The 72,089-nt window shown below is 38.0% G+C and overlaps 4 protein-coding genes across 4 annotated transcripts in view; 3 read left to right on the top strand and 1 right to left on the bottom strand.

Annotated features, from left to right (window-relative positions):
- Positions 1–1,255, bottom strand: part of cd93 (CD93 molecule) — a 2,047-nt gene extending 792 nt beyond the window's left edge. Inside the window, exon 1 of the mRNA XM_084742737.1 lies at positions 1–1,255. This exon is cut by the window's left edge and continues 792 nt beyond it. Coding sequence (XP_084598863.1) covers positions 1–1,111 — 1,111 coding nt within the window. The 5' untranslated portion in view covers positions 1,112–1,255.
- An 8,726-nt stretch (positions 1,256–9,981) lies between these two features.
- LOC146310484 (calpain-1 catalytic subunit-like) lies at positions 9,982–22,096 on the top strand. Its single transcript, XM_084742230.1, has 20 exons — positions 9,982–10,232; positions 11,127–11,196; positions 11,281–11,399; positions 13,743–13,876; positions 13,966–14,140; positions 14,788–14,862; positions 15,086–15,171; positions 15,558–15,632; positions 16,654–16,811; positions 17,204–17,365; positions 18,615–18,831; positions 18,976–19,006; positions 19,118–19,186; positions 20,205–20,262; positions 20,380–20,441; positions 20,547–20,615; positions 20,746–20,824; positions 21,272–21,388; positions 21,532–21,584; positions 21,988–22,096. Exons 1-20 carry the CDS (start codon positions 9,996–9,998, stop codon positions 22,012–22,014), a joined length of 2,073 nt encoding a protein of 690 aa, XP_084598356.1. The 5' UTR covers positions 9,982–9,995; the 3' UTR covers positions 22,015–22,096.
- A 13,809-nt stretch (positions 22,097–35,905) lies between these two features.
- Positions 35,906–49,673, top strand: LOC146310483 (calpain-2 catalytic subunit-like). Its single transcript, XM_084742228.1, has 21 exons — positions 35,906–36,039; positions 37,859–38,113; positions 39,530–39,599; positions 39,684–39,802; positions 41,023–41,156; positions 41,248–41,422; positions 41,738–41,812; positions 42,031–42,116; positions 42,624–42,698; positions 43,548–43,708; positions 45,106–45,263; positions 46,012–46,023; positions 46,124–46,332; positions 46,491–46,530; positions 46,652–46,720; positions 47,859–47,916; positions 48,040–48,101; positions 48,263–48,331; positions 48,456–48,534; positions 49,209–49,325; positions 49,487–49,673. The coding sequence occupies exons 2-21, from the start codon at positions 37,877–37,879 to the stop codon at positions 49,657–49,659; spliced, it is 2,178 nt and encodes a 725-aa protein (XP_084598354.1). The 5' UTR covers positions 35,906–36,039; positions 37,859–37,876; the 3' UTR covers positions 49,660–49,673.
- Positions 49,674–56,847: 7,174 nt separating this feature from the next.
- Positions 56,848–70,911, top strand: LOC146310482 (calpain-1 catalytic subunit-like). The gene is made up of 21 exons (XM_084742781.1): positions 56,848–57,101; positions 58,154–58,223; positions 58,464–58,582; positions 58,699–58,832; positions 58,942–59,116; positions 60,909–60,983; positions 61,229–61,314; positions 63,563–63,637; positions 64,089–64,249; positions 64,643–64,809; positions 65,041–65,052; positions 65,166–65,374; positions 66,078–66,123; positions 66,271–66,339; positions 66,853–66,910; positions 67,051–67,112; positions 67,352–67,420; positions 67,540–67,618; positions 69,325–69,444; positions 70,086–70,138; positions 70,309–70,911. The coding sequence occupies exons 1-21, from the start codon at positions 56,865–56,867 to the stop codon at positions 70,333–70,335; spliced, it is 2,103 nt and encodes a 700-aa protein (XP_084598907.1). The 5' UTR covers positions 56,848–56,864; the 3' UTR covers positions 70,336–70,911.
- Positions 70,912–72,089: the final 1,178 nt, after the last annotated feature.

Below are 72,089 nucleotides of genomic sequence, written 5' to 3'. Positions count from 1 at the left end.
CACTGTTTGAGCAGCTGTGCTCACATCTCAGTTGCGTGCACTCGTCCATATCAATGCATTTACCATCTACCATTTTGTATCCGTCTTTACATGCACATGTGTAACTGCCTCGAGTATTTACGCACAAATGCTCACAGACCTGTGACTGGCACTCATCAATGTCAGAGCAATTGCGCTGGTTTGCATGCAGTTTGAAGCCATCTGGACATCTGCAGGAATATCCAGACACCCCCATCACGCACAGATGCTCACAGGTGTCAACTTCACACAAGTCTTTTATCCTGCAAGTGAGTCCGTCTTCATCCAGGTTATAGCCATCTTTACAAGAGCAACGAACCGCGTCTTCATCCTGATGGCACAAATGTTGACATCCACCATTCATGATCTCGCAAGTTTGCTTTCCGGTTTTGCAAAATGGACCAGGGTTAGTCCAACGATAGGTGTCATCCATTCCCATACACACAGAGTAGGAAGACCGTTGCTCATCACATAAAATCTGAGCATATGTTCCAACTGGAAATGATTGCATCTCTGTTGTTAATGGCTCTTCTGAGAAGGGTGGCGTGTAGGTTATCTCTCCAGGTCCCAACAGAGCCAAAGGTTTGCACATGCCCTTGAAGTAAAACTTACATACATAGAAAGTTTGGCTTTTACAACGGCCAGCTGTCCATTTTAGTTGGTTCTCTCCAGTGTAATTGACACTCACACATCTGTTTTCTGTGCATGTGGTGACAGGTTCTCTTTCCCAGTTGGAGTACTGGGAATCTTGCTCCCCAGATACCCACTTAAACCCCCTCAGGGACTTGTCAAGTAACACACAGGTCCCTCTGTGCAGTTTTAATCCGATCCAGAATTTAAGTGCCCTGTCCTGATGTCGTCTTTGGATCTGAGAGAGAAGCGAACGCAGCACATCCTCTTCTTCTCTGTCTCTGACTGTCATCAGATAACCTCCGTTGTGGTGACAGCTCTGCCGGGCCTCCTCAAAGCTCTTCTCGTGCATATGCAGGGTGAAGCAGGCGTTAGAGGTAAACAGCGTCCCATGTACAGTTCCAGAGACTCCCTCAAAGCTGTCGACGAGCAGCAAAAGAAAAATCAACAACATAATTGCCATCAGAAGTCAACAAAATAGTTGATATCCACAAGGTCCCTGGGAGTTTTGGTGTAAAATGTGCCCAATATGTGGTTGTCCATTCATCGCCAATAACAAGTGGTGTGGGTCTGAAGCTAACGTTCATGCTCTTGTATCCTGTTTGGAACACAAACTAAAGACGGAAACCATGTTTAGCAGCAGTTTTGGTTCCTTTTTTTCTCCCCCGCTGGCCACTTCCGTTTTGAAACAGAAAACAATGGCAGACTCCCTCGTGTTTTGACTGCTTCTCCAGATGTCTCCGGCCCCAGCAGACTTTAGGTATTTAAGCTGACTCCCTTAATTGTGGTACCTCACAATACATGAGCAAGCAGGGGTCAGAGTCTCATGGGCACTTTGACATTACAAATGGAGACTGTGGACGGACACACAATAGCTGTGGCGGGGAATGAACCTGTGACCTTTGCCATCCTGTTGCCACAGGGACTACAGTCAAGCAAACATTATTTATAGTCACAATATTGTCATAACATTAATAAACCTACTCGTCTACTGTCACAAGGTGTTTATCACTCTATTTTTCATATTGGGTGCAAAACAAATGTGTAATAGTTTAATTGTCAACTTTATTTATTGTGTCTCTAACAGTGTGATAATCAGCCAAGATCAAACCTTTTATGATTCAGAGGTAACAGAACCTTCCTTACAAGAATTATGGGAGAATGCGTGTCACTACACAAAGTTAAAAACAAAGAATCAATCAATCAACAGCAATCAACCCCGTGGAGTGTGTCCTCCGTAATAACCAGAAAATATAACATCAAAAATGACAAATTAACTGCTAATAAATCTCCTTGTGGTTCTGGCTGACTTTACTTCGCTTTATTTTTTCCAGGGAAAATGTAAACAATTGTTTACACATGATTCATGAGAATCTGACCAAGTAGCAGGCATTAAGAGCAACTATGTAGAAATAACCAATTTTCTCATGAATGGCTCATGTAGACGCATCAGTGAGGAATTGAGACTGTTTCATAACCAGTTAAAAACTCCTTGTAGTAGCTTTAAGTAACTACACAAAAATAATTAATGTGTACAGTTTATCCATTAAATACTTACACCATTACTGGCTTGCTCTGCAGGCCGTTGGGCAACTAACCCATATGGAAAAGAAACAAAAAAATCTTAAAGGAATTTCCCGTTGGCTTCAACAGTAAATGCCTGCTTTATATGTATTGCGTGTCTTATAATATTTGTCTTTTTCTATAATTTTACTCATGACATTAGGCACTTTTGCATTTTTATCATGCAACATAATTATAACAATAACATACAAATCAAATAAACACTGTTGCTTATTTGTGTTGTAATAACATTAATAAAAACGATAATAATGATAACTCATAAACACATATGCTTTTTATGTGTAAACAAATACCTTTTTTTTTTTTATTTTCAGTTTTTTTAATTTGTATGCCTTTTGTATGCTATTTATATAAGACAGCTGAATGTCTAACGTTTTTACACACTTGCAAGATTTTGTTTCTGCTGATTGTTGCCCAACTCATAAGTACAATGTTACACATATCTCTCTAAGGATATTGTATGTGGATTTATTGTCACATATAGTAGGCTATATGTAGTTCCCACATTATAATGACTAAGTTTCATATTGCACACATTGAACTGTCAAATATATTACTTACAAGTTTCAAATAAAATAGAAACATTTAAAATGTGTCTATGTCTTTTCCACATGCGAAAACACTTACTTCCATGAGGTGTGGTGGAACAGACTTGTTATTGTTGTTAAGTAGATTTGAGCACACTTGTGTATCGCCTGTGTGTGTTTAAGTAGCCTGACTGTACCGTTTTGGAGTGCCAAGGACATACAGTGAATCCAGACAACATTTCCTGTATTTGTCTAAACACAGGAAGTGCCCAAGCACAATGACAGGAAATAGAAGTAAGAAACCCCTCCACCCACTGAGCTCAGTTAAATACTGTAGAGACCACTTCAGAGAGGTCCCCACAGACAGATTCTTTCATTTCTATCTAACGTGATTCTCCTATCAGGTTAAAACTTTGTGTGGGAATTCCTGAAAAACTGATATAGTGGCTAAGTGAAATCATTCAAATGCTGTCTAAATCTAACTGGCTAACATAATGGAAGGGGCGTGTTCAGAGGGGGAGGCCTGGAGTGGTACTCACAAATACATAGAAGTCAGATTGGCCTTTGGATCATACGTCAGCACCTCCACCATATTGGACAATGCAAGACTGGTCTGTAAACATATACAGGTAAAAAAAACTAGTACTAGTAGTACTCCATGCAGATCACCCTTGCATAAAAAAACAATTCTTTGATATTACTTGAGAAATGTAAACATTATAGTGGTTTTTATCCTAAAAAAATGCAGTTCCCCCATATATATATGTATTTGTTCATGGGCCAGTCTTGCCCGGTACAATATCGCGGCAAACTCAACATATTGCAGGTATAGGCTGCTGTGATTTCTATGAGTCTTTATCATTTAAATAAAAAAATAAAACACAGGAATGTAATATACTGTACTGTACTGCCACCTCAATAAAAAAAAAAATCTGGACATGACCCTGCATGATGGCACTGAGCCTTCTTGTGCTCAGTTTACACTTGACAGTTTGAACATCACAGGGCCCATTTTGCTGAGGATCATTAGTTTTACTTTTAATACTTCCAGTACATTTCACTAATAATATCAGAGGTGGGGGACTTGAGTCACATGACTTGACTCAAGTCAGAGTTAAGCCACAGATTTGAGGATTTGAGACTAGCTTGACAGACATAAGTAAAAGACTTGACGTTGAATTGGTATTCATGACTTGAGACTTGACTTAGACTTGAGACAGATGCCTTGAAAGGACTTGACTTTTTTAAATCAAATGCTTGTATTTTGTCTTGGGGGGGTTACAATACTTTGGTTTATGATGAAATATATGGAAAACTAATTACATAACCATCAACCTCAGCTGTAGTTTGTGTTTATTGCTAATGAGCAGGTACATAGGATTAGGGGGAACATGGCACCGAGTTCAAATTCACCTCAAATGACACACCCTAGAACCTTGAGGCTTTGACTCCCATGAGCCAAACCTCCAGTTTGGTTGCATGTTCCAATTAGACGAGTGCACTCAAAGATTTGCAAAGTTCAACCCATAGGGCTCTAAGCAAAATTCCAAACTAACTGACCGGAGAGCCATGTAAACCATTTGCCACACAGTCACACCAGACACCCCAGTGCTCCCACTACAGTCCTCCCAGTAATGCAATAACATTTATGCATAAGCATCAGACATAATAACACTGACAGTGACTATTTAACTGCAACATGACTACTTTTACTTCAAGTACATTTATCTGATAATATTTCCATTCATTTACTTCAGTAAGGTTTTGTGAATGCAGGATTTTTTCTTGTAGTAAAGTAATTTTACAGTGTGGTACAGTAAATGATCTGAGTACTTTTTACCCATCTAAGAGGATTAATATCATGTCCATATATTGTCTGGAGAGACAGACTGGTCTCCTCAGAGGCTGATGCAGGAAAGTGTGTGATCGCATATGAATGCATGTTCACATACGACACAGTTATCTTTTCTGACATACAGAGTCTAAACGCTGTTGCACGTTGGCACTCATCAAATGTGATAAGCAGTTGTATTTAATTTCCCTTCTGTCAGACACAAAGTCACAGAGCAGCCCTGGATGTGGCTGTAAGCATGACAGACAGACACACTGTCCAGCACACCTAACATCAGACAGACAGGAGATACATCAGGCACTGCAAACTATCACAACTGTAACTGAATGATATTAAACGTGGAGAGGAGGAAACACAAGTTTACCTGATTACTGTCCACCCCATTCACTCGTCATGTTATTTTATGTTTAGTTCTGCTTCATCCTTTGATCAAAGTTGTAAACACTGACACCTGCTTTGACACGAGGGAGAGGTGGGGCCCTTGCGTACCTCGCGGGGCCCAATGTAACTTGCATAGTGTGCATATAGGGCCGACCGACTCTGGGTCCACCAGCTTACACTGACAGTAGCTAAAAGAAGATTTCAAACTGAAGCTGTTGTTGACCGAGAGGCCAGATAAGAAAAGTGAGGAGTCAGCTGACAAAAATAGAATTACTGCCTCACAGTTGTATGTCTCCACCAACCATTCAAGTTTACATCCATGTCTATCCAGATTCATATAATGTATGGAAGGTCTCGTTGTATTTACATGTGTGATTCCAGTGAATAATTTCCTGTTAGAAACAAAATGTTTTGACTAATGATTTCCCAGAAGCAGCTCTCCACTCCACCCTGTTTCAAACACAAGACAAGTCTATTTCTGATGGATGCCAATTAGCACGTCAATTAGCACAAAGCAGATTGAGCAGGCAGGAAGAGAAAAAACAGAGGGAATCTAGTCAATTTTTAAAATAAAAGACTGTGCAGACTCATCATCATAAAGACAGTGATAATGCACCCACAAAAGTGATTACACGATTCCCTCCAGGCAGGGCAGGGATGATAAAAACAAATAGACATGTTTGCAGTTTGGCAGTTGGTCAATTTTCATGTCAATGTTGCTGCACTTGCAGCTATTAGTGGTTCATTGGTGAGGAGGAAGGTGGGATTTGGAGAGTTTTTCCTTAACCAAGTAATTTTAGTTGTCTAAACTTAACCAAAGTCAAAAAGCAAAAAGCTTTGTATGAATGCATCTCTAAGAAAACACAAAAAAGAATTAGTGCATTTCTTTTATATTTTCAAGCGTGCAGGTGAAGTCAGTCAGGCTGGAAATGTGTCAACGTGTAATTATCCTATACAGCACCAACAGGTAGACTCAATATAATCACTGCTTCTCAAGAAGTGGAAAGACATGATAAAAGCCAAATCTCATGTCAAGGTAAGCCATTTATTGCACATCATGTTGACATTTAGGCAAGAGTTTGGCTTCAGGAGAAAGTTCCAAAGAAAATTTAAGTGTGGTTTTGATTATAGTCCAGAGGTTCACCCAGTATTCAACATGCGTGGGACTCGGGACTGCCATACAAGAATCAGCTTGCAGATCTTAAATTGCAGATTGTCAGATCGCAGATAACAATGTCTAAAGCTTTCTTTGTCAATTAATACACCAGTGTACAAACACATGATTTAAGCTGCATAGACTTCCTCTACCAGCTGCTTCAAGTTGCAGCAAGACAAGTGAAGCTAATTAATGAGTTTTGGGTTGTAGGTGTATTTTGTTAGCTATGGACAGAACCAGGCTAGCTCTTTCCTCTTGCATTCAGAATTTTCAGATTTTTTTTTATTCCAGATGAGAGTAAAATAAGTTTTAAATCCATTTTTATGGCAACAGATGAACCATGTGAGGAAGGCTGCAAAAAGAGGATGACTTCCAGAGACACATGTGACAAATTAAAACACTGCTATGAGGTTCCTTAGGGTCCCTCCTCTTTTTTAAAGTGAGGTTGTATTGTGTTGGCATAAAGGGCTGAAAATAGGTTTGTTACCAAGACTCAGCACTGTATTATAAAGGGCGGGTTCATAGATCGTCATAGTTGGCCACTGACCAAGCAGCTGTATGTGACAGGGTGCCAATGAGAACATGTTTTGCTCTGGGATAATGGAGCTTGGCACTGCTTCCCCATTTCTTGAGAACTGCTCTACTGTCTATGCAAATAACTTCAGAAAGTAAACATGGTCCGCCACACCTTGAGTTACTGAAGGAGTGAATGTGTCCTCACTTGCCCCACAGCCCCACACTGTAAAACAACAAATTCTATTGTTGTCCATTGTTTGCCGAATTTGCCCAAGTACGCTTGTTCATTGTGTTTGTCTGCACGGTGAACAATAAGCATCGAGCAGGAAGACTTCTGTCTGTGATGGACACAGAGGAGATTATATTTGGCAACAGTGAAATTAAGGAGCAAAACATGTAGGAGAAGCGCGGGAGGTTGGAATAAGGAGTAGACTGAAACGGTGTGATTCATTTTGAAATGGCTGAGCAAACACGCAAAACAAACATCAAGCTACAACATGACAACAAGATGCAAAATAAAGGTTCAACAAGATACTACGTTTGTTTGTTGTAATTTTCCCACAAGCATCAAACCTTGATATTAATCTCAAAATACAGCCTGAGTCAATGTGAGCTTGGATTTTAAAGTGATATTCTTTGAGGAACGACGACTCTAAAATGAAGACTTGATTTTCTGCATGGTGCTGACTTTTTCTTGTCAGTTCCATGATTACCTCAGCAGACTTTTTTTTAAAGATACATCCACCATAATCAGTCCCTGGAACAGAATATTTTTATTCATAAAACTTCTATCACTTTCTCATTTTTCAATATCCCGCAGTTAAACGGGAGGTGGTAGAGGACTTCAGCAAGTTCACAAAATTTACTTTAGCTATGCACAGTATTCGCAGATAACTTCTGTCATCAGTTCTGTCCTCTGTAGTAGTAAAATCACTGCTAAGTCAAAGAGGACAGCTGCTGGGTGCATCTTAATAGACAATAGAATCAAAGGTTTTTGATGATAGTTTTTTTTAGTATTATTATAAAATGAGTCACTGTTGCACATAAGAGGAAGAGAATGCTTGCAAGTAGGGAGCTCATGTAGGTGATGACAAGAGGAATTTCATGTGTGAAAAGGCTCCCACTGACTCATGATAATTTTAGTTTTTATAATAGCAACACAGACACTCAATCACAAGGTATCAAAGGTTTGTGTGAAAACAAACAGAGCTGACTTTAATAATAGAGTCAAGTCCTTTTGTAAACACCAGAGTTTACTCTCAGCTTAATAGGTTGCACGACGGAAGTGCATTTATACTGCAGGCAGTGTTGTTATGACAGTTTTATGTCTTGACTAATCATTAATAAGCACTCTAGAGCCATTAATATAAATGTGCATATCATAGACACATGAAACGACCTGGGGCCCAGTTTCCTTAGCGCTGCGTGTAACGTATGCTGCACTTTAAAGTGTCCCTTAAGCCTACGGGCTGTTTCTCAGTCTCCTTAACTAAGGTATACTTTCTGAAAGGTGTACTTTTAGAAGGGCAGCCTGACCCACTTGTAAGCTCTCCCTCAGTCTCTTTATTAGGCCAGCATTGTGCTTTTTAGATGGACAGCTGCAGTATAGCTCACATGTAGATTACTTGTGCAAATTACATCATTAGTTTAAAATTAACTTCATGAAAATGAATTATGCAGCAATGTTTCAACTCAACATGAGAATGCTGTAATTTATTCTGTCTATTCTTATTATGATGGTAGCCTAAAAAATATAGAACCTCTCCACAACACTAATCCAATTTGTGAAAAAATGTAGAATTTTATGAATATTTTTTATGCAATGGAGCTAACTGAGGATATAGTTTTTCTGACTGGTTAGGCTATAGCAGCGTGTACCCCAAACTAACCCTGTAACCTGAACACTGCCAGCAAAGGAGCAGTGTGGAAATATGCAGACTGTGGCTTATGTCCTGATTCATTTATTTTTGTAGGCTGTAAGCTATGTATCGATCAGATCGAGCAGATGATCTTTAACAGACATAGCTTCCTCTGTTGTAATGTTAGTCTGAGGTAAAATGATTATGGCAACACTTAGTAAAACGTCATTTATGAGCCTTTACAAGTGATCTATTGATTTGTGCACTGCTGTGAAGTTTAAATAGTTTATATCTTACAATATAAGAGACAATCTGGGAAAACTTCATGAGAAAAGAACTGCCTTTGCTCAGGTACACCTTAGAAACCTTACAGCTAACGTACATCGAAACTGGGAAACATGGCCCAGGCTTGTTTTAGGGTGCAACTTTTGCAGGTTTACAGTGAAACACTCTCTGTCTGTCATACAGGTGCAAACAACAATACAGGATCAGGCTACGGTGACCACGGGTTGGGTTAGTTCAAAGATAAATTACATATTTTTCTAAGAGACACCTTAACAACACTGGTGGCCTCAGGCATTCACAGGCATTATAAAAAGGATGAATCCTCCCTGCTCTTACCTGCAGATCCTCCCATCCACCTGCTCTTTCTCAAGCTGTTGAGGTAAGTGCCTTAAAAAATTTAAAGCAGTTCATTCAGATTTGACAATTTCACAGCTTGTTGCATATTAACATTTAGTCTATACTCGTATCCTGACAGTTGATTCTGCAGAAAACCAGACAACTCATGTTAACATGTTGTAGTTTACATTTGAACAGGATGCAGTGTACTTTATATACTGTATAGTTTCAGCTAATCAAGATTATTTTTGACCTCTCAAATATATTATTTAGGAGGTCAAAAATACCATTAATGTATTAAATTACAGGAAGAATGTTTTTTACATGTGGACTGCAGTAGTTTTTGCATGGTTCATAGTTGTAAAAGTTTTAGTGAAGCAAAAAACTCAAAAACATCTAATGCAGATGCTTCAATAATGGTATGATGCCAAAAGTGAAATCTTGGACCTAAATGAAGGATAGCAGTAAAAAGCCCTAATTTTTACTTCTACTCAAAACTTAAGAGTTAAGGTAATTATTATCTAATTTCTTCTGACTTAAAATTGATTAGACACATTACAAGATTTTAGAAAGCTCCAGGGGTCTCTCAAGTTGGTTAAAAAAATATCCTTCATGGCTACAGTGCAAGTAACAGAGGTGAGCCTGTAGCTTTTTAGAAATATTATTGTCCATTAGGTATGTAACAATATATTGAATATTGCGAATTCTCTAGTCGCTAGTCTAGTCGCTGATTAGTTTGGAAGAGCTGTGTTCATTCCTGAAACAGAGGTCAAAGCTGCTTGTGGTGGACCAACACCTGACCTGCATACCTCAATTGTGCAAATGTTTCATAGAATCCGAACACTGCAACGATGCCTCTTCGCGGTGTGTGTCTGAACATCATGGAGGCTCGGAACAAGCAAGATGGTTATGGGAGCCCCACCAACCCCGAGAAGTTCCTCAACCAGGACTACCAGCAGCTGAAAGAGTACTGCAACACCCGAAGAGTGAGGTATGTCGACGACATGTTCCCCCCTGACGCGATCTCCATTGGCAAGGGGTTATGGGACGACTCTGTGCTGGCCCGTGTGGCGTGGCTGCGACCAATGGTGAGTGTTTTGGAAGGGTTAATGAAGGGTTAACAAAACAATATAAGATCATAATTGTTTAATCCTTGTTTGTCTCAATAAACATGCAGACACAAACATTACAACTTCTCCAGCTGTCATGTGACTGATCTGCTAAAGACGATCTGACAGCTGTGATCCTGTTCCATGTTCACTTTGCAGGTCTATTGAGATTTCAAAATTATAATTATAATCCATAATTCCTGATTCCTTAATAGTGAGAATAATGTTACACACACGCTATTTAACATTACTGAAAGGTGTTTGTTGATATAAGTATGATAATCATTAATAACTATAAAGATCAGTGTGTTTTCTGTTAACATATTCAACCTGTTAGATACTTGATGATTATGACTGGAAAAATAAATTAGATGTACAAAGAGATGAAGAGAGTATAATCTTCTACACAAAGCTTGAAAACTATCTCTTCTATTTAACTTTTGTGACAGTTTGATTTTCAGTGTGAGATGACAGGTTCAGATAACTTTCATGCCGACTTGAAGACTCACATGTACTACATTTGTGTTTGTATAGTAATTGCAGTAATAATCCTGTCCACACTCGCCCCGAGGTAACACAGCCACCATTCTTCACAGGTTAGTTAGCTCAGTTCCTTGCTGTGATGCAACACAAAGAGGACACTTGGTACTAAACACACTGTTCCTCTGAGTGGAGTAAGCCCACTTGGTAACCCCAAACTGCTGCAGCCTCATATCTTGTCCACTGGAATTATGACAGGAGGGAATCTCTACAGTATGAATAGTAGGAATGATTGCAATGATATTTCAATGTACATGTGTACATATATTGTATTTAGACCCAAAGATATATTAAAGAAAAAAAAAACTGACTGACTTCAACTTTCTGTTTCAGAATATTGCTCCCAAGCCAGCCTTCGTACTTGATGGGGTGTCCAGGTTTGATTTTGGTCAAGGAAGAGTCGGTAGGAACAATTTCTTCCCTCATAATATTTGACTCTTGTCTTGTTCTTGTCTTTCTGATAACTCAGCGATCATGTTTTATTCAGGAAACTGCTGGTTTCTCGCATCTATCGGAGCACTGACATTTCAGAAGGACATCCTCAAGCAAGTTGTCCCTCTCGAGCAAACATTTGACGAGAACTACTGCGGGCTGTTCCACTTCAGGGTAAATACTAACAGCTGGGTATTATTACTTCAGTTACTGAGCACTGATTGACATGAGACGTTTTGTGATTGCCATCAAAGAATTTGGACTCAGTGCACTCCAGAAGTAATTGGACTGACACACTTTCTGTTTGCTCGAGCAAATGACATGAAACAAGCGACAAAACAATCTCACCTCACAGTCTGTTTGGTAACTGCTCTGGAGCTTTTGATCATATCAAACTTGATGAGCAGATATTGATCAGTTGTCATGAGTTTGTAATTGTTCACAGCTCCAGGGCAGCGCGGTTACACTGTTTTGTCAGCTTCTGTTTTCAAGTTGCAGAATGAAGCTGAATAACTATGAGGTTCAAGGGCTGACTTTCAGATTTACACGTATGCAAATGCATCAAAACTCTGGAAACAAGGAGGACATGATTTTACACATTAAGTCGGCTGTAGGCTGTTTCATGTAGGCTGGTGTGTGTTTTGTCACTCTTATATGTTAAGCCTAATTTTTAAAATATCACTCCCATGCGGCTGCTCAGTCAGAAAGTGACAGATCACTGACTGAACTTGGTATTTCAAAGGTCAAGCTGTACGCAGCATGCATAATATTATGTTCATTACAACATTGGTTAATGTTGAAATTATGTTCTTTTGCCTCACTAATGATTATCAATATCACCAGATAATACTAAAGTGGTCATGTGTCATTTTTGGGAAAGTATTAATCCCTTCTACCTCATCACATTATACAGGGTGATATTTTTTGCCCCCCAATGTTCAACTCAAGTCAGTACCTCAGTATAGGGCCCTATCTTACGCTGATCTAAAGTGCAAGTGGAAAGCGCGAGGCTCAGTGGATTTAATTTATTAAAAGGTGTGTCCAAATCCACTTTAGTTCCTGCCCTGCCCCTCACGCTAGCAGTGCACATCAGGATACACCTCTGCTGCACCAAACTGTCTTGATTAATTCACAAGTGAGTTTAGGCCAAGCATGCAATAAATTAAACAGAGTCAGCTCTCCTCACCTTTAAGAAGTAGGTGTGCCAGGAGTGGCAGCATGACGGCTGTCATGTGTTTGATCTGTTAAAGATGATCTGACAGCTTTGATCCTGTTCCACACACACCTTGCAAGTCTGTTGATATTTATTAGGCTTTATGATAATATTAATAATAATGGTCAATAATTAATAATTGAATAATAATTAATAAGTGACACTTTACTAATATACACTCCTGTGTGGGGAAAAGACATAAATGAAGGTGTTCTTTGATTGTGGAGGTGTGTGTGTGTGTGTGTGTGTGTGTGTGTGTGTGTGTGTGTGTGTTTTGGCCATATGCGGCAGGTGCAGTCGGTCTGTCTGCACAAGACAGCACCTGCGTTTTGATGAGGATTTATCTGGTTTAAGGAGCAAGTGGCTTTTGCTCCAATGTGCCGAGCACAAGATAGCAAATGCAACCAGCCATGCAATCATTTTGCCTTCATTTAAAGACCTTGTGCCCATGGCCACCCAGACCAGGTGTAAGTTCATTTGCTATTTTGCGTTTTTGCAGGCAAAAATGGCAACTGCACTCGTGTAAGATAGTAAATCCATTTGCACCACCAGAGCAACAGCAGGCAGGTGTAAGATAGGGCCTACAGTGTTTTTAGACATTTTAATGCAGGACATTGTAGCTTCAAGTGCAGCGACTGACTTTTCAACATAGAGAATGTGGGGGGACGAAACATCAGTCCCAATGTGTGGAGGCTCTGTCAGCATGAATTACATTTTGTGATGACTCTACTTGACAATCTGATGAGGTGGCAAACTAGTACAGGTTTCAAAACATTCAATAAATTGCCTCGGGAAATGTTTTATGAGGAAGCTTCCGCATTCAACACATTTGTTCTCAAGGATATACACAGTAGTAGGACATGCTGGATGTAAACATAACTTTACAGGAAAACTCTGTAGGGCACCTTTAATTTAGTTTAAATTTATCCAGATGCTTTTGGTTTGTGTTAGTGTGTGTTAGTGTGTGCTATCCAAGACTGTTAATATAATGTGGATGTAAACAAATTAAAGTTGTGACTCAGCCATGTAACCTCACACTCACTGTTTCATGCAATGATTCGGAGGCAAGAAAATGTGTGTCAAAATTCTTGTGGACTGCACTTTTATATGTTTGCAGAAACTTATTTCCTGAAATTTCTCATTTATTATTAACACTGTGAAACAGAAATATTTTTGTTCATCTAAATATAAGTACTAACAACATATTGACTCAGAACTTAAGTCATGTCAACAGTCAGTTGGTATTACATGAACCTTACTCTGAAAGAAAACTTTTATATTCCCTTTTTTTTTCAATCACTCAGTTCTGGAGATTTGGGAAGTGGGTCGATGTCGTCATTGACGACAAGCTACCAACAGTGGATGGGAGGCTGATCTTTGTTCACTCCAGAGATGAAAACGAGTTCTGGCCTGCTTTACTGGAGAAAGCCTATGCAAAGTATGAGAAGAAAAGTGCATTGCTCCTCAGACATAAATGAATTTTGTCTTATTTCTGGAGTAAAGATAATATCTGTACATTTATGCCAGGGTGTGTGGCTCCTACTCTGACATGACTGCTGGAACTCCTGTAGAGGCTATGATGGACTTCACTGGAGGTGTTCACATGTGTATCCAGCTGAAAGACCCTCCTCACAATTTGTGGGAGCTGATGTGCAGAGCTGGCAAATCCAAGTCACTGATGAGCTGTGGTACATATCAAGGGGTAAGTACAAACATACCACACAATTTCATCTTTTTTTGTAAAGTGCACATATTATTATTATTTAGAGAGATTCTGAACAATAAATTAAACTTCAACTTGAACAAAAAGATCAGTTGAAATTTAAGTTATATTTCTCATGCAAAGAGCTGCAAACTGCCGTCAGTAAAATTATTATACGTATTACAGACAGATGTGAAATCACACCTAATGCCTCCCATTTCCAGTCTTTGTGCTAAGCTAAGCTAGCATCCACTGTTGGCTGTGGCTTCACATTTACCATACAGACATAAAGTGGTGTGGATCTTCCCATCTAACTCTTGGCAAGAAATCAAAGGCCTATTTCCAAAATATTGAAATATTGCTTTAAGCAAAAATAGAAAAGGTTTTGATTAGCTTAAAGTTTAAGATTTATTGGCTGGTGTCACACACTGTACCCAGTTCCTTTTGGATGAATCTTCAACATAATGCCATTGGGATAAGTTTCTATTTTACGCTGATGATACCCTGGTTTATTTTAGCTGTATGAGATACATTGGCAAAGCCGTGACATTTGACGACCTAGGAATGAGAATGGACTGGTCTTTGATATAATTCCTTAATTGTAGATCAGTCAACTTGTATCAGTTGTAAACATCTTTTGTTTGCAGGACACACCTGAAAACACTGTGTTGCCAAACGGATTGGTCCAAGGCCATGCCTACACTGTCACGGGTGTGAAAGAGGTGAGGACTTACACTTGGAACTTTGCCTTTGGCATTTGAAATAATTTTTGCAATACTTTTCCGATAATGATCATAAAGATTACATTTCCAGCAGCTATTACAATCAGGTTTTCAAGACTCTTCTGAAGTTTACACTTGGAAATAATTTAATGAATAATTTGTCACACTTTAAAATGTATGGTACATAACAATGGTGCTGTCTCTCATCATGGTTACTGGTCAGATGATGAGCCAAGGGAGGCTCGTACATCTCGTGCGTTTGTTTAACCCCTGGGGCAGTGGAGAGTGGAAGGGAGACTGGAGTGACCGGTGAGAGCCAATCCCACTCAGTTTCACAAACACATAGCTCTGATTTGCTCTTGCTGTGATGTAGAGATTCTCTAGGAAGTTTTCTCCACTTTTCACACATGCTTTTAGTGAAAGACAACAGGTTGCCAGGTTTCTTTATCTTTTTTGAAATATAATCCCTTCAGTAGCACTCGCTGTACATTTCCATAAGTAATAATACAAAGGTCACTTGTAAAGAGGGTATGGAAACCTTTTAAAACCCCCCTCCCCTTGGCTTTTCTAAACTGGTTTTGCCGGTGAACTAATCCACCTATAACTTGCTTCTGAATGCTGAATTCTGAATGCTGCTGAGAATCACTTTTTGATCAGATAATCTGTCTCTTCCTACTTAAATGACACTCTTGAAGGTCTCCTCTGTGGAATACTGTCAGCAATGAAGATCGTGTAAACTGCCTCGCAGTGGATGATGACGGAGAGTTCTGGTAAGCAAATGTAATCAAAATTAAGAAACGTTTATAAGTTCCTCAGTGTTTTCTGTCCCACTAATGTCGACACAGTAAAAAGTACAAATCAATAGATATTTAAAGTGAGCTGGCACAGAATTTTTATTCCTTCCTTTTTATCCCGCGTGCCACAGAGACATTATTTCCACATTTTGGTGGGCTTTAGTTATCAAAATGATGACTGACAGGAAGGCTGTCATCACAGACTGTGTTTGATGCAGTCAAACTGCGCACATCTGGATGAGGTGCAGGTTTACCTATGATCACCTGAGTCATCACAAACTCTCAAGCTGAGCAGATTAAGGTGGATGTGATAGAAACCAGGGTGCAAAAATAATTAAAATTGTTTTGTGGCTGGTGGTGAGTGAAACAAATCTACCAGCCACTTGCACATTTTACCAGCTTTTGGTTGGTGTTGATTTTGTGCCCTGATAGAAACTATTATCTACTAACTATCTACTACTGCTACTATAACTGGGTGAAACAGGTAGAAGGCCACTTTCAGCATAGTCTATTGTGCCCTACTGAGTCAACCAGAGGGCAAAGCATAGAGATGTTACTAGCTAAGAGCCAGAGCCAGAATATAACTATTTATTTTCAAGTTAGATAAACATTATATCAAAATTTTAGACTACTTCTCAGCATTGGTTACTTGTCCCACAGGTCCACACAGATATGCACAACGAATACTGTTCCACATTTGGTTTGTTGGGATCTGGTCATCCTAAATTTAAAACAGGAAACCTAAACTCAACATATTAAAACATATTATATATTTATTTATCAAAAAATAAGATGCTATATATTTTAATGGTACATTTGCTGAGTTTTTGTGAATATAAAATAATTTGTCTGCACATATTACCCTGACTGATACAGAGTGAAGATATTTTTCCTTATGAATCATGTACTGTATCTATGTCAGTTATGGTTTCATATTTTCAGTATCAGATCCAGAAGGAAAACTGATGTGTTCAACTTTAATATCTGATATTAACAGGATGACCCTGCAGGACATGTGTAGGTTCTACGCATCTCTTGACATCTGCTCCCTGTGTCCCGACTTCCTTGATGGAACCTCTTCTCACTGGAAGACCTCCACGTATGAGGGCAGATGGGTCGCAGGAACCACTGCTGGAGGATGCACTGATCACAGAAGTACTTCAGCATTATCTGGGTTAAAATTTTATAAGCCAAATAAAGCAAATGTGTTGGAATTTCATAAATGAAATATATACTATATCTTTTTTTGTCTATGATGTGACTAATCAAAACTTCAGAGCAGAGTGTAAAACTTTTAAGCAACACTAGAGGTGAAGGAAAACAATCTGTCAAATTCCTACATCAGTTATTAGTTCCTACAGAATAAGTGAGCAATCACAGATGCTGTACTACAAGATTAATTTATGGACAGAATTACATTTTTTTCAACTCCATTTTTTAGTTTATTAATAATGCACAGTAAGATTTAATTTTAATCTTGATAAGTCAATCAAAACACTGCAAAATAATGCAATGCAAATAAATTTGTTTCTCTTTTTGTCCTCCAGAGAGTTTCTGGACTAATCCACAGTATCAGATCAAGTTTGACGGTGAATATTCGGATAAAAATGGCCCCAAAAACATGCTGGTGTCTCTCATGCAGAAGCCTGACAAGAGGAACAGACGCCTGACCAAATATTTCCACATTGGATTCAATGTGTATGAGGTAAATATTACCCTTCATTGTTTCTGTCACAGGATTTGGACTATTATGAATATGTCAAGCATGCAGTAGACATGGAAGCTAGTTTTCAAGGTGTCAGATAAGTCACATGAGCGACAAAGTAACATGAGAGTAAAGCTTGAAAGTAAAGTAAAAGTAAAAGAGGAGTAGAGAGGAGGGTTGTAAAGGAAAAACAGACTTTTTCTGGTGAGTACTGAGACATATACAAGGTGCTTTTGTACAGGCATTTCGACAAACCATGTCGCAGCTGATTTGCATTTCCATTACTGCATATATTCCGGCGAGCCACGCCTAAGACAGAGCAACTCTAGAGCGGGGACAAAGCAAACCCAGCCTGCCTCCAAGCGGGCTCACATTGTGCCAACCACAAAGAGAGAGAGAAAGATGCTTTTAAAAGTCTCTTTATGTTCAGCTGTCAGTACTTCTCTAGCTTCATGTTGAATCTTTATGTTTTGTAATGTAATTTCTCTGCTCTATCACTGTTGTGTACTGTCAGACTTCTCTGTTATTACACACAAAGTTGTCTGTCGATCTGTGCTCCTGCACAATTACCCCAGTAAACTGTTGCCTGAAGCGTGTGCTGCACATCTGGTGGGAGGAGCTCAGGACACAGAAACGAAACCTAACTCAGATGAGACCCCACAAATATCTGTTTTAAGGCTTTCTACTTACTGCAGCTTTAATAATGGTATCAAAACATTCATTAAAACTAATCAGCACATCCAAGTTTCAATATTCAAGTGACACTAAACGTGTATATTTTCACTGTAACATTGGTATATTCCAAAACTAATTTATGAGCATGCAAAGCCAAGTCCACTGAGGGGTTGACCACACTTTTGTGCTTGGCATGGAGAGGTAGATTCACTAGCATGATTTCACACATCTGGCTGAATCAGTAATAATAATAATAATTGTGGGGTTTTGATTATTAAAAATTCATATGTAAATGAAAAATTGGCTTTAAACATTCAACCATTGTCCGACTGGCCAACGTCACTCACTCAGTTTTCCAAGGGATCCAAGGAGTCAACGTAATATTTCATTACATTATTTTAATTGAAAAATTGACACTTGATTGTTTTTTTTTATCTCCAACATGAACTCATCTTCCACTCATTTCCTTCAAGGTGCCTGAAAAAGTAAGAGACACTTTTATCCCAGTCTTAATTCACAGTAAACACTCTTCACACACGTCATGCAGCTCTGGCAAAGAACTGAAATATTTCATATATCATTACAGTACAAGGGACAGAAGGGGAAGTTACCAGACACTTTCTTCAACAGTCACCTATCTGTCGCGCAAAGTAAAGCGCACATGCCCGCACGTGAGGTGATGGAGTTCCTTCTGCTGAAGCCTGGTGAATACGTGATTGTGCCGTCCACCTATAAACCCGAGGAGACCGCCTCATTCATCCTGACCATCCTTACCAAAACAGAGACCCACGGCTAGTACGCTCACTGTCTCAATCCACTTGACATGAAGATATAACAAATGATGCAAAGAATGTTATATGTCACACATTACTGCTATTTCATAGTGAAAAAAAATAAATCAGATGTGGAATGTGAAATGTCTTTGGTCTTTCCCTACAGCGAAAACTCTGGTGGCAATGATGAACCATTTGTAAAGGTATTTATATTATTTGATATTTTATCATAAATACATGTGAAACACATTTAATTTGAGGTAAAATTACTAAATTCTTCGTCCACTTTCTTCTATGTTTATTTCCAGCCCCAAAAGGTCACAAATGCCCAGAATGAAGAAAACAAGAAAATGCTTCTCCGCCAGCAGTCGATCATGGTAATATCTGCCATGTGTCTCATTAGCATAATCATAGTTAATGAATTTGATCATGACTTGGGACCCCTTATAAAAACTGTGCTTAACATTATTTAAAGCTGCAGTAATTAATAATTTTAAATTAACTATGTATAATGTTACAGGGTTAATAAATAGTGACATACCCACAGATAATTATCGCCTGACTCTGCAGTTCCCTTCACCTTTACATAGCAGTTTAGCATTTTCTAGCTAATTGTTTTGGTTTAATGCCCAGCGACTTGTTTGGTCACCTTTTATCACCCTCATGAACATCGTTTCTAGCCACAGCTATGTTTAGTAAAAAAAGAAAAAAAAAAAATCTGTACACTAGCTAGCAGTTAGCAGCTAGCTGGTGAACACAGTGGAGCATTCAGCAGCTCAACTGAAAGATATTTCACTCAGAAGTTAGTAAAGACAAAAACCAAGGGAAGATTGGAAGAGAAGCATGACTCATGAATGCTAATGTTGCTTTGTTACTACAATGTCCTGTTGTGGCGTGAAGACAAACGCTGTAGTGCTGGGCCAGTCAAAAACATCTGTGTGTGGCACTTAACACTAATGAGTAATCAATGTCTGCTATTTGTGCCCTAGATTGAAAGCGAGTCAGAATAGAGTATTAATGACAGTGTAACTAAAGTTTTTACAGTGAAAAAACATGGCCGTATAAAAAAAAACAAAAAAACACCTGCTTTTTCAGTGGAGTTTGGTTTACAGCCTTCCACTTGTAAGACCGCCAGGAGCAGAGGATACTTTATTGTTATTAATTCACATTATTTGAGCTGACCCACCGTAATGTAAACAAAGCAAAGTAAAGTAGAAAGTGAGGCTAAAGACAGCTGTTGTCTATGTCTACTACAGCTCATAGTGAAAGGTCATGTAATAATTATTATCTGCACCCTTGGGCATGGGGACTTTTTTTCCCCGTCTGTTAATATATAATATAGCTAAGAAAGGTTTACCACAGTCTGTTATTATCTTGCTTTCTTGTCTTTTTCAGTATGAAGAAGTGGATGCTGAGCAGCTCCAGAGGCTTCTTAATGACGAAATCCAGAAAGGTCTGCACTGTAAAAAAATACTAACAGATAATACACAGTAATAACTTTATATGGCATGCACACTGCTATGTTGCAGGCTTTAGATCAAAGTTTGTCTGATTTTCTTAATATTTTTAGGAGACTTTAAATCTGAAGGCTTCAGCATCGATGCCTGTCGAAGCATGGTGGCTCTGATGGATGTATGTAAACCATAGATTCTCACTTTTTGTGTCAAACCTGCCTGCCTTTTTATAACACAAACACTAAAATGTGTGACTTTGTTTTCTTAATGTTGGGTTAAAAAGTCGTCAATCTCTGGAAAACTGAATGGTGAGGAGTTTGTTCGTTTGTGGAAGAAGGTCATCAAATACAAGGTAAAAGCACTGAACTCCAGCCTAAAAAAAATACACACACCTCTATAGCAGCCTCTTGATTCTGACATTAATATGCATCTGAATATAGATATGGAAGATTGATTATTGTTGTGGTTTCTTCTTCTTCCAGGACATTTTTTTCCTCACTGATGTGTCACGAACAGGAACTCTGTCACTGAATGAGCTGAGGAATGCTTTCGTAGCTGCAGGTAGACCAGTTAAATTGATTGAATCTTATACAGAAAACATGAACTATACTCTTTTACAAGTCAGTCTCAAACACACGTAGACACAGGCATCCCAAAATGACTGAACCTGAAATTTGTAGCTGCTTGAGATTGTTTAAAAAAATGTACTGATTGTTGCTTGTAGTGGTTTCCACTGTCTCAAAGTAGTAGCTTTTTTGGCTTTAAAGAACTCGAGAGATTTATTATTTGAATGATTAGTCTTTTATAGTACAATACAAGTGACTGACATGAAGACATATATGAGATTACAGATTGATTTGTTTTTTTTACTTTGACTGGTAAAAGCATTTCCTAAACTGATAGTTTTTAATGCAAAACATTGAGCAAACATTTTAACTCCAGTTTCCAGTTTGTTTGCAGATTTTTTGAGATGAAATGAAATTTGGATTGTGTGTGTGTGTTGAACAGGACTGAGGATCAACGATGACATGCTCAACCTGATGGCGGTGCGCTACGCTGCCTCCTCTGGACACATGTCGCTGGAGAACTTCATCACTCTCATCCTTCGCTTGGACTGCATGAGCAGTAAGTGAATATATATCACATGTGAATAATATCATTGGAAATTTCCCTGTTATAAGGTCAGGAATTTAGTCTAGTTTTACCGTTTGTAATAGTTTTGGGTTAAGATGATAATTTATCTATTTTATTTTTGTGTTACTCAACAGAAATCTTCAAACAACTGTCTGATGGAAAAATCATGAGTCTTCGTGAGTCAGAGGTAAAAAAAATGTATTCCTCTTGTCAGCATACTCGCCAACCTTGAGACCTCAACAATAGGGAGGATTCTAAGTCTTAGTTTTAGCGTTTTCTGCATTCTGGTCTGGTTTAAAGAATGATAATAACAACATAATAAGTACACTGCAACAGCATTTTTATATTCAACACTTTTAGTTTCACATTTTATTCTAAGGAAAGCAAATCTCATCCGTCTGTCACCATGATGAAACGAAACTGAGGTCTTTTTCATGTGTCATCTGCTGTGTCATTTATGAAAAAGAGTTCTTTAATCTAGATGAGGAGACAGAAGCTGGAAAAACTTATATACACTGAGCTTATTAATCTTTTTTCAAAGTGCATAATTGTGTGTATTTATGGATAAATGTCTTCCTCTTTATTTTCAGTGGATGTACATCTCAATGTACACTTAAACGCACCGAGGAAGATCAACTGCAGAACTCATCTGGAAATACAGGAGCAGATAAATCTCAAATGATTGTTTTCTTGTTTTCTTGTTTTTTGTAAAGGGGTATTTTCTTTTTCTTTTTTTTTTTATAACTTTGTAAATGCTTTACAATCCACATTAATGTGAGCAGATAACCAATCCTTTAACATGAGGCTGGATCACTTTTGTTAACACTGGGTTTGACTGGAGATGTAATCTCATTGAATGCATAAAATTGAAAATGAGTTACTGCATGTTTGTATTATGAGTGGAACTATAATATAGACTTTTCATTTCACTCTGTGCTTTATGAAATGATGACATTATAAACACATTGCAGATTTCTGTTTTGCATGGTCTCACTGTAACCACAAAAAAAAATGTAAACCATTTTCTACACCTTTTAGGAAATAAAGAAGAAATGGTAAAACATTTAAGAATGTCAGAAAGTTTGTACCTGAAAAGGGTTATAGTTTAATTTGGGTGATTGTCATCCTTCTCTTTTCTGCAAATTTCAATTACATATCAATTATTAATACTAATAGTTCATTATTAACAACTGGTTTTATCACAGAGGATCTTTCTGACCTCCAAAAACTTATTTATTACTTCAGTGGAAACTCTTAAAAGAAACACACTTCTGGAAAATATTTGGAAACCAAATCATTACAACCAAAAGAACCAAAGGTTGTGTTCAACTTGACAGTGACAGGTATAACAACTTGTTCAATAATGATGAATTATTTCATTATTGTTTCAGTCACTTAGTTTTTAGGTTGAGGGTTGATTTATTTGTCATTCTACAACACAGCTGTAGATAAAGTAAATGTTAGTCTTTTTATACTTCACATTCTTGGTTAAACAATGTAAACTAAACATGGGAAAATTCCTTTATCTGTGTTCTTTCAGCAAAGAGCAAGCTGAGAAGTATGCACTTCCCTTTTCAAACTATTAGACGTTTCAAACAAAGGTTGAATGTTTATTCAGTTGTAGTATTAATGGTGACTACCCCTGTGCTCACAAACCTGTTTTGAACACAGATTATTGTTGCACTTCTACTGGAAATGTGAACTTGAATACAAGTAATGTTAAATTACCAAAATACAACTCCTCAAAGCCTTAAAGGTACAGTTCACCACTTCAAGCACTTCAAGCCTAACCCACTGATTCCATGAGGCCAACATGAACACTCAACAGAAGTCTACAAATAGCTGTCTAATGGAAAATATTTATTGTTGTTCCATACAGATGACTATGCCAATGATGCACATACTGTGTATAAAAACAGCTTCTACTGCACAAAATCAGAGAATCTTTTCTCTTTGTTTCCTTCTGGTAAAGCCGCTGTCATCCTGCCAGCATTGGTGCTCCTGAGGCACCTGCTTCTTAAAGTTGAAAGTGTTGCAACAATGCCACCTGGGGAAGTTTCACCCCCAGGAAATTATATTAAATTATATAAATTATATTATAGTATAGTACACAATTGTTAAGGTACACAGGTTCAGTATCACCAGGGCAGGAGACTTGTTCCTTAAAACGAATAATATTATTTAACACAAAAAAGGAAATTAATCAGTTAACAATAACCAAATATTAAAATGTCAGGGCCACCAGGGTTAAAGGTCAACAGCAGGTACGTCTAACTACTATGGGGGGACAGGCTGGGCTTACTGTGACGGCAGGGAAAAAACACAAAAAAAGCACCAGAGCCACAGGAAAGAGCCAGACACCACAAAACTGAGCCCAGCACAGCTGAAACACAACAAGCCGAAACAGCCAAAGCAGTAGCCTATCCCAGAGCAAAACAGCCAACACAGTAAGATAGCCCAGAGCCAAAACAGTAGTATATACTAGAGCCATGTTCATTTATTTACCAGTGGCAATGCATATTAACATCAACATTTCCTGCATATAAAAGCTGATTTGCAAGATATCAGAAACCAGCAGCAGTAATAGTTCTGATGATCATTGCATAGATCACAGACAGACATTTCTCAGTCGGAAACTGATACCGAGTGATACAACTAATTGAATGAGTCTGCAGGTATTTCTGATAATTTGTAAAAATCATCAGAAATGATGCTACAACTGGCAGTCGATCCATGATAGGCTGGACTCAAAATTAATTAATTTAACAGATGACAGTGATGGTTTGTGGCTTGGAACTGTGCGCCATTGCCTCAGCTTTATCTGGCAAAACAAGTAAAACACTGTGACCTTAACTTCAGGTGCAAGCTTAAGGCTTAGTACGCACAGGTGTGGCAGGTTGTTTTTGACCAGGTGAACAAGTGCAAATCCGGTCATAGTGTGGTAGTTTGGTAGACTGCCAAAACCAACAAACTTGTGAAAAACATCAGGGCAGCCAGTGTCACCGTGCTGTTTTTCCTGCTCACTTTCTCCCAGTATTTTCTACTCACCCCACCTTTCAGCCACTCCCACTTCATCAGCCCACTCCAGTCACTCTTTGCCAGCTCATTCTTTGTCACAAGACTTTCCAGCATTCATCTGCAGGCCTTTCATCCGCAACCGCAAGATCTGCCTTGGCGGCCTTGTTTCCTGTTTGTCTGTGGCTGTCCTGCGTTTCCATCCAACGATGACGCCACAGTGTGAGTGATGCATTCTCCCTACCTGTCGCTGCCTGTGGCTCAGAGACTCACCTTGTGTTGCCACACATGTTCCTGTGTGTCTTGGATCCTCGACCTACGTTCCGCCTGTCCCTCGTTGGTTTGTCCCTCACCTGGTTCCAGATCCTCCACCTTGCTGACCTCCTGCCTGCTCCTCTCTGGTACCGTCACCTGTGAAAAGACTGAAATGTTTAGGTTCATGACTTGAACTGACTGTCTGCCTGAGTGACTGACTGTTTTGTGCTGCCTTACCTGCTTGAACCTCTGTTTTGCAAGTGTGAGAATAAAGGTCATTACCATTACCGTTCCTGGCTTTCAGTGCACTGCAGTTGGGTCTGTTACTTCTTGTTACACAGATTTAAAGGCTCTGTTCCAAACATCCTTAGCATGTTTACCATGTGCAAGATTATTGAAAAAGCATACATTTCCTCTCAAAAGACAATTTATAACAATACTGTCTTGCCTCTTCCTTCACTGACAAAAGGTCACCTTCTGATCATCTACAGATGCACTGAAGCACATTTATAATCTATCCTTCCTTAATTTGCAGTGAATGTACCTTTTGATGTACACTTATCCTAACAGAAAGGATCCATCTGGGATTACAGGAGCAAATGAGGTGAAAGAAAATAAAAATGAAATGCATTCTTCTGCAACCCTGACTTTTCAAATGTTAGGGGTGTAACGGAAACTGTGTCTTCCCTTCTCCTCTGGTTCGATTTCCTGTGTCTCTCTCTAGAAAGTAGAACTGGAGAGCAGCAACAACTACTTGAAATCACAGCAGCAATGGTAATTGGTAACTTTGCTTACCTGTTGATAAAGTGGCTAAAATGTATATAGCATTGACAAAAAAATACAGTTCAATGAAATCCCGGTATGCGGCGTAAACTCCCAAATCACCTCTTAAAATACATGATTTTTATTCCTGTTAAATAACATGTTTTTACCACATGAAGAAATAAGAGTGAAACATAAATTAAGCAGTTGCATTCAAGCCATTTGCTTTACCTGTGAATAAATAGCACTCAAATTAGTATTAATGAATCAGACTTTCAGGATGTGAATAATTATTGATTAGGTTGCTGCTCCCCCACTTGTGGTATTAGCTAGAAATCAAAAACAACAGCTCACACAGAAGCAGAATTGTATTATTTTCTTTCATTATTCACACAGTTTAAAAATAGATCAGATATTATATTTTGTATCTTCCATGTAGAATTAACCATTTCTAGTTCATGTAACCACAGTGAGTGAAATGGTGATGTAAATTAATTGTAGTTTCTCACCTTGTATTGTCACTGTAGTGGTCAGGGTTGCATTTATGTTTCCTGTAGATGAGATTCAGTCTAGTTAGACTTTGAATTGTCAAATCAGTCAACATCCAGCAGTGTTACTTCACTTTACTGTTAATCTACTTCGTTGCATATCATTAACTGGATGTAAATTAAAATACACCAAATCTTGTGGAGAACTGTCCTCTTGTGGTACCCATGCTAAACAAATACAAGGTGTATAAACATGACATTGCCATGATCATTCTCGTTGTTACAGAAACATTCACTATCACTGATTGTGGCACTCTTGCGTCCTCTTGTGGCTGAAAACAGTACAGGATGTAATTTGACGTTCCTCAAGCACTGACAGTATGACTGCACAGGTGAGATACTCAGAGTGGCAGCTAGGGGTGCATGTGAACTACAGTTCTTTCTGCTATTTGTCAAGTCCTGTTGAACTGGTCACAGAGTCACACAGTATTGATATAAAGTTGGAGCAAAGATTTTAACCTAACTTTAGAGGATTCCACATATTTAAACACAGAGATAAAACAAACTGAAAGCCAATAAAAGTAAACAGACTACAAAATACAACATAAGAAATTATCCACTTGTATCTGTCCAACTGGATCACTGAAAACGGCATAAGTATAAATGTAATTTGTCTTGTTGTTCACCTTATTATTTATTAGAATACCTGTCGGATAATGCACTTATTGTTTAATGATTACAGAACAAATTTGATTTTTTTCCCCACCCTATAATACATATCTGTTTTTATTTATGGTCCTAAATTGTGTTTTTTTCTGTTTGCATTCACTCCAGAGAATATCAATCAAACATGTTAATTTATTCATTGTAAAAATGGCGTTTATCTGTTTTTGTAAATTAACTCCTTATATATGATGTGTGAGAGGTAATATTTCTCTTAATTGCACAGTGTATCAGTTTCTTTTACCATTAACTTAATGTAAATATACAAGTTTTTATTTGTTTCCTTCTTCTTTTTAAGTTAGAGTTCTTCTAACTTGAAGTATTTTTACTTGAAATTTGACTTGAATGAATGTCCTGTACAGAGTTCAATCAACTCATCAAATTAAGTTTCTAAAGAAACATGATCAGTATATTAGCAGACTTCCCAGCATGCATTGTGTAAGAGGTCAAACTGCATCTGGTCGTAGCTGAAGGGGAAAGAAGCGTCGTTAACTGTTACCTGGGTGATGTTGCCCACAATGGAGCCTTGAGAGTAATAGTATGTGAATATGAGTGTACCACTACGCTTTAAGTCAACACAAACACACACTGAGCAGTTTTGTAAAATAAACAAACAAACAAACAAACACACACACAAAAAACATGTTGCCACTCAGCTTCTTTCTTCTTTACCTGCTCCTCGTTTTATCTTGAGAGCGCTGATCTGTTTATACTGCACCTTGAGCTTCCTCGTTTTTGTCTTGCCTTTCCTGAGTTGTGGCATAAAGCTCTTACGCAACCTTCTCTTTGTTTTCTGAAAAACAAAACAAAGCTCCCCCTGCCCATATGCAGGGTGAAGCAGGCATCAGAGGTCCAAAGCGTCACATGTTCAGCTCTGGAGACTCCCTCAAAGCTGTCGATGAGCAGCAAAAGAAAAATCAACAGCATAATTGCCATCAGAGGTCAACAAGACCTCTGATAGCAAGACTGGGAGTTTTGGGGTAAAATGTGCCCAATATGTGGTCGTCTCCAGGTGTCAGATCACATCAGATCAGATAGACTGGTTCCTGTAGGGACAGCTCAGGACCAGCAGTCCTCTCCAGTCCCTGTTTTTCAGTCGGAGTTGGTCCGGGCTGGGGAATTGGGTGGGAAGAAGAGGTTATCAAATTCACCATTAATTCACCATTAGTTCACCATCACCTCACCTCAATCACCATAATTTTCATTCTTTTTTTTTTTCCTTTTACCCCCATTTTCTTCATTATAATAAAAGTGGTACAAAGAATAAAAGAACATCACAATTGCTCCATAACTGAGAATAAGAGAAAGAATAATAATAAAAGGAATAAATAAATAGATGAAAACTTTTACGATAAAAACCCTAAAAATTGTTGTCCTTTAAAATACTACATATGTAATATTGTCAGGTTACTGTGTCAGTACTTCACTAAGACAGACAGGGGAGTGCTACAGAGGTCAGTCTTTTCCTGCTGTATGGTCTGTTGTAATGATGGATTGTTTTCTGCTCTTTGTAAATATTTTCTCCCCAGGACGGCGATTCTTTCCTGCAGGGTCATGAGGCTGGATAGTTTGTGGGTGTATTTATTGCTTGTATATCTGCGTAGTCTGTAGCACATTTTTATGCCAATATTTTGGACAGCCTGCAGTTTTGTGAGCTGTATTGTCCCTAAAATGCACCAGGCAGGCACTGCGTATTCAAACAGGGGACTAGAGACTGATAACAGTCTCCAGATGTCTCCGGTCAGAGTCTCATGGAGACTTTGACATTACAAATGGAGGCTGTGGATGGACACACAATAGCAGGGAATGAACCTGTGACCTTTGCCATCCTGTTGCCACATGGACTACAGTTAAACAAACATTATTTATAGTCACAATATTGCCACAATATTAATAAACCTAATCGTCTACCGTCACAAGGTGTTTATCACCCTGTTTGTCATACTAGGTATTAAACAAGTGTGTAATGGTTTAATTGTTAACTTGTTGTGTCTTTAACAGTGTGATAATCAGTAAATATCTAGCTTTTTATGATTCAGAGGTACAGAACCTACCTTACAACAATTATGTCACTACATAAAGTCAAAAAACAAAGAATGTGTTGTCTAAAACAGCCCCAAGTATAACTTAGTCACTCAATCAAAATAACTGGCGTCAGAGATGCCACTCTGGTGCCTTTTTTGAAACCACTACAGGGAACTTTCATATTAAAGTGGGAGTGTTTCGTTCGTAATAACCACAAAATAATTTGAGACTTGCTTGACAACATTAGTAAAAGTCTTGTCTTGACTTTGACTTTGAATTCATGACTTGAGACTTGACTTAGACTTGGGACAGTTGACTCAAAAGGACTTGACTTTTTAAAATTAAGCATTTGCATTTTTTTGGGTAGACCGGCAGTGACCACTTCATGAGGCATCTATCATGGAGGGGGCTAACGTTAGTCCAAAAACAAGAAAATCTGAACTCAAGATTACGTTGTCAATGACGGTATTAATAAGAGAACAGATTTCTAAGTAGCCAGGACAGGAGGCTAAACATTGTGGTGTAATTTTTTGTGTCATACTTCTGTTTTCACTTTAGAAACCTTTAAAGCTATAATTTATTAATAATTTCAGAGCCTCAACCATTTTCTTTAGTTAATGTTGAAAATAGCTGATTTTAATGTGGAAACTGAGGGGGATCATCAATATTTCATGGTCATATGCTGTTTCAGACATTTATGGTCCTCAGAGGATGAATCATGTCGTTGTTCATCCCCTGATATTTCCTCTTTTGCCATCATAAAGTTGATATTTTTGTCTTTTACTGAAACTTGACAACTGCTGGGTGGATTGCTGTGAAATTTAGTGCAGATATCTGAGGTGTCCAGATACTGAAGCCTGAGAACTTTGGCGATCCTCTGACTTTTCATCTCGACCGATACTTCAGTTTATGATGAAATATTTGGAAAACTAATTACATTCCCAGCAACCTCAGCTGTACTTCGTGTTTATTGCTAATGAGCAGGAATGTGGGACTAGGGGGAACTTGGCCCCGGGTATACGGGGGCCCTCGTTGGAGGAGTGCCCACAAAGATACTAGAATGAACAGCTGTGGGTGAAGGGAGGGGCCCATAGAATGCCCTATGTACATGATCCAGAATTTGTTATGCTTGCTAATGACCAAATGTTTGAACATGGAAACCATATCTTATCTTATCTTATTTCATATCATATCATATGATATGATAAGATATCATATCATATCATATCATATCATATCATATCATATCATATCATATCATATCATATCTGCTACTACACTGTTAAGTCATCAGAAAATATGCACCCCAGGGTCTCGTGGCTTTGATTCCCATAGCCAAACATCCAGGCTGGTTGCATGTTCTAACTAAAAGAGTGCATTCGGTAGATTACAGATCCGCACACTGCAGTGCCACCATGACAGCCTGATGCAACCAGCCAAGATTTGCAAAGTTCCATCAACTTTAACATGACCCGCACATACACTGACGCTAGCTGAAAAAAAGATTTCAGACTGAAGCAGTTGTTGACCACTAGTGGCTGGTTCAAAAGAGTGAGACGTCAGCTGTCAATGGTCGTGTAAAACACAACAGTAAAAAAATAAAATGACTGCCTCACCATTGTATGTTTCCACCAACCATTCAAATTACAGTTTACATCCTATGTGTCTGTCTTTACTCATAATGTATTGGCTTTGATCTTGATCCGTGTGCAGTCGCCTGAAGCAGGTACACAGGCCTGAGAGGCTACAGTTGACATTTAGGCTAAAAACATGGTGTAAATGGCGTCTTTCTGGATCAAATTGTAACGTTGCGGCTTACAGACCCTTGGACTACACCACACGAGCAGTATGGAGACATTTTGGGGGATTTGTGTTATTTTTTTTGCATTTTAAAACTGGTCACCATTCACTTCAATTTCAGTTGAAGCTCCATGAGTTCACCCATCCTCACATCAGCACAGGCGTGAGTAGATATTGAGTGAAATTTCATTTTTGGGTGAACTATCGCTTTGATTGCTAAGGAGGGAGGAGGGATTCGGTGAATTTTACCTTAACCAAGTCATTTTTAGTTGTCTAAACTTAACCAAAGGCAAAAAGCAAATTTACGGGTTTTATATGAATCCATGTCTAAAAAAACACAAAAAAGAATCATTTGCTTTTTCACTTACTTTGTTATCATAATGTATCATTAGTGCATTTCCTTGGTGGTCTTTTTAATTGTGCAAGTGAAGTCAGTCAGGCTGAAAATGTGCAAACATGTAAAGCTCGTATCCAGCATCAGTGATTAGACTTGCCGCAACTTCTCAAGAACTCGCAAGATTAAAGTCAATACCTTTGTCAAGGCCAGCCAAGTGGTATTCATCACGCAATCTTGTTGACATTGAGAGGGTTGTTTGTTTCAGGAGGAAGAAGTTCCAGAGAAAATCTTAAATGTGATTTTGATTACAGTCCAAAAGTTCACCTGCATGAAACACAGGAAAGGGCTGTCATACAAGAATCAGCTTGCATGTTATTTAATTACAGATGTGTGTGCAATATAAATGGGACATGTTAGGATTAACAATGTCTATGGCGATCTATTCATTCTCTTTGGTAATTTATACACAGTGTCCAAGTATAATCAGCAAACGTGATTGAAGCTACACAGACTTCCTCCATCAGCTGCTACAAGTTGCAGCAAGACAAGTGAAGCTAATTAATGAGTTTTGGAAATGCAGGTAGGCATATTTTGTTAGCTACGGACAGAACCAGGCTAGCTGTTTCCTCTCGCATTCAGAATTTGTGCAAAGTTAAGCTAAGTGTCTGCAGCTTCAGTGTCGACATCTGACCCCATCAGAAAGAGAAGAAGCTCTCTTAAAATGTCAAGCTTGTGCTTTATGAAATTCAATCAGGTGTTTGTCTCGGAGGGACTGATGCACACTTGCTGATCTCAAAAACAGGGAGATTTTTAGAGCCTTTGTCCCCTGCATTTTGGTGACTCTGGCATAAACTTTTCATCACTTTTCTGTCATTCGATTAGTTTTTCCTGTCCCTAAAAGAAAACTGATACAACAATTTTTAGCTAAATGAATGCCCCTTTCCTTTTGTTCAAATAAACATGGGATTTTCATCCAGGACACTGCTGCTCATATCCAGTGTGACCTTACATAATATTTGTAACTTAACTTAAGCAACTAACAGAATTATTTACGTCCCTGACCAAGTCATTTGGCTGGCTAAACCTGGCCAAAGTGACGATGTTAACCACGTGTTTATGATTATAACCATGACGACAAATGTCACCTAACTATGATGACACAGGTCAGGGAGACATAACGACACTGATATAACTAGAGGAAAACAATGTAAAATATGTAACATGACAAGGAGAAGATAAAGGACGGAATGAAACAAAATGAAAGTGACTAAAAACAATGTATAGAGACAAATATGTAACAAGGCGTACTAATATAAAAACAATGTAACAAGATGAAACAAGACAAAATGGTGTAAGAGATGTGACAAAAGGACAATGATGTAACCAGGGGAAAACAATGTAACAAGACAAAGACAAAATAAAAGACGTTACAGAATGTAACAAAATGAAAATGAAGTAAAAAAAAATGTATCAAGACATATGGCATAACAAGATGAAAATTACCTAATTACGTTGTCAATGCATTTTACACCCCATCTTATATAACAGTATATATACCTAAATACATGTGGGTGAGTTTCCATAATGGTAAAATGGTACAGTGCATTTACATTTTAACAGCTTATCTGACTTAATTGTCAAAAAAGTGCATTGAACAATTAAAACTTACTCATTTATTAATGTGGATCCAATTTTTTCTCGATGACAGAAAAGACAAAAAGGTGTTTTCAGACCATTTTTATGGCTAGAGATGATGGAGCTGAACCATGTGAGCAAAAGTGCAAAAAAGAGGATTAAACATGACTTCCAGAGAGACATCTGCACCACAATTCAGGATGTACTGTGTGGGTGCAAAGGACCAACACTACCTATGTTAGGCAACACCATACCATCGAGGGCTAGACCGGTTCTCACAGCACCATAGTTGGCCTCTGACCGAGCAGTATCTGATGAGTTGCGAGTGAGAACTTGATGTCTGTGTTCTGGAGAAATGGAGTTTGGCAGTTTCTTGTTAACTGCTCTAATCCCTACGATAATGACATCAGAAAGTAAATATGGTCGGCCATGTCTTGAGCCACTGAAGTGACTGTGTCCTGGCATTAATAAGCAGCCGTCTGACACTTGACCCAGTGGCACAACATGACCACACCATAAAACAACAAGTTCTATTATTGTCCACTGTTTGTTTCCTAAATATGCTCAGGGATGCTTGTTCATCGTGCTTGTTTGCACAGTGAACATTAAGCAACAAGCAGAAAGACTGTGATGGACACAGAAGAAATTATATTTGACAACACTGAAATTAAGAAGAAAATCATGTAGGCAGGGGTGGAAGTAATTAATTACAAATACTCAAATTACTGTAATTAAGTAGTTTTTTTGGGTACTTGTACTTTTATGAGTAGATTTTCATGTCTGTACTTTTACTTGTACTTAAGTATTCATCATGCCATGTAATCTACTTAGTTACTTTTAAAATCATAGTTGAGTCCTGAGTACAATTTGAATTCATATCCAGACCTTTTATCTGCATTTTTTTAGCCAATAAAGTGATTTGGTAGCAAAAAAAACCCCAATGAAAACCAGGACATATGGACAAACAAAACAAAACCAAAAAAAAGTATATTTAATGACTGATCTTTAATTGAATTTTCCTTAAGAATTTAACCAGTTAAAAATGTATTCATGGATATTTAATCAATAGTCGTGGCAGTAACTGCACCTCATCTAGCTTTGTTTAGTCTGCTGGAGACATTTGCTGAATAAGGAAATAAAAACTTGAAATGAGAGAAAAAAGACCAAAAAAAAAAAAAAAAACAGCCAATCAAAATAAGGGGAAAAAACACTTTTTTGTATTAAATCAATTATTAATGATTAATTGATTGACTATTGGTAAAACAAAACAGAAAATTTAGAGCCCTAGTCTGGAGAGGTGATGGTGACATCATTGGTTAAAAGTAACTAATACTCTGAGTAGTTTTTTTGACAAATACTTTGTACTTTTACCTAAGTATTTTCCTAACACTAGTACTTTCATTTGTAATTGACTGATATTTTAGCAATGTAATAGTACTTGTACTTGAGTACAGATTTTCAGTCCACTGCATGTGGGAGAAGCATACGATGTTGAAATAAGAAGTAGACTGAAATGGTCCGATTAATTTTGAAATGCCTAAGCACACACACAAAACAAACATCACACCACAACATAACAACAAGATGTAAAATAACGGATCAGCAAGGTAGTGCATGTTTGTTTACACAGTAGGAAATGAAAGAGATGTAATCACAGTCACTGCCATGGTGACTTCTTTTTCCCACAATCTACAAACCTTGACATTAGTCTCAAAATACAGCTTCATTCAATGTAAGTTTGGATTTGAAAGTTGTTATTCTTTGGGGCATGACAACTCTAACTTGAGCTACTGGAAAGCTGAATTTCCCCAAGGGGATGAATAAAGTATATATCATTAACTGTTAATTATGTGGCGTAGTACAGCGTAGTTACAGCTCTCAGTTTTGGTTTATGATGCCTGACACACAGGATATGAGGGATGCACCCAAAAAAGCAAAAATAATGCGATTCAAACAGATCCAAAGTTGTTCATTATTATTTGGAAAAAGCCAGTTCCATCATTACCTTGGCAGAGTTTTAAAAAAGTTCTATCATAATCAATCCCTGATTTAAAGCACCAAGTTTATTCCCTTCAACTGAAGGATATATTTATATACTAATATATACTTTTTTACTTCAGAAAGTTCATTAAATTTAGTTTAGTTAAAAACGAACAGAGGGCAGTGAACAGTACAGTATAAGGATGTGGAAATCTATTCATAATTAATTCTATAATAATATTAAGTCATTTTGATGCTTTGTAGGCGCAACAATTGCATTGCCAAAGAACAGGGTTGGGTTAGAAAATGAAACATTTTCCTGATGTAACTGTCCAAATACAGATACAGAGACAGATAATTTTGTTGGCTAAACAGATACGGATACAAATAATAATGTGTCTATATTTTGAGTCTAGATGTTCTGCTTCTCGGAGACTGTTGCTAACGTTGCTTGCTGCTGGACAGTATTTACTGGGAGCTTTTCAGAGTTCACTAATCAAACAAGTTTTTGATGATAGTTAAGATCTGGAACTGTAAAACTAATTGTTTTATGCCTGCCTTGTTGGTTCACACTTTAAGACTTTTTGTTAAGTAACCTATATTACAGGTGTGAAACCTCTCCTGGTCCACTGTGCAGGTCAAACTGTCAAACCTGGAACCTTTAGACTGAAAGAGGTGGTCTTGATTAGGATCAAACTGAAGCATAGTTTGGTCTGTTTCTAACGTGAATGTGATCCCTTTTTTGGGATGGTTTGGACCAATTACTTTCAGACTTTCACCTGAACTGGAAAGGAATTATTGTAATTATTATTATTATTAGCAGTAATAATATTATTATTATTAGTAGTAGTAACAGTAGTAGCAGTAGAAAAATGAGCCACTGTTGCACACAAGCAGAAAAGAATGCTTGCAATTATGGAGCCGCAACTCACATAGGACAGGATTTATGTCATGTATAGTATCTTAGGGCACTAACTAAGTTGTAATGTGAAACCAAAACTAATTGGATTAAATATGTTTTGCACTGTATCAAACACATTTTCAGGTGTGAAGGCTCTCACTGGTTAAATCTAGTTCATTAATAGCAACACAGACACATTCAGTCACAAGGTATCAAAGGTTTGTGTGAAAACTGTGATCAGAGATTGATCACAGTATCAAACCTTTTGGATGCACAACCTGATGGAAGTGCATTTATACAGTAGTCAGTGTTTATTTGACGGTTTTATGTCTTGACTAATCATTGACAAGCACCCTAGAGCCATAAAGATAAATGTGCTTAAAATAAACATAAAACAACCTGGCTGAGCTGAATTTCTGCAGCTTGAAAGTGAAACACTCTCTCTCTCTCTCTCTCTCTCTCTCTCTCTCTCTCTCTCTCTCTCTCTCTCTCTCTCTCTCCCTCTAAATCTCTCTATCTCTGTCGTACAGGAGCAATCAACCATACAGGATTAGGCTGTGGTGACTACAGGCGGGGTTTGTTCAAAGATAAACTACGTATCTTTCTAAGAAACGTCTTAGCTGGTGGCCTCGGGCGTTCAGTGGCATTTTATAAGGGACGAAGCTTCCCCACTCTTACCTGCAGATCCTCCCACACACCTGCTCTGTTTCAAGCTGTTGAGGTAAGAGTCTAAAAAAAACAAAAAAAAACAATACATTTTAAACCAGTTCATTCAGATTTGACAATTTAGCAGCTTGTGGCATAATGACATTTAGTTTACATTTGAACAGGCTGAAGTCTATATGTAGTCTATAGTAACAAAGTTAACTTTACAATAAATGCTGTATTTATCTATCTGTATCTATTGTACTTTACACTGTATAATGTTATGGAATCAAGATATTTTTGACCTCTCAAATATACTGTTTAGGAGGTCAAATATACTATTAATTTATTAAATTACAGGAAGAATGTTTTTGGACTGCAGTAGTTTTTGAAAGTTTTAGTGTCTGGTATAATAAAAAAAACCTCATTAATGGTATGATGCAAAAAGTGAAATCTTGGACCTATGTGAGAAATAACAGTAAAAATTCCTAACTTTTACTCCTAGATTTAAGTTGATTATGTAATAAAACTAATAAAGATAATTCTCAAATTTCTTCTGACTTAAAACATGATTTGATACGTAACATGATTAGATTTAAGGAAACTGCAGAGGTCTCTTAAGCTGGTAAAAAAAATATCCTTCATTGCTACAGTACGAAAACAGCCTATAGCTTCTTAGAAATGTTATTGTCCATTAGGTATGTAACATTATATTGAATATTATACTCAATACTGTACCAGAATGTGATGATATTGACTGTGATATTACACAGTTAATTATTTTATTCCATCATTTCAATTTTATTTTATAAAAGGACTGCTACTGACTGTTGCAATGTTTGTTTGTTTTGTTTTTTGTTTTTTTTTGCATTTTGTCAAACATATTTCAAACATTCACCGCAAGAGACAATTCAATTGTTTGCACATGCTGAAGTCACGGCTGGCTTTTAAATAAGGAAGGTAGAAACACTTAAAGTAAAACAGAAAAAATAACTTCATATGAACAAAAAAATGCTGTATACTTCAGATTTATATTATATTATATTATATTATATTATATTATATTATATTGTTTTTTAATTTGTTATTTTCTCAAGCCACATTATCCTCAAGTATGATTGGTTATCTGTCCAGAGATGGGACCTTATGACCCAACTGTTTAATAAGTATTTCTAAATGTGCATTGTTTTCTTTTGTATGTAGTCTACTTTTGATATTTACAAAGTTACATTTACTTAAATTATACATCACAAAAATAAAAGTATTTTGTGCAGAGTCTCACAGTCTGAGAAAAGAGGTACAATTTCTTTTTGAGGACTTAAAGAATAAAGTATGGAAGCGTTATATAGCATTTTGGTGCCTCTCTGTTGTGTTGTGATTGGTAAGACTATTTATCTTTTGTTTTGGAGGGAAGGGAGGGCAGGAATAACTTGCATCCATCTTCACTGTCAGTGTCGAACTTAATCTACCAGCAGCAGAATTTGTTTCCAACAATTTAGTTTTCTTTCTGATTCATTCAGCCTCATTTATGTAATAAAAAATAGTAATTTCACATTAGTTGTTACTGTATATGTTAGGGATTTGGCACAAATAAAACAAACTTTAAAAATAAATCTATATGTCTTCGCAACACAGAGTACAGTAACTAGTTCTTCCTGCTCCGAGCATAAATGTGAGCAGTCATGTGATCACTAGACTTCTCTTACAGTAAGTAGGTCAGTTTCTTTTTTCTAATGAAGTGTTTTCATGTTCCCTCTAAGTGAGGCATGTTTTACTTGGCGCTTTAGAGCAATTTGATGAATATGAACAAACTCTTATTTCATCCTGACTTACCAGATAAAGCAGATTGATAAGTAACAGAAAATGATGAGATATATTGTGTACTTTTTTCATAGAATCCAAACACTGCAACGATGCCTCCTCCCGGTGTGTGTCTGAACATCATGGAGGCTCGGCACAAGCAAGATGGTTATGGGAGCCCCACCAACCCCGAGAAGTTCCTCAACCAGGACTACCAGCAGCTGAAAGAGTACTGCAACATTAAAGGGCTGAGGTACATCGACGAGATGTTCCCCCCTGACAGGAACTCCATCGGCATGGGGTTACTAAACCCCTCTGACCTCAACCGTGTGGTGTGGCTGAGACCAGCCGTGAGTATTTTAAAAAAACATAAACCACAGAGTGGATCCTGTACCATCGCAATTCATGTTTAATGAAGCTTGTAATTAGTTGTTGTTTGCCACCAGCAGGGAGCTAAACCAGCTCAGCTGAGATTAAAACCTCGCCTCTTTCAGTGATACAGTGTTTAACACTTTCAACTCAAACTCAACCTGACTGATGGATTAGAGTAAAACTCCTGTGGCAAAATAATTTGCCTCCCACAGTCCAAATACAGGTAGTTTTGGTGCCTGGCTGTGTGTCCAACTGCACATCTGTCTTTTTTTTTTCTTGCCCAATGAAGTGTGACAATTTTTATAAGCTGGATGCCTGTTTACCTTCTGTCAACACTGTAGTAACGTTACCTTGGCCTAAAAAACATTTTTCATCTTTAAGTTAGTTACTTTTTGCACTCAGCTTGGTACATATTGTTCCTTTTGTAGTGTTTTTGAGCATTTTGACAGTCACCTCAGTGTCTTAGCTAGCTAGCATCATCATCTCCATTCAAACTTGACAGAAACAATGAAACTCACCAAAATCGTCTTTTCACTGTTCCAACAATTACCAGCTATGGTTTGGTCGAAACGAACCCTTAATTCACTGAGGCAGAGGTGAAAATATTCTTGCTGTACATGCCCTGTCTCCCTGTTGCCCAAATCTGTGAAATGAACTGACTGATCATTTTATCTTTCAAGATTTAAATATTGATTCACATTGATTACTTTTAGCTTATAACTTCAGGACATATTTACTTTTAGCCTGCTGTAGCTCTTCATTCTGTTTTAAGGCAGAATAAAGCAAACATGGACCATGGGATAGTGAAACATGACATGCAATTAGATAATCATTAATACCTTTAATGATCAATGTGTATTCTGTGTTTCTTAACATATTCAAATTGTTAGATACTTGATAATTATGACTGGAAAAATAAAGCAAGTATGTATTCAATATTTTTTACACAATAAACCTATAAATGTCAGTTTGATTTTCAGTGTGAGATGACAGATTCAGATAACTTTCATGCCGACTTGAAGACTCACATGTACTACATTTGTGTTTGTATAGTAATTGCAGTAATTATCCTGTCCACACTCGCCCCGAGGTAACACAGCCACCATTCTTCACAGGTTACTTAGCTCAGTTCCTTGCTGTGATGCAACACAAAGAGGACACTTTGTACTAAACACACTGTACCTCTGAGTGGAGTAAACCCACTTGGTAACCCCAAACTGCTGCAGCCTCATATCTTGTCCACTGGAATTATGACAGGAGGGAATCTCTACAGTATGAATAGTAGGGATGATTGCAGTGATCAGTTAATACTTAAATGTACATGTGTACATATATTGTATTTCGACCCAAAAATGTGGGGAAAAAAACTGACTGACTTCAACTTTCTGTTTCAGAAAATTGCTCCCAAGCCAGCCTTCGTACTTGATGGGGTGTCCAGGTTTGATTTTGGTCAAGGAGTACTTGGTAGGAACAGTTTCTTCCCTCATAATATTTGACTCTTGTCTTGTTCTTGTCTTTCTGATAACTCAGCGATCATGTTTTATTCAGGAAACTGCTGGTTTCTCGCATCAATTGGAGCACTGACATTTCAGAAGGACATCCTCAAGCAAGTTGTCCCTCTCGAGCAAACATTTGACGAGAACTACTGCGGGCTGTTCCACTTCAGGGTAAATACTAACAGCTGGGTATTATTACTTCAGTTACTGAGCACTGATTGACATGAGATGTTTTGAAAGAATTTGGACTCAGTGCACTCCAGAAGTAATTGGACTGACACACTTTCTGTTTGCTCGAGCAAATGACATGAAACAAGCGACAAAACAATCTCACCTCACAGTCTGTTTGGTAACTGCTCTGGAGCTTTTGATCATATCAAACTTGATGAGCAGATATTGATCAGTTGTCATGAGTTTGTAATTGTTCACAGCTCCAGGGCAGCGAGGTTACACTGTTTTGTCAGCTTCTGTTTTCAAGTTGCAGAATGAAGCTGAATAACTATGAGGTTCAAGGGCTGACTTTCAGATTTACACGTATGGAAATGCATCAAAACTCTGGAAACAAGGAGGACATGATTTTACACATTACGTACAGACAAACTAACCAAAGAGTCTTGTTCATAATCATACCATGGAGCTTCTCTTCAGCATCTGAGCAACTTTTCCACTAAAATACCAGACTGAAGATGAAAAAAGCAACTGGGACTTAAGAGAAATGCAACATTACAAATGACTGCTGATGTTTATGGGTTGCAGACTTTAGCCAGTCACTCACTACAAAAAAAAAATGAAATTATATTAAAGCTACTACAAGGAGGAACTGGTTATGAAAAAAAAAAGTTCTTTGTAGTAGCAACCACCATTGCAGATGACAATCTATCTCACAAAAACATGTTCATGGATGTGACAGTGTGTTACGTTTTTTTCACATTATGTTAAATCATGTTTACCAACTTGCTTCCCTACTGTGATGTATCTGACATGTGGGATAATGTGAGCACACAATGCAACAAAATATCTAACATATGTCTAGTGTGTTTAGATATTTATATGTGGAAATGTTGCATATTATAGCGTTAAGTGCAGAGATTGACAAACACAGAGAGATGAAACATCAGTCCTGATGTGTGGAGGTTCTGTCATTAAATATATTTACTGATGACTGTGAAAATATTTGAAAATATTTGTCTAAATTCTTGTAGACTGCACTTGGGTGAAATTATTCTCTGAAAAATTTAATTTATTATGAATAACAATGTGAGAAATTATATTTTTGTCCTCCTAAACAAATACTAACAGCATATTGACACAGCACTTACGTCACGTCAGCAGTCAGTTGGTATTACATGAGAAAGAAAATTTTTATATTCCTTTCTTTTTCAATCATTCAGTTCTGGAGATTTGGGAAGTGGGTCGATGTCGTCATTGACGACAAGCTACCAACAATCAACGGGAGACTGATCTTTGTTCACTCCAAAGATGAAAACGAGTTCTGGCCTGCTTTACTGGAGAAAGCCTATGCAAAGTATGAGAAGAAAAGTACATTGTTTCTCAGACATAAATGAATTTTGTCTTAGTTCTTAAGTAATTAAATAATATCTGTCCGTTGATGCCAGGGTATGTGGCTCCTACACCGACATGACTGCTGGAACTCCTGCAGAGGCTATGATGGACTTCACTGGAGGTGTTCACATGTGTATCCAGCTGACAGACCCTCCTCCGAACTTGTGGGAGCTGATGTGCAGAGCTGGCAAATCCAAGTCACTGATGAGCTGTGGTACACCTCAAGGCGTAAGTATAAATTTACCATTTTCACTTTTTTTGTGGGTTGCACAGAGATTTTTTTTAGAGAGATTCTGAGCAATAAACTAAACTTCAACTTGAAAACACAGGTTGAAAATTACTTTTAGAAATTATATGATGAGTTCATATTATTTATGCACAAATTGTTAAAGAAACATTGCTCAGAGTTCTTGCTCAATTAAATAATTTCACTTATTGTCTTGAGGATATACATAAATTATATAACTGCATATTGTCTTTAATGTAATTCCTTAATCATAGGTCGGTCAACTTGTATCAGTTATAAACGTCTTTTGTTTGCAGGACACACCTGAAAACACTGTGTTGCCAAACGGATTGGTCCAAGGCCATGCCTACACTGTCACAGGTGTGAAACAGGTGAGGAATTACACTTGGAACTTTGCCTATGGGATTCGAAATAATTTTTACAATACTTTTCCGATAATGATCATAAAGATTACATTTCCAGCAGCTATAACAATCAGGTTTTCAAGCCTCTTCTGAAGTTTACGCTTGCAAATAATTTATTGAATAATTTGTTACACTTTAAAATGTATGTAACAATGGTGCTGTCTCTCATCATGGTTACTGGTCAGATGATGAGCCAAGGGAAGCTCGTACACCTCGTGCGTTTGTGGAACCCCTGGGGCAAAGGAGAGTGGATGGGAGACTGGAGTGACCGGTGAGAGCCAATCCCACTCAGTTTCACAAACACATAGCTCTGATTTGTTGTTGCAGAAGTTCAAGGTTTCACCACGTTTCATGTCTGCTTTTAGTGAAAGACAATAACCTAGAAACATAATCCCTTCAGTGGTACATGCTATACATTTCTACAGGTAATATGTAATACAAAGGTCACTTGTAAAGAGGGTATGGAGTCCTTTTAAAACTGTTTATAGAAAATCTCCCTCTGGCTTTTCTAAGCTGGTTTTGCCAGTGAACTAATCCGCTGTAATAACTCGCCCTAAAGGCAGCTCAAAACATTGGCTTTTCATTCACAGAAAATACCACCCCTGCTGTAGAGTATTTGCATATACGTGCTGAGTAGAAAGTTGAGAGGTGCTGTCTTTAAGCCTCAGGATATGTGTTGTAACTTGCTTCTGAATGCTGAATTCTGAATGCTGCTGAGAAGCACTTTTAATCATATAATCTGTCTCCTCTCCTGTACTAAAATGACAAACTCTTGAAGGTCACCTCTGTGGAATACTGTGAGCGCTTCAGATCGTAAAATGTGCCTCTCAGTGGATGATGATGGAGAGTTTTGGTAAGCAACTATAATCAAAAGTAAGAAACTGTTCTAAGCATATCAGTGTTTTCTGTCACACTCACCCCTACACGGTAAAAACTATAAATCAATGGATATTTTAAGTGAGGCGACAACTGCACAGAATTTTTATCCCTTGTCACATGTCCTGCACGTTGAGACGATAATTCCACATTTTGGTTGGCGTCTGTTCTCAAACCACTGTAAGGCCGATGCTTGTTTATACATTTGGCTTTTATCCTATGAGGGGAGGGCTGTCACCACGGGTTGCGTGTGATGTCAGTCAAACTGCGCACATGTGAACCAGGTGCAGGTTTATCTCTCACTGTCTTTACTGCTTATGCACAGTGAGGAAAACTGCAAGTCATCACAGACTCAAGCCATGTGGATTTAGGTGGAAAGTGATAGAAACCACGGCGCAAAACTTTTTTGTCCACTTACCCCATAGCTAGTGAAAGTTAAGATTTTACCAGCCACTCAATAGAGTGCTGCAGGGATGAGTCCCCAGAACTGGAAATTATTTAGCATATTTCAGTATTAGATATTTATGTAAAAATCAAGATGCTTTCTATTTTAAACGAAATACCTGCTTGTGTATGTGATGGGATGTAAAGTGAAACACAGCAGACATACTGTGTGACATATTTTCAGACCAAAAGCAGCTCGTCAAACTGGCTGGTTTATTACTCCCTCACAAACTCACTACTTCACAAATACACAGAGGGAGCTGCATTTATCGTGACTATCGTTGCTTTATGAATCTTGTACCTTATTTCAAAAGATTATGGGTTCATATTTTCAGCATTCAAGTCGAGATGAAAATTTAAATAATATATCTCACATCAACAGGATGACCCTGGAAGACCTCTGCAAGTTCTACGCAGATCTCGACATTTGCTCCCTGTGCCCCGACTTCCTTGATGGAAACTCCTCCAGTCACTGGAAGACCTCCATGTTTGAGGGCAGATGGGTTGCAGGAACCACTGCTGGAGGATGCTTGAATAACAGAGGTAGAAAATATGTTGAAATGTTTACCCTTTTGTCTTTTTATATCTTTTTTTTTTTGTCTATGACGTGACTAATCAAATCTTCTACAAAAGATGCAGGCGAAACTCCTGAACAGGGAAGCTTAACAACAAAAAAGATCATCTATTATGTTTTCAACTCCCTAAGAGCCACAGGAAATAACAACAGAATAAATCATAATTTAAAATAATGATAAGATCAGCTGGGATCTTCACTTCTACATCTTCACTAACACTATGATCCACGGGGCAACAAATTCATATTAACATCATTTGCTATATTAATACTCCTTCTGAAATTATGCTTTAAAGGACCAGTGTGTAGGACTTCGTGACGTCTAGTGATGAGCTTACAGAGTGTGCAAAATATGAAAGGCCTGATCTAGAAGCAATGTTTAGTTTGTCCATTTTGGGCTAGTGTAGAAATATGGCGGTGCAACATGACGGCCTCTGTGGGAGAGGATCTCACCCTCTGTAGATATAAACAGCTCTTTCGAAGGTTACAAAACCACAACTTTTATTTTCAGGTGATTATGCACTAATGAAAACATACTTAAGAATATTATGTTCCATTTCCATATATATTCCACTCCTGTTGACAGGGTGTATTAATATTTGTCAGCTAAACAGTCAGGTAGTCATCTTCACAAACAATGACTGAACTAAATGACCTTTGCTTTGTTGTTTTTATCTTCTTAATCAATTTATATCTTTTATCTGATCTTTATGGTTATGGTGTGATATGGCAAAATCATGACACAAATATACATGCACGCAATGGAAAACATTGAGATGCTTGACTGATTGAAAATAAAACCTTGAAAGGCCCTTAAAGCATAACAACACTAGCTGCCCAGTGTTGCACATAAGATAGTCCAGTCTTAAGGACGTACTCCCCAATTAACTGTTTATGTTTGCAAGACTGTTGTGAAGGAAAGTCCTTTATTCATAATTTGTTTCATCTATTAATCACAAGCAACAGAGGTGAAGGGAACGAAATGTTTGAGATAAGATAAGATAGAACTATAAACACTGTCTGACACAGTACCTTATCTTCCACTGAGTGCTCATGCCTTCTTACCATCATGCAGTAAAAGCAGGACAGTTAAAAACTGCAATAAAATTTTGTTGCAGTGCTAATGTAACTTAAACTTTAACAGCTCATGCAACTTTTTGTCTTAACAAGCTATTAGAGTTACTACAGAATAAGTGAACAATCACAAATGCCGTATTACTACAAGGTATGAAACTGTAGGTTTAGTAATACATTTTTTCAACCCCAATTTTTAGTTTATCAATAAGATTTCATTTTAATCTTGATCAATCAAAACACTGCAAAATGATACAATGCAAATAAACTTGTTTCTCTCTTTGTCTTCCAGACAGTTTCTGGACAAATCCACAGTACCAGATCAAGTTTGACGGTGAATATTCAGAGAAAAGCGGTTTCAAAAACATGCTGGTGTCTCTCATGCAGAAGCCTGACAAGAGGAACCGACGCCTGACCAAAAATCTCCACATTGGATTCTCTGTGTTCGAGGTAAATATTACCCTTCATTGTTTCTGTCACAGGATTTGGACTATTACAGTAGATATGTCAAGCATGCAGTAGACATGGAAGCTAGTTGTCAAGGTGTCAGATAAGTCACATGAGTGACAAAGTGACATGAGAGTAAAGCTTCCCCACTAATCTCTAGACTGTGACGGCCTTACATTGAATACGAATGGGGATACGTAATGATGATCTGCTGCTGAACTGAGATCAGTGTAGTGTGTTGCATCATGCTGTTGGGATCTGGACACGCTGTTGGACCAGGTCAGTAGGAGAGCATAACGTTTTAAAATAAGCCTAAATGAAAATGGAATGGGCCCAACCAAGCCATACCCATCTGCTGCCCATGGCTGTATCTTAATACAGCTTTAAAACAGCTGTAGGTGAGTAACAGCAAACAGGGAGGCTGATGTCAGTGAGATCAAAGTTCACAGTAACACTGGGCTCCATATTGTACATGCAATATGTGGAGAGGAAGTCACAGAATGAATCAGTATTGCTGAAAAAATTCAATCCATAAATAGTATCAACAACAAAGATTTTCTAAGGAGTCAGCAGAGGGAAGCAGTAAATCTGAAGTGAACACAATAAACGAACCAACAGTTGGCTAGCAGCAAGGATGATTTAAGTCTTGGCCTGCTTTTCATTTCAGATGACTCTAATTGTTCTGATTGAAAAATTGACACATGATTGTTTTTTATCTCCAACATGAACTCTTTCACTAATTTCCTTCAAGGTGCCTGAAAAAGTAAGAGACACTTTTATCCTAGTTTTATTCACAATAAATACTCTTCACACACGTCATGCAGCTCTGGCAAAGAACTGAAATATTTCGTACATTATTACAGTACAAGGGACAGAAGGGGAAGTTACCAGCCTCTTTCTTCAACACCCACCTGGCTGTCGCTCAAACAAAAAAGTACATGAACTCACGTGAGGTGATGGAGTTCCTTCTGCTGAAGCCTGGTGAATACGTGATTGTGCCGTCCACCTTCAATGCCAACGAGACCGCCTCCTTCATCCTGACCATCCTCTGCAAATCAGAGACCCACGGCTAGTACGTTCACTGTCTCAATCCACTTGACATGGTTACTTGCTTGGCGTTAAGATATAACAAATGATGCAAATCCAGAAACCAGAAATAATCTGCATGTTACATGTGTCACATTACTGCTGTTTTATATTAAGAAAAATGTCTTTGATCTTTCCCCACAGCGAAAACTCTGGTGGCTATAAACATGAGCCAGTTGAAAAGGTATTCATATCATTCAATATTTTATTGCAAAGTCATGTTAAATATATTATGACAATTGCAGTCTATTTGAAGTAAAATGACTCAGTTCCTTTTACAGTATCTCTTCTGCTTTTATTTCCAGATCCAAGAGGTCACAAATGCCCAGGATGATGAAAACAAGAAAAAGTTTTTCCGTCAACACTCCGACAGGGTAATGTTTGCCTCAGTTGTTGAATTTAATCATGACCTGGGACCCCTTATAAAAAATGTACTTCACATTGATTAAAGCTGCAGTAATTAATAATTTTAAATTAACTATGTATAATGTTACAGGGTTAATAAATAGTGACATACCCACAGATAATTATCGCCTGACTCTGCAGTTCCCTTCACCTTTACATAGCAGTTTAGCATTTTTTAGCTAATTGTTTTGGTTTAATGCCCAGTGACTTGTTTGTTCACCTTTTATCACCCTCATGAACAGCGTTTCTAGCCACAGCTATGTTTAGTAAAAAGAAAAAAATCTGTTAGACACACCGTACGCAAGCGAGCAGATAGCAGCTAGCTGGTGAACACAGTGGAGCATTTAGCAGCTAAAGAGAAAGATATTTCATTCAGAAGTTGGTAAAGACAAAAACCAAGTGAATATTGTAAGAGAAGCATCACTCATGAATGCTAATGTTGCTTTGTTGACTGCTGGATGTGTGAATAGGTAACTGTTAGGTGACACATTACCCAAATCGGCTTTATAAAGCCATATTATGTCAAACATGCACGATGTTCAGCTTGTAGTGGATTTCTAATGTAGCCTGCAATGATTTAGTCTTTTACCATAAAATGGGTGTAATAGCAATCAAAGGAAACCGCATGCCAAATACACATAGATCACTTTCCTGTCATATGACAGGCAAGCACTGTAGTACATATGCAGCAAACACTTGATAACAGGTTAATGAATGATATTAATGAGTAAATAATGTGTGCTGTTTGGGCTCTAGATCAAAAGCGAGTCGGAAAAGAGTATTAATGTCAGCGTAACTAAAGTTTTTACAGTGAAAAAATATGGCCCTACCAAAAAACACCTGCTTTTTGAATGGAGTTTGGTTTACAGCCTGTCCACTTGTAAGACCACCAGGAGCAGATGATACTTTATCATTAATAATTCACATGATTTGAGCTGACCCACCTTCTAATGAAGAACAATGTAAACAGAACAAAGTAAAGTACAAAGTGGGGTTAAAACCAACTGTTTTCTATTTCATAGGGACAGTTTTTTTTTCGTCTGTTAAGATATGGCTAAGAAAAGTTTATCACAGACTTTTCTTACCTTGTTTTCTTGTCTCTTTCAGTATGAAGAAGTGGATGCTGAGCAGCTCCAGAGGCTTCTTAATGACCAAATCCTGAAAGGTCTGCACTGTAAAAAACAAAACAAAAAACATTATAATACACAGTAATAATTTTATATGACATGCACACTGCTATTTTGCAGGGTTTAGACCAAAATTTGTGCGATTTTCTTTGTATCTTTAGGAGACTTGAAATCTGGAGGCTTCAGCATCGATGCCTGTCGCAGCATGGTGGCTCTGATGGATGTATCCTGTAGTGGTAAATGTGACATTCATTATGATTGTGTAGCTCTTACACACTGTAAACCATAGATTCTCACTGTTGTGTCAAACCTGCCTGCCTTTAACACATATTTGAAGGTCAGGCTAAATGTGTGGCTTTGTTTCCTTAATGTTGGGTTATAAAGACATCAATCTCTGGAAAACTGAATGATGAGGAATTTGTTCGTTTGTGGAACAAGGTCATCAAATACAAGGTAAAAGCACTGAACTCCAGCCTAAATATTTCATACCGTAATATTTCTATATATAGAATGTATAATATGCATCTGAATATAGATATAGAAGATTGATTATTGATATGGTTTCTTCTTCTCCCAGGACATTTTTTTCCTCACTGATGTGTCACGAACAGGAACTCTGTCACTGAATGAGCTGAGGAATGCTTTCGTAGCTGCAGGTAGACCAGTTAAATTGACTGAATCTTATACAGAAAACATGAACTATACTCTTTTCAAGTCAGTCTCAAACACCACTCTGAAACACACAGACACATGCCGAAAACAACATGAACATGTTGTTCAGTACTGATGTATCAGTAGCATCAAATGGCAGAAAGACAAAACTAGTGACTAGCTGGTGAACATAGAGGAGCATTTAGCAGCTTAAGAGACAAATATTACCTAAGAGACTAAAAACAGAGCTAAAAGCAGATTGAGTACTGGACTTACATTTGCAAGTTGCCCAGAAACACGACTCCAAATAGCTGCTAATGTTGCTTTGTACCTCCTTTAAGTTTAGATGGGCAATTGTTTACTTACAGTTTTGCCCTATCAAGTTAAAATCTGACAATAACATCTCAGTAATGGGCTCACAGCTGGTGTGAGCTTAGGAGATGTATTATTTGAATGATTAGTCTTTTATAGTGCAATACAAGTGACTGACATGAAGACACATATGAGAGTGGAGATTGAGGCTTGATTTGTTTTTGACTTTGGCTGGTAAAAGCTTTTCGTAAGCTGATGTTTTCTTATGCAAAAAAACTGAACAAACATTTTAACTCCAGTTTCCAGTTTGTTTGCAGATTTTTTGAGATGAAATGAAATCTGGATTGTGTGTGTGTGTGTTGAACAGGACTGAGGATCAACGATGACATGCTCAACCTGATGGCGGTGCGCTACGCTGCCTCCTCTGGACACATGTCGCTGGAGAACTTCATCACTCTCATCCTTCGCTTGGACTGCATGAGCAGTAAGTGAATATATATCACATGTGAATAATATCATTGGAAATTTCCCTGTTATAAGGTCAGGAATTTAGTCTAGTTATACCGTTTGTAATGCTTATGAATTAAGGTAATAATTTATTTACTTTATCTATTTTTACTTTATTTATTTTGTGTTACTCAACAGAAATCTTCAAACAACTGTCTGATGGAAAAATCATGAATCTTCGTGAGTCTGAGGTAAATAAATGTATTCCTCTTGTCAGCATACTCGCCAACCTTGAGACCTCAACAATAGGGAGGATTTCGAAACCCAACAATCTTAGTTTCAGAGACTTTGTTTCCTGCACTCTGGTCTGATTTAAAAAATATAACACTACTACTATTAATAATCTTTACTTATTGAACACTTTTCAAAATTCACATTACGACATGCTTCACAAAGGCAGCAAAATAAAACAGACAGGTTTGGAAGTCAGATAGAACAGATAAGATAGTTCAGTGTAAAATGGCAAGAATAGGAAAATAAAAACAGTTCAAAACATTTTCTCAGATAAAATCAGGAAAGGATCTCTGATAAAAGTATGTTTTAAGAACGAATTTTAAAGAGATCACTGACTCGGCTGACCTGATTTCCTCGGGCAGATTGATCCAGAGTCGTGGGTCCTTGACGGAAAACGACGTGCCCTCTTTAGTTTTCAGCTGGGCCTGTGCAATGAGAAATAACAAAATCACAAACCTGGCTGTTAGCTCTGACTATCAGCTCCACGCTGATGTTCATGTTACACCGAGAAGTGATCAGTAAATGTTCCTCTGTGTCTCACACTGAGGCGTCCTGCAGCCACTGCTGTCTGACTCCACTGTCACCTTTTTTTAAATATACCGAGAGGGAGAGAGACGCAGACATTTAGAGTGCAATGACCCTTTAATCTAGATGAAGAGACAGAGCACAGAAAAACTTATATACAGTTGATCTTATTAATCTTTTTTCAAAGTGCATAATTGTGTGTATTTATGGATAAATGTCTTCCTCTTTATTTTCAGTGGATGTACATTTCAATGTACACTTAAACGCACCGAGGAAGATCAACTGCAGAACTCATCTGGAAATACAGGAGCAGATAAATCTCAAAAGATTGTTTACTTGTCTTTTATTCCTCTTTGAATGAGCCACTTTACATTTTGAACTTTTCTTTTTCAGTGCTTTACAATCCACATTAATGTGAACAGATAACCAATCCTTTAACATGAGACTGCATCACTTTTGTTAAAATTGGGTTTGACTGGAAATGTAATCTCATTACATGTTAAGATGAAAATGAGTTACTGTACTTTTGTATTATCAGTAGAATTATAATGTAGGCTTTTCATTTCACTCTGTGCTTTATGAAGTGACGACATTTCAGACTTCAGCATCACGTGTTCATTGTAACAACAAAAAAACAATGTAAACCATTTTCTACACTTTTTAGAAAATAAAGGAAAAAGTAAAGCACTTAAGAATGTCAGAATGTTTGTACCTGAAAAGGCTTATAGTTTGATTTGGGTGATCGTCATCCTTCTCTTTTCTGCAAATTTCAATTACATATTAATTATTAATACTAAAAGTTCATTATTAACAACTGGTTTTATCACAGAGGATCTTTCTGACCTCCAATAACTTATTTATTACTTCAGTGGAAACTTTTAAAAGAAACACACTTCGGGAAATGATTTGGAAACCAAATCATTAAAACCAAAAGGTCCAAAGGTTGTGTTCAATTTGACAGTGACAGGTATAATAACTTATTTAATAATGATGAATTATTTTGTGCTCCATGAGATTGTTCCAGCCACTAAGTTTTTAGGTTGAAGGTTGATTTATTTGTCATTCTACAACACAACTGTAGATAAAGTAAAAGTAAATATTAGTATTTTTATACTCCACACGTGTGGTTAAACAATATAAACTACATGGGAAAATTCTTTTATCTGTGTCCTTTCAGCAAAGAGCAACTTGAGAAGTATGCACTTCCCTTTTTAGACTGTTTCAAACAAAGGTTGAATGTTAATTCAATTGTAAGATTAATGATACTTTTTCAAATGATGTCAGCCTGGTTAGTTATTAAATTTTCATAAAAACCACTGTGCTCACAGGTTTATTTTGAACACAGATTATTGTTGCACTTCTGCCCTCTGGTGGCTGAAAGGAGCACATGGAGGAACCTCTTATGATCTCACTGTCACTGATGGTGGAGAGAGTGGTAAAAATCTGACCTCAAGTACAAATGTTGTTACATTACTGAAATACAAAGGCACAGTTCATCTGCAAATCAAAAATACATATTTTTCCTCCTAACTGTTGTGCTATTTATCAGTCTAGGTTGTTTTGGTGTGAGTTGCAGAGTTTTGGAGATATCAGCCAGATAGAGATATATTGGAACTAGATGCCACACAGGTTGTGGTGCTCAAAGCAACAACAACAACAAAAAAACATTTGACAGACCTTGTTGTGAGCAGTTTCATGCAGGAGCTACTTTCTTTGTAGTAGAAATAAAGTAGTTCCAGTAGAATTTGCTGCAGAAAGAAAATCAGTCATGGAGCGACTATTTTATTTCTGTTGCAACCGTTTTGTTTTTGTTGTCTCTTGTTTAGACTACATCACACATAGCAGCGCAGACTTTTAAGCAGAAAAGTAATGAAACACATTTTTTTCCCTGTAAACATTATGACACTTACGTCATAAGACTAGCTTGCACTGTCTGCTCATGGGAAAGAATTTGCATGTTCTCCCTGTGTTTGCTAAGGTTCCATCCTTCAAAGACATGCAGGTTAGGTGAGTTGGAACCTACTGACAGCAGGGCTGAATGTGCATGTGAATGTTTGTCTGTCAGCATGTGTTATCCCTGTAACAACATGGAATGCATCAACACCCATGGGTGTACCCTCCCTCTTATCTGACTGAATACACCCTCCAACACCACCAATAGGAAAAGGTACAAAAATGTATGAGTCTTCATTACATAAGTGTGACATTTTGTAACTATTGTTACCATGGCTTCTACTGCTCAAAATTAGCTTAACCTTCTCATCTGCTTGGATTTCAAAGCTGAACTGACCCCTCCTAAGTCCCACCCCTGTTGGAACCTCGGACACCTTTCTTGTGTACTGTCTTGCCGTCTTGTGTAGATGTGCTCTGTGCTACTCTTGTCTATGTTGAAAGGAAAACCAAATTTGAAGGATAGTTAAAAAAATTTTGCTAGGCATCACATATTAGTTAGCTGATGTTTGCAAAACACTAGGTAACTAACTAGTTAATCTACATCAATTGTTGGAAAGCTAATTAGCTAGCTGTCAACCACAGATGTATTATATTGAACTAGATGGCGTATGAAAAGATGATGCCCATTCATCCAGTGAAATTTGTTCACCTGGCCCATGAGCCAAAAATGTTTGTTATCTTTCCGGTTTACTTCCTGGTTATACATGGCATAGTATTGTTTCCCACTTTGCCACCGCCTGCAAGTTCCTGCTCAGCCTATAGATATTACATTGTGATGACGTTACAGATTTTTTGGGGCCTGTGGAGAATTTTCTGCTGCAATACCACAAATGGCCACTGGGAAAAATCGGCGGCAAGGCTGAGTGGTAATGCCTTGTCTAGCTCATGTTATGTGTTTATGTCTTTATCGCCCACTATATGTCGCTTTTGCAGGTCTCCTGGAAACATATTTTAACCACTTTCAAATTTTTAAACAGAGATGAGCCTAGGATATAGCATATCCAACTACAGGGAACAGAAAAGGAGAAAGCTGACCGACGTTCCGAGCTTGCTCAACTGTTATTGGAGCATGAAGCAAAAGGAGGCAATTATGGTTAAATTAATAAGGATAAGTACAGTATACAAACTGAAAACAGTAATCTGATGCATCTATCATGGTGTTTATAGTCTATTGGATGCTAATTTGCAATAACCACCCCCAGAAATGATTTTCTGATGAAAAGTTGACAGCTTCTAACTTCAGTAATGTGCCCACTTCCTCTGGCTGCCATTCTAGCCAGTTTAGGTCATGACCAGATTAGATCTGGAGTGGTTGTGTTCTTTACTCTGGCTTTTTTTGTCTGAGTATTGATCCCTCCTAGTCCCAACCTATTATGTGCACTCAGATCTTGCAAGTGTCACCCACACCGCACCTAATGCACTCAACGAGGCTTCGCTCTCTGCATCTCGATTCACAAAAATCAAGCCCCAATATCTTGCATCAAACACTGCTGCGCAGATTATTGAGTCAAAAATGGATAACTATGATACTATCATCCTCGTTTGCATTGCATATCTGTGTGAAAGAGTCTGCATGTTCTCACAGTGTTTGCAAGGACTTTTATCCTCCAAAGACATGGAACGTATTGACTGCAGGTCTGAATGCACATGTGAATGTCTGTCAGTGGAACAACCTTGCAGCGTTCAGCCATCATGAGTCAACACCTACAGTATGGGTATACCCTGCCTCTCACCTGCTGTATACTTGGATAAACTCCTGTCACCGCCTACAGAATAAGGTATACTAAACTGATATTTGTTCAGTAGATTAATGTGACATTTTGTAACTTTAAAAAACAACTTGCTGCCCTCATGAAATGACAGTTGTGCCACTGCAGGCAGCGAATAGCTCTGAGAGATCATTTTCTGTCATTATACAGGCAATGATGCCAGATTTACTGAATAATGCAAGCAGCCGATGTTGTTGACGTGACAGTTTTATGCGTTAACCTGTGAAGATAAATGTCCCGAACATTTGAACAAGCCAGGGCAGCATGCATCCATCAACTTGCACATACGGGTTTTCTCAAAGAAGGTAATTGCAGTGCTCTATTCATGGAGACATACTGTCCTCATATAATGTCTCCCTCCCTACCTCACTCTGTGTATCTGTCTAACTATCACCTCCATCAGTCTGCATACTGTGTGTAGCTGTTCCAAGTAAAATCTCAGGTTACCTCAGGTAGGGCCTCATACAGGAACCACCCATGCTCACTATAGTAGCCTCGGGCGTTTGCAGATACTATAAAGGAACCAGAGCTTTCCCTTTCATGTGTGCTGATCCACCCAGACTCAAGACTTCCTCTTTGGTTAGGTAAGATGAAACTCTTCTTATACAAGTAACAATTTAAAACAGCCTGATTCACACTTTCACTCACAGTTCTACAACTTGTAGTATAGTCACAAATGTAGGTTCACTTTCTATTGTGTAATCAATGTTGTTGCATTTGAAAATGGCTGTGAGTGCATTATGTAATGGCTGTGAGTGACTACACGGTGGGGTGATCAGCACTCTTTTACTTTTTGTAACAAAGGGTTATTTTGTTATTTGGGGTCCAGAAAAAATCTCATCTTACTGTACCTGCAGAGTCAGAATAACCACTCTGTGGGCGTCACTTCTTGTTGAACTTGGGTGCATGTCAAAACTGCCAAATGCATTCTTTGCACAGTTAGACTGTCTGGCACTGTGCCATTATCAGCAAAAACAACAGGCTAGTGTACTGTACTATACCCATAGTGAGACAAACAATATGAGGCTGTAGTCTTTCAAGTTCATGCGCAGCAATCTATTTTGTCTTGGTTACATTTTATAGTAAAAAGTAATATGAATAGATTTCTAACCATGCATTGGTTATATTGTGATGGTTAAGTGTGGAAAATAGGGAGACTGACAAAAAAAAAAAAAAAATAGAATTGCCTGATTGAGTACAAAATACGTGAACTCCAAGATTGTTATAACTCCAAAATTGTTATAATGTAAAATTCTCCAACAAAAGTAGAACAGGGAAGTTATGCAATTTAAATTTCCACCATAGCATGTGTTTTGATGCATTTATATGCACAAAGTGTAGTTTCAAGAAGGGAAAAAAGAAATATATATCATCATACAACAGGTTGCATAGTGAGATTTAGATGTAGTTTCCTCTTTGCTACTCATAAAAAAAACACAGAAGAGTGTTGAGGATAAATTAAGTAAACTGCGCTGTGGTCTGCTGTCACAATGATTCCCTGATCAGTTTTACTCTCACAGTCATGAGTGTACACCACTATAATATAGATAAATGTAGCACAAAATCTCTATAATGTGTTTATGATTATGAGGCTTTGAGTTCTCCAAATAGCCTTTTTTTTTTTTTTTTTTTTGGAAAATGTCTGGACAAACCCCTAGAAAAACATGTGTAAATATTTATTTTCTGTGGTATTGTTATCATATTTGAACTTGAGACTGAGGCTAACTTCTAGCTAGTAAGTCCCAGCTGTAGGTCATCTGCAGGCATCTGCATGCGAATGTTTAAACGAAATGTTTAAACTTCTTGTACTTTATGCCAGTAGCACTTACAGTGATTCTCACTGTTAGGGAAAACAACTTGAGCGTTCTCTTTCAAAAGATCGACACCATGCATGTGCTCTGAATGGTTGAAGAGCAGCTTTCAGTTTACGTTGGGACAGGCAGTTTAGTAGTCTTGCATGGATTTAGGACAGGGAAGAGGTTTTAAACTCATTCATGTATGTATAAAAAAAATATTAAAATCTATGTGGTCTTTGCTTAAACAGTGTGTGTGAGTGTGGAATAATTTGATTTAAAAGTGCAAAGGTCGCTCCACTAATGGTCATTAGGAGATGTAAACATTCATGTTGCCTGCGGTGGTATTTTATTTTCAGTGTGTGCTCCGCGCTGCCATGGACCTTTGGCTGGATATTAATATGCATGTTGCAGATATCAGGCCACTTTGATATTTCAGCTTTGCTGTTGGTGGTGTTTCTCATTTTTGCACTGAACTTTTGGCCTTTTTGGTGTGTTGATGTGTGATTAAGTGATATAAATAACACCCAGTTCACTGTGTGTAACAGCAGCCATGCACCCTGAAACTGCCCACAGTAACCACAGTCATGCAGCCTGATTTATATGACTCGTGGCACTTTCTAAACGGCGATGCTGAAGTATGTAGAGGATAAACCTGAACAGCAATGTTCAAGAAAGATAAACGTTAACATAAACAATAACTTACTGTATAACATACCATTGAGGTTACGAGATAAGATAAGAACCAGCACACATAGATAATATGTTGAGGTCTTATTTATCTCTTCGGCAGCCAAAAGGAAGAATTAAAATCTGTGTAAAGCAATAAAAAATTAGTGTTCTGAGTTTTTTTTACACCACAGAACAATATGTTATTAATCACCCAACTAAATTTGAATGATTCAAAAAATTCCCAAGAGTACAAATTATGTCTCAAAAATGAGAGATAAGCATTATTCTGCTCTGAAAGGGTGGGGGCGGTACATCCTGATGTGTCAAATATCAGTATAACCTGAAAAACGAAGGCTCCATCTAACAGATTCCTTTTACAGCCAATTCCAAGTAAAATATTAGCACAAGGTATTTTTGTGACAGTTATTTTGCTTGTGTTTTACGAAGGCATATGGCTCCATTATTCTGCTTATTCTGCCATGTGTAGAATTTATAGAATCTTCAAAGCAAAGTTTTTAATGTCAAGGCTTTCTATGTCTTTTTTCCAAGCAGAACTCAAGCACTGCAGCGATGCCTCCACCGGGTGTGTGTATGAACATCATTAATGCACGTCACAGGAGAGACGGTTTGGGGACTGTCGACAACCCAATGAAGTTCCTCAACCAAGACTATCAGCAGCTGAAACAGTACTGTCTCATCAAACAGGTGAGGTACATCGATGACATGTTCCCCCCCGACAAGAGATCCATCGGCGAGGGGGTACTGAACCCTGAAGACCTGAAAAAAGTCGTGTGGCTGAGACCATCGGTGAGTGTTTTTGTGGCCAAAAACTGCAGATGTAATCCTGTGTCACACTAAATGTTGATTGTTAAAGAAACATGTAACTTGTCAAAGTATTCAGCCAGTAGACAGACTGATTCAGCTGCAATCAGAACCCAGCATGGCCTGCATGTTTGATAAACTACAGTAAAAATAAACTGGGTCAGGGTCATAAATTTTTGAAGTTGTTGAAGTTTAAACGTTGCTTATACTATCTGCTGAAAACAGCTGGAGGAAAGACTACACAAACTCACATTAACTAGTGCCTATAGCATTATGGCTACTTAAATGGTTACATGCTACAAGGTCATTCCTCAAGATTTCTTTCTTACTTTAAATCAAATATTAATTGGTGCTGTGGTCCTGAGTTGGTCTGTCAGCTCCTGAGACAAAATGTATCTCTTTCACTTAATGTTCGTCACGGATCATCGGCCACAAATGTTGGGCTGGTAGCTTGTTTTAGCTTCTGTGCTAGCAGTTGTTTTGTCTTAAAAATGCTGGCTTAAAATTTTAAGTTAACTGAATTTCAAAAGACAAGATGAGGTAATTTTGTAATGATCCAAAAAATTTTTTATAGTATAATATAATAGTATTAAATACTTACAAACCACTCTCAAGCAATGCATGTTGGGAACTCTGCCAATATGCTGATCATGTTTTTTTTTAAACTTAATTTGATGATTTGATTTGATTCAACTCATCATTTCCAGTTAGAAAAACGCATGTTTATAAGTTTAAAGTGTTCTGAAAATGAATACTTGAAATTTTAAGTTGGATTAATTTGCATAAATAAAACTTGTCTATTTACATTAAGTTCATGAGAGAAGACGAGCAAAGCACACTGTTGATTCACAGTTACACTGTCAGTACTACTGAACCATTAGGTTTAATGGTTAGTGTTTGTATTTTTAAGGATAATAATCAAAGGTCAAAGACAAACATTGGCCATTATGTAACATATGACTCTATTGTTATCTGACAGTCAGACTAAGATTGAACCTATAACAAGTTTTGTGTTGTCAACAATTCCTCCGTTTCAGAAAATTGTTCCCACTCCATTTCTCACTGTTGATGGGATCTCCAGGTTTGACTTTGGTCAAGGCATCATTGGTAGGAAAACTGCTTAATTCTGAATAATCCATAAATTGTTTTTCCAGCGATGCTATTTTGAGCTGCAACAAAACAGACAAAAGTAGGACAGAGAGCTGCACGCCAGAGGATATTGTACCAATGTGTTTTCTGCCATCTCGGCTGTGTTACGGCTCATTTATGCTTAACATTAGAAACAGATACAGACAGAGCCCTCTGTTAGTACAACTTTCTGATAACTCAATGCACATTTTTTCTCAGGAAACTGCTGGTTTCTTGCATCTATCGGAGCTCTGACGTTCCAGAATTACATCCTTGAGCAAGTTGTTCCTTTTGACCAAAGCTTTTATGAGAATTACTGCGGACTGTTCCACTTCAGGGTAAACCAACAACCACTGCAAACAGTATTTGTCTAAAGGATGGTTCTGCCAAATTGTACAAATCTCATTTTGCTATAAAACTATTCCTATTTTCTTCTTTTCTTTCCTCTTCTCAGTTCTGGAGATTTGGAAGATGGGTGGATGTTGTCATTGATGACAAGCTACCAACAATCAATGGGAGACTGATCTTCGTTCACTCCAAAGACCCGACTGAGTTCTGGCCTGCTCTGCTGGAGAAAGCCTATGCCAAGTATGAAAAATTGGTGTATTGTTTCTCAGTCATAAAATGGGTGATCTCAGCATGAGATGTGGCTTATTTTTGGATCTGTGTAAGTAATTTTACGTTCATTCTGTGCCAGAGTGTGCGGTTCCTATTCGGACATGAATGCCGGAACTCCTGCCGAGGCTTTGGCGGACTTCACTGGTGGTGTTCACATGTGTGTCCAGCTGTCAGAGCCTCCTCAAAACCTGTGGGAGCTGATGTACAGAGCTGGTCAAGCCAAGTCGCTGATGGGTTGTGGTACACCACAAGGGGTAACCACTAATTTACTTTTTGCTTAAAGTGTGCTGAAACTCTTTGGGGTTTCTGTCCAGTCCATCTTTACCAGAAAAACAAGTGTATAGGTCATCTGTGCAAGCGGCTTATTTCAAATCATATTTCATTTATTGTTGGGCGGTGACCTCTAGTGGCTGTAGTAATTATGACTACTGGATACCGAGCAAGAAAGTCTGTGTTTGTAGAAGGTGAGGTGGATGAGTGGCTCAAACAAGCAACAGCAACAGACCCAGGGTCCAAGTTCCAAGTGAAACAAGGCAACGTAGAGTTATTTAGTCTCATTATATTAGCCCAGAGGTACAAATATCATCTAGTACGCAAACAGTGTTTTTCAGGCTTCATCATGTCAGAGAGTCTAATTTGATAGATGAATATTGCATATGACAGACAGTCGTAGCTGCCAACATTTTTATGTCATAGCAGGAGAGTAATAACACGATGGCAAGGTTCCATTTAAATCAGGTGTGTCAATATTTCTTTTTTCATTCTGTACATACAGACTTACAGTCTGGTGAAGTGGATGTCAGGCTGCTGAGGCTCAGTAACACAGGGGCATGGCGTGCAGAACGTGTGAATCTCCCCGGAGATTTCCTGACGCTCCTGGAGTGACAGATGATAGAGATCTTTTACAAGTGTTTTCAGAGGTAGCCATGTCAAGGAAAATTAGATTTAAACAAAATGGTGTAAAATTTGATCACGGCTTCCACTATTCTATGATAAAGCTTTACTCAGCTAAACTGGGACTTTAGCTATAATATGTAAAAATGTCCCCATTAAAATGTATGAAAATGCTACACATATGTTATATATTCCTTTGAGTTGTGTACTTTATGTCAGATAGTTCTGCTTGAGTCATGTCAGATCGATTTTCATCAACTGGGGTGGTTGTTTAAAAGTGAAGAAAACAACTCCCATGATCCCACACCAGACAACTTCATCAAACTACTACATACTACTGCAAACTTAACACGGTGCATTTTAAAGAGAAAAATAATGTGTGGATGCATGCATGTATTGTTTGGCAAATTTAACTACTTAACTGTGTGTTTATATAGTGGCAACATCCAATGAAGTAAATATTAGTAATGTAATAATTGTGAGACAAGTGGGAATATTGTCCATTATAAATGGGTGACAAATAGATTTGTCAATACATTACCTGACATTCTAGTATTTTTGGAGGACTAAACAATGGGAATAATTTCATGGTATGATTAAAAACAATATTGTTGTAATTTACTTTATTATAGTCTGTTTGCACAGGCTACTAGTCCACAGGCAGTTTATTAATCTTAATTTTTGAAACTGACCCCTGACCAGTAAATCTCAGTATTTTAAATCTGTAAATTGGGCTCAGGCATGAGTTCAAGTACATGCTCCTTTCATGAAGAGTGACAGGGACAGTTTTTTTTTAATACAGTGAATGAACAAGCGCTGGAGGCTGTAGGGAAATGTCAGCCTTTGAAATAACAGGGTGGGAAACAGGGTGAGGTCACGGTGCACTCTAATGATTCGTGAGAGCAGCAAATGTAGCTGAGTCAGCTGTCACATCACTTTCACATTATATTGGGCTTAAAAAATGAGACATGCTTATGTAATAGTGTTTGCTAACATGCAAGCCTAGATGACCTTATCACTACCTATCCCATTTTGACTTTTGTATTGAGTTTAGTCACTGGCCATCTGTTAACTTCATTTGTTATTATTCACTTATTATTATGTTGCACAAGACTACCTGCAATACTAATATACTGTATATATCTCTCGTAGGAGACATCTGCCAACACTGTGTTACCAAACGGACTGGTCCAAGGCCATGCCTACACCGTCACAGGTGTGAAACAGGTAAAGGATTGCTTTCGTTTTCAAATCAGTACAACAGCAATCATAAAAGTTACATTACCGACAGCTAGCAGTCAGGTTTTTAAGCTTCTACTGAAGCTTACCTCTGCAAATAATTTGGTCCATGTATGGAATTTTAGAGTAATAAAGGCTGTAAATTGGCCTCTACCGTGTAGTAAAGTAAGTGTAAAGTTTAGTTATTTTTATGGCAAATAGTAATTATGTTTTCTCTTGTAATTGCTGGTCAGGTGATGAGCAGAGGGCAACTTTTAAACCTGGTGCGTTTGTGGAACCCCTGGGGCCAAGGAGAGTGGAACGGAGACTGGAGTGATCAGTAAGAACGTGACTGTCTCTGACAGGAAACTGCTGATTTGCTGCCACAGCAGATGAAATATTGAGATTATTTTACAATAATAATCTTTGTCCAACCCATTTTCATTCCTACTCATCAAATACTGACATTCTGTCATGCCCCTTCGGTGTCTCATACGGCCACACAAGACACCCTTTGAGGCAGGGGTCTCAGACTCTCCCTCTGGCCCATCAAACGGTGTCCACAATATATATAATCTGGTCTCTATTTTTTCATACCATTTTAAACTACCTCTTCATATACAATTGAAATAAAAACCATAATTCTGTGCTTGACAAGCGTGGACAAAACAGCCAGTGCTCAGCTAGCCATGTTCAGTGGGGGTAAAGGCCAATGACAGATGAGTTTATAAAACAGAAACTGCTTTTTGTTAAGTGTGATGAAAATACGTTAGTTATTGAAATAAAACAAAATAAATTTTCATAAATATTGCTCTTTCTTTTTTAGTATTTGAACATTGATGTGGCCTTCAAGATGTCAGTGTCTGACGAGTTGAGAATGAGACCGGACTGCATTGTCACACACAAACAAAATGTATTTTGTCAGCAATTCATGTCTGCTTCTTGATGATAATCTCTACAGTGGTGTACACTAAATACTGTAATTATGCTTTTGCACGTCAAGTATAAGGAGGTTTGGGAGAGAGCCATGAAAAGACTTTCAGTGGCTGCTTCACAATAAACTTTCTCATTACTATAAACCAGTTGTTCCACTGAACGGTGAAACAGTGCCAGGAGAGACAAGTTTTGACATGAAGGTATTACTATAAATGTCAGTGAAAAGAATATCATTTATTTATCCACGGATGTCAGTTTATGCTAGGAAAACAGCACTGCTTTCCACTTTCCAAAGTCTAGTAAATTATTGCATGCCTAAACCCAATTCTTAACGAGCAGACAAGATGAAATGGTGTATTTAATGCATGCAGGAGTCTGATAGAATCATCCAGCTGATGTTGGATGTGTCTTCATGTAATTTGAGTCTGAGCAGAATGATTTGTCCCAGAGGAAAAGAAAAGTTCAAAATCTGACAAAGAGCCTGTGTCTCCTGTGCCTACGAGACAAAAATGAGCTCAATTTAAGACCAATATGAGACTTTTAACATTTTCTTTTCTTTTTTCTTTTTAAATGCACTTGTACAAACAGCCAACCGCACCTGTATGCTCTTGGCCCTGAGCCCACTTTTGGGAAAGCAGTCATGTTTCACTGTGTTTGTTTTTTTAAACTTCTGCCGGAGTTAGTGTTATTTATGACAGGTTCAATTTTGGAAAACTTTTCCTCGAAAGGAGTGTATTCCTGTCCATTAATTAAACAGGCGATGGCTATAGTTTGTGGCTTGGAATTGTGCGCCATTGCCTCGGCTTTATCTGGCAAGAGTCAGATAATTCACTGTGACTTCTTGACCTTTGGCACAACCTCAAGACCAAGAACACACAGGTGTGGTAGGTTGTTTTTGATCAGATGAACAAATGCAAATCCTGGCATAGTGTGGTTTCAAAAGAAATGTCCACATGCTGCATTTGCTGTCAAATGAAACCTTTCATAAACTGCCAAAACCAACCAACCTGTGAAAACCATCAAGACAGTAAGACAGTCGGAGATCTCAGGCCTCTGTTTCAAACATCCTTAGGATGCTTACCACTGTCATGTAAAAAAACAAAAAAAGTAAAACCTGACGTGAGCTTGGTGAGACGTTTTTCACTCAGAAACTGATGCGACTAATTACCAAGTGCAGAAGACACTTTTGCTTCATTGAATGAGTCTGCAGGTATTTCTGATGATTTTTACACATCTTCAGACATGATGCTACAACTGGCAGTTGATCCATGATAGTTTGGGCTCAAAATGAATTCATTTAACAGATGACAGTGATTGTTTGTGGCTTGGAAGTGTGCGCCATTGCCTCAGATTTATCTGGCAAAACACTCACATAATTCACTGTGACCTCTTGGCGTTTGGTGAAAGCTCAACACCAAGAACACACACAAGTGTGGAAGGTTGTTTTTTACCAGATGAAGAAGTGTTAATCATTGACTGCAAAAACCAACTGACCTGTGAAAAACATCAAGACAATAAGATTATTAAAAAACATATAGAGAATTTTTCATAGACACAAGTGATAGTAATTGAAGATCCATGTGTTGTAACTTTCCTCAACGTAAAGACAATTTATAATGATACTGTCTCTCCTCTTTCTTCACTGAAAAAAGGTCACCTCTGTGGCAAACAGTGAGTCCACAAGATCGTGAGATGTGCCTCTCCGTGCAGGATGATGGGGAGTTTTGGTAAGCATGTTAAAATCAAAATCTGGACTTTTTATGCTATGCACCCTGACAGGGAACTACTCGCCCACTCAACTCATTAGTGTAACACAGCGTAGGTATGCAAGTTTTTCGTTCATCCTGCTGGTGCATTTTTCTGTTGTTTGCTAACAGAGGAAAAGTGACAAGAGGCATCTTCATGCAAAACAAAGCTGGTGGAGCATGATCACCTGTTACCTGCGCCAAAGTGGGCAGACCTTAATGGCACTCTATCTCTATCTCAGCTAATAGGAATGGAGAAAGCTGACTGATATTCCACCTGGTATAAAACTTGTTCAACTGCAAAGGAGCACAGTGCAAAAGGGGGTGGGACTTAAGAAGGGTCAATGCTTTTTTGCAGATTGCATTTGCGTGCTTTACCTCACGTGGATGATACAGAATAACTGTTTTTCCTTTATGGATCTGTTGCCAACAGGATGACCCTGCAGGACTTCTGTAACTTCTACTCTGATCTCGACATCTGCTGCCTGTGTCCCGACTTCCTCGATGGAAGCTCTTCTTGCCACTGGAAGACCTCCTTCTATGAGGGCAGATGGGTTGCAGGAACCACGGCTGGAGGATGCATGAATGACCTCGGTACTCCTAAGAAATCTGGACTTATGCAAAACTGTCCCCTAAAAGAGGATATGGAGACTTAGGGAGGCATTTTGAAAATTAGTAGTGTTATTACTTTTGATACATTTACACAGCCATTATAAATTAATTAATTAAATGTGCATACAATATCCTGCAAAATCTCTGTTAAACATCCCTTCCTTCCCAAATATAAAAAAAAACACACACTGGGTTTTTTAAGTCTGACCCTTAGGCCTTTTAAGGAAGAATTTTAATATTAACATTTTAATACTAATTATTAATTTGTTATTTACGATGGAATGAGGAATGGGCTGCTAAACTGGCTTTGTCACATTCTTCGGATTCACTCTTTTCTTGGTAAAATGCAAAATTGTTTCCCTTTTTGCCTTCCAGAGAGCTTCTGGACTAATCCACAGTATCGGGTCAAGATTGACAAATTGTTCAGTGAATGTTCGGTGACACAGGGTGAAAAAAACATGCTGGTGTCTCTCATGCAAAAGCCTGACAAGAGGAACCGACGGCTGGTCAAAAATCTCCACATTGGATTTGCTGTATTTGAGGTAAATATTACTCATCATTGTTTTCTGTCACAGTGTTTGGACTGTTAGGTCATACAGAGACAAGCAGCGGTTTAAAACAGTCAAATTAAATAACAAATGCATGAGCGCAGCATATCTTCTAAGTCCCATTTTCATTTGCATTATTTACATGTTTTCATGTTGTCATGATTTCATTTCAACTGATTTTATTTTGTTCCTAACATGAACTCATTTTCCTCTGTTTCTTCCAAGATAACCGAAGAAGTAAGTAACATTTTTATCCTCATACACAGTACATGCTCACTTACACTCTGCAGCTGTGGAGATTGACATGAACTGCAGAGAAATGAAATGTGTGTTTATGATTTGTATTACAGTACAAGGGACATCGGGGGAAGTTCCCAGCCTCCTTCTTTGGCAGAAACAGGCCCGTCGCCCAAACTAAAATGTACATGAACGCCCGCGAGGTGATGGAGTTTGTTATGCTGCAGCCTGGTGAATACCTGATTGTGCCTTCCACTTTCAAACCCAATGAGACCGCCTCCTTCATCCTGACCATCCTCTCCAAGGCAGAGACCCACGTCCAGTAAGTCGCTCTCAATCCACTAAATGACCCTTCTGAAGTCCCGCCCCTTTTGGAATCTCAGTCAACTTCTTCCTCTCCTGTTTCCTGTACATGGATATGCTAAAAAAAGAAAAAAAAAAGTTTTGAAAATGCTTAAAAGATGTTTCTGGGGGAACTATATAATTGCTGCATTTAAGTGGAAGTTCTGAACTCGTAATTATGACACGGAAGTCACGAGAAGAACGTTGTGAACGCCGTGCTAACAGAAAATTTTCAATTAACAAAGTCGTGAACATGACATGAGGGGGGTGCTTAAATGGGCTCATCTCGTAAACATGGTGGACGTGACCTCATTTGAATGCACCAATAGTCACATCTTAAGTTAGCATTAGCAAAGTGCTATCTAGCAAAATAGCTAGCTAATCTACATCAAGTTAAGTAGAGTTTTCCTCTGTTGCAAAACACAAGCTAACTAGACTTGGGAAGGGTTAATTAGCCTTTAAAAGGTTGGTTGTACAATTAATCTACAAGCTAACATGTCTTACACCAGTACTCTGTAGTACTCAGTGCTCTACCTGTAATGATATTACTGAATTTCAAATTGTAATCCTTTACAATGTTCCTCACTGACAGAAGTAACTACATTACTGTAACATGTTACTAAGTCATGGGTTACTGCTATTACTAATACTAAGGAATGGTGTCTTCTTGTCTTTCTTTGCAGTGAGAATTCTGGTGGCCATAACCACGAACACAACGAAACAGAGGAGGTATGCAAGATTTTAAAACTGATTGTCAATGTGAAAATTATTTTCACATTTCTATTGTGTTATATATTGTTTGCTATGTTGCTATCACTGATAGGCTATGGCAAATACATGTTGTTTAGCGCATTAATTCATCTGAATCTTTTTCAGCACACACCAGTGGAAAACGGAGCGGATGACGAAAATAAGAGGAGCTTGTTCCGTCAATTCTCTGACGTGGTAATTTTTCCATTCAATGCTGGTTTCAGACTACACAACATCAGCGTGACAATAACTCAACATGACAAATGCAGGAGGTCTGTGTAGAGTATCATAGTGTAAGAAAACCGACGCCTTGTCTGGGATGCTTCACTCTCCGCAAAAAGAGTAGCACGTGAAATGTTTTTGTGCTTCTCTCACCTATTACAACAAATTATTTTACATTATTATAATGTAGTACTGTAACGCTGCAGAGATGCCCTGACCAACAAATCTGGTTCTTCAGATTTGATCAATGATCATTCTCACTAACTGGGACTCAGATCATAATTGCAATATCTCTTAAAATAATCACAGTATAGTTTTTCTTCCCATAGCATGCAGCCCTAATAGAAATATGTCCTGTGTTGTCTTGTCTCTACTCTTTTACCTGCATCCGTGTGATGTCTATGGTACTTAGGTGATATAATTCTGATAATGATGACAACGACCATGTGAGCCAAACATAAATTTTCCTTTGTTTTCATTTTATAGTATGAAGAAGTGGATGCTGAGAAGCTCCAGAAGCTTCTGAATGAAAGAATCCTGCATGGTTTGTACTGTAAAACTGCAACATTTGACAGCATATTACCTAAAAATGATTTAACATAATAACCTTGTGTAGCATTATTGTGTTGCTTGGTTTAGATCTAATTAATTGCTCTGCATTTCTTTTTCTCTATTTTTATTTAGGAAACTTGAAATCTGGAGGCTTCAGTATTGATGCCTGTCACAGCATGGTTGCTCTGATGGATGTATCCTCATATGGGATATTCACTGTGAAGTGCTGTGAAAAATATGTCTTTAAGACCTGTATTTCTCCACCTCAGCTAAGAATTTGCTTGAACAGGAAATTTCTCACAGTAACTGTGGTTGTGAAAAATTGCACATGCCAAAACCTGCCTGCCCTTTAGATGGTTTCACTTGTACGAATAGATTTAAATGTCAGACTAAGACATGAAACTACACGTTTAATACCTTAATGTTAGGTTAGACATCTGTCACTGGCAAACTGAACACTGAGGAATTTGTGCGTCTGTGGAAGAAGATCGAGACATACAAGGTAAAAGACACCAAGTAACCCTGACATAGATCACATCTTCCTGATCAGAGTTTGTGTGTTGTTGCTGTGCTGACCTCAGAGTTTCAGGTTACGTAACTAACTGTCTTCTCCTTAAACAGGACATTTTCTTCCGCAGTGATGTTTCACAAACAGGGACACTGTCGCTGAGTGAGCTCAGGAACGCAATTATGGCTTCAGGTAGATGATCAGTCACTTGTTTTTGTCTATTATAGACAAAAATAAACCATCCTGACATTTACTGCCCCTCTTATTTTAAATTTAATGACTGGTGTTAAACAACAGAAAATACAAAATATTGCCAGCTTTTTCTGACTGTTCACTTTTAAAACAGTTTTTAATGAAAAACAATGCTATAGAACGAGAAACCAGAATTATCCTCTAAAATTAGGGGAGACTGGGGACAGTTGCAACATTTTTGTGAACATTTCTCTCAGTTCATCAGAGGCTATTTGGACTAGACCAACCAAATCTTTTTGTATTAATCTGATATCAGTCTGCTAATTACCCATACATCTAAAAAAGATTACATATGACATATTATTAATAATTTTTATTTGAACAGAACACTTGTAACATGACCAAGGGACAGTTCCAACTTGGTGAAAATACATAGATTTTCATTGATTAACTTTTGTAGCAAAGTGTAGTGAAAATATGTATTGTTTTACAATTTCATAGAATCCTTTATTTGTTTAGAAATATTTATTAAATAACACTTACCGTTTTTTGTTTGTTTATGTACAGGACACAGGCCGACACTGAGTTGATATGCAGATGCTATTGAATCCATATTTCTGTGTGAGACAGGAAGAAATGAACAATTTTCAACCTTTAATATCATGATTTTATTGTACAAAATTGCAACAATGACCTACTGTTCATTTTACAATACTGTTGTGGGCTTTGATTTGATAGAATTGCTTAGCTTTGGGACATTTGCAACAGCCTGCTGCTCCCGACCCTATCAGCTGTGCCAAAACATGCTAGTTAAATATGCTGATGTGGACAAATCCATGTCCCTTAGAAGTCAACAAAAGAGTGATTCAAACTAAGAAAGTTTTAATTAATTTATACAAAAGGTCGGGGAAGTACAAAACTACAAAAATACAAAACACAACTCATTAAAAAAAAGTAGCTTTTAAAAAAATAAATAAATAAATGTAGCAGCAGGTATTGAATGTGTCTTCTGTCTTTCTGGTGGGACAGGGTCTTACTGAGAATGTGCAGTAAGAGTAGTTTTACTGTAGACTTGTTGCAACTGTCCCGAGTCTACCCTACCAATACAACAATGTTGTAAAAAGTGAAAGTTGTGCATTCAACTCCTACATAAGTAAAGTGTCAAGATAAATCTGAAGCATCCTAAGATGATGAATGGAGTAGAAAAGAAATATTTGCATATTGGACTTTTATTCGCTTCCTTTGGCTGCAGTAAACAAGATTCAGCATGGACCAGAAAAATATTAGAGGAAGGTTTAATGCAGGTTGGCAAGAGCGTAATGGCTATACTCCAAACTGAAATTCCTGTGGAGTAATTACAGTAGAACAGTACAATGTCAACAGTATAAATCATCCTGAGCTAAGATTAGGGACACATTTATTCTGTACATTTATTTATTTAAACAGACTTAACCAAATGAAAACACAGGAGGGCAGACACAATAACTCTTTTTCACAGCAGACATTTTGATTTGTCATAGGAAATGTAGTGGGAAAAGATGTGGCATTAATGATGGGTCTGTTCTATGTTCCTGTAAGCCATGATACTGTGACAGTGCTTAGGTGCATTAAAATAAATAATAAAGAAAATAAAGAAAGAAAATAATAGTTAGTTGCAGTCCTGAAAGAAATCACACCTAAACTTTTGACCTCTGTATGTTGGTTAGGAAAGGGGATCAGCGATGACATGCTAAATCTGATGGCTCTGCGCTATGGTTCCACCACTGGACACATTATAACACTGGAGAGCTTCATCAGTCTTTGCCTTCGCTTCAACTGCATGAGCCGTAAGTACATTTGGACAGCGGACGGCAATAGACGAGATCTAAAGTATAAATACTTGCTTAAAGTTTTGTTCTTGAGTTCTTTTGTGTGGTCAGCAAACAGCATAGTGCTGATCGGCACATGTTAGCATGCTAACACACTTAGATGGCGAACACTGCAGGGAATACACGTAATTGTCAGCATAAGCATGTTAGCTCTTGCATTTAGCTCAAAGTGCCACCACTTTGCCTAAACACTGTCTCATCAAGCTACTAGCATGGCTGTTGACCCTTAGTTATGTTGAGGTAACATTTCACTAGAAAAGACCGCACTATATGTTCAATCTAAAAGGTAGTTTATTGGATTGGTGATGGTATTTGCAAATGAGGGTCGTATGCAGATGGATGAAGGGGTTGAGGAGAGGGATGAGGGAGGTCGGTTCATCATTGATCTGCAGGGCTAGGAACCTGAGGGGTGGGACTCGGGGGGGGGGGGGGGGGGGGGGTCTCGATGAGCTTTGGTGCTTTGTCCTTGGTACACTGTACCAAGTGCACTATTGTGTGGACCACAGTAACTTAAAAGTGTCCACTGTTGGCATTACACCTTTAGCAAAGATGTGGTTCACAGTTTCTGGACTAATAACAATTTGTGTCTTTTTCCAAAGAAATCTTCAGCCAGTTGTCAGATGGAACGGCCATGACTCTTCGTGAGTCCGAGGTAGTAAAACTTCTTCACAGATGTTATGAACTTCTTGAAATGTGTAGGAAGTTTAAATTTAACATTTTGTCAAAATATCTCATTGGCCGTTGTGCTTTGTGATCATGCTTTTAGCCAGTGCTACAGATGCACTGAAGCACGTTTATAATCTATCCTTCCTTGATTTGCAGTGGATGTACATTTCAATGTACACTTAACCTGACAGAGGAGATGAGTTGGAGGATTCATCTGGAATTACAGCAGCAGATGATGTGAAAGAATATAAAAATGAAATGTGTTCTTCTGAAAATTAACTATTACATGGTGTAACACAACAGGACATTTACTTCTAACTTTTCAAATGTTAGGGGTGTAACACAAACTGTCCTCCCTTCTCCTCTGGTTCGATTCCCTGTGTCTCTCTCTGGAAAGTAGAACTGGAGAGCAGCAACAACTACTTGTTGAAATTACAGCAGCAATGGTAATTGGTAATTTTGCTTACCTGTTGATACAGTGGCCAAAGTGTACATTGAATTGACCTAAATACAGTTTAGGACTGTATCTTGTGGTGTCAATCTAACTGAGATTAAACATGTTATATTTTTTGCTATGTTTAGTAATGAAAGAAAAGTTTTTTTAGTCAAAATTGAGTAGCCTGTAAATTTAGAGCACAGCATTGAAAACTGAGTTGGATCATGAACATCAAATTTGTATCATTAATGATGTGTAGATTATTGTTACTCCCATAATTAATGTGCTGTGAAATACTGTAATGTGAAAAACCCATTCCATGACGTGTAGACAAAACACTGTACCTTTCAAAACACTGTACCTTAAAGGAATGGTTCACTCCAAATCAAGAATACATATGTTTCCCCTTACAGTGCTATTTATCAATTAAGATTTTTTTTTTTTGTTGTGAATTGCAGAGTTTCGGGAATATTGGTCGTACGGATGTCTGCCTTCTTTCTACTACAATGGGATGAATAGCTCTAGTCCTGTGCTGCTCAAAGATACATTTGAAATTCAAAACCAGTGTTTCTTTCCAGAAATCACTCAAGATAATCCAGCAGTCTTATGTAGGAACTACTTTCTTTCTGCAGTAGAATTCACTGTCTTTTCTCTTAAGAAGAAAGTAGTTCCTAAAGAGATGGCCATGTCCCAGGTAGTCCCATTATCCTGGAGAGAAGGCAAACATCTCTACAGCTCCATCTCCAAAGCTCTGCAACTCACACAAAAAAAACCTAGATGGATAAGTAACACGACAGGGCCAGGGGAAAAATATGTATTTTGATTTCATTTTATGTGGGTTACTGCATGTTGCATGTACTGTTTGGTGGGAATAAGCTTTTTTTTTTTTAGCCATGCTAGCATCAGTCAGCACACCAGTTTGGTCTAAACTCAACAACTACTGGATGGATTTCCATGAAATGTCAGACACATGTTCATCCCCACCTCGGGATGAATTGTAATCACTTAACTTTTCATATAGCATCATCATAAGGTCAAAATGTTGTATGTCCTCAGCTGTACTGAGTTTAGTGCTAACAAATTTTAGTGCACTAACATGCTAAACTAAAATGGTGAGGATGGTAAACATTATATCAGCTTAATACCAGCATGTTAACACTGACACTGTGTGCACATTAGCATTGAGCTCCAAGCACCGTTGTGTTTAAGTACAACTTCACACAGCTGCTAGCATGGCTGTAAACTATACTTTATAGTGTATACTTTATGGAATATGTTTACATTTTAAGTGGGTTGTTGTATTTCCTGTTTTAGGTAGGAATACTCTTTTTTTTGTATTTTGCAAAATAAAGACATTATCCAAACAGTTTTGTCAGCAAAGGAATATTTCTTTCATTCCTTATAAATGTCTTGTGGAGATCCTGAAATGTGGCATTGAATTTTCTCTGTGACACGGTGTTATTAAATATGAACTTTGAAAACCTGTTGTCCAATGCGTTGC

Source organism: Lutjanus erythropterus, chromosome 18, assembly GCF_056507025.1.
Source record: "Lutjanus erythropterus isolate fLutEry1 chromosome 18, fLutEry1.hap2, whole genome shotgun sequence".
Lineage (NCBI taxonomy): Eukaryota > Metazoa > Chordata > Actinopteri > Lutjaniformes > Lutjanidae > Lutjanus > Lutjanus erythropterus.
The sequence above is the reverse complement of the archived record's forward strand: the minus strand, read 5'-3'. Positions and strand labels throughout refer to the sequence as shown.

Excerpts from the sequence above, each read along its gene's own strand:
- LOC146310482 (XM_084742781.1), top strand. The coding sequence starts at position 56,865 with ATGCCTCCACCGGGTGTGTGTATGAACATCATTAATGCACGTCACAGG. Across the intron at positions 66,911-67,050 it reads GAATGAAAGAATCCTGCATG|GAAACTTGAAATCTGGAGGC; the intron begins GTTTGTACTGTA and ends ATTTTTATTTAG. Across the intron at positions 67,619-69,324 it reads GAACGCAATTATGGCTTCAG|GAAAGGGGATCAGCGATGAC; the intron begins GTAGATGATCAG and ends TATGTTGGTTAG.
- LOC146310484 (XM_084742230.1), top strand. The coding sequence starts at position 9,996 with ATGCCTCTTCGCGGTGTGTGTCTGAACATCATGGAGGCTCGGAACAAG. Across the intron at positions 11,197-11,280 it reads TTTTGGTCAAGGAAGAGTCG|GAAACTGCTGGTTTCTCGCA; the intron begins GTAGGAACAATT and ends TGTTTTATTCAG. Across the intron at positions 11,400-13,742 it reads GCGGGCTGTTCCACTTCAGG|TTCTGGAGATTTGGGAAGTG; the intron begins GTAAATACTAAC and ends TCAATCACTCAG.
- LOC146310483 (XM_084742228.1), top strand. The coding sequence starts at position 37,877 with ATGCCTCCTCCCGGTGTGTGTCTGAACATCATGGAGGCTCGGCACAAG. Across the intron at positions 48,102-48,262 it reads GCATGGTGGCTCTGATGGAT|ACATCAATCTCTGGAAAACT; the intron begins GTATCCTGTAGT and ends TGGGTTATAAAG. Across the intron at positions 49,326-49,486 it reads TCGCTTGGACTGCATGAGCA|AAATCTTCAAACAACTGTCT; the intron begins GTAAGTGAATAT and ends GTTACTCAACAG.